The sequence below is a fragment of the Silurus meridionalis genome, chromosome 9 (genome assembly GCF_014805685.1).
Source record: "Silurus meridionalis isolate SWU-2019-XX chromosome 9, ASM1480568v1, whole genome shotgun sequence".
NCBI lineage: Eukaryota > Metazoa > Chordata > Actinopteri > Siluriformes > Siluridae > Silurus > Silurus meridionalis.
Genome location: NC_060892.1, coordinates 6474366 through 6546454, shown reverse-complemented (window position 1 = coordinate 6546454; position 72089 = coordinate 6474366). Strand labels below are relative to the sequence as shown.

Genomic DNA, 72089 nt, shown 5'->3' with positions numbered 1-72089 from the left:
AGCTATACATCGGCGTAATATGTGTAGATTTCCGTCAAAATGTCATTTTGTCAATAGGACAGAAAAAACCCATATGTGTGTATGTTTCGGGGCAAACACAGCAGCAGGGTGTATTTGTGTGTGAGTGTGTGTGAGTGTGTGTGTGTGTGTGTGTGTGTGTGTGTATGTGTGTGTGAAACAGTAGCCGGCTAAAATAAGGCCCCCTTTTTTATTTCGGCTCAAAGATAAGAGATGGAAATTGCCACTGGAGAAAATGAGGGTTATTCAGCACTCCGATAAGCACCTATTTGCTTTTGGTCATAGTGCCTTCTCACACTTTATAAATCATCATTTAATTACGCAGACGAGCGGCTGATTGTCGGCCTGGACGGCCCGCCGGCACACGGCCGTGCACAAAGAGGGAAATTATACGTGTCCTTGGCATTTCAATCATCGTCGCTAATGCATTAGCGTTCAATTACATCAGACACTTTCAGCAAGTGCAAAAAAAAAAAAATCGAAAGACAAAAAAAGGGAGTGAAGAGGCAGGAGAGGAGGGGGAGAAAAATATACGTCGTGATCCCTTGGCGAGCCGAGGCAGAAACGATTTTCCCGTGTAGTACATCACGACTGAGGAGTTTTTATTTAATAATCAAAAGCAGCATGCATTTACAAATATATTTTATGGTACATGCTTTTTCATAAAACAATATAATAATTGCCTTATTATTTATAATATATACTAATGATATTTGTTTATTTAATTTAATAATTATTAAATTAAACAGTGTATTGAATATACTAACAAATATATTGACAACTTTCGTATTATATTTTATATCTTAGCTTTATTACATGTGGTTATGTTATATTATATAGATATTAAATGGTTATTCTTATTTATTAGTTTTATTTCATGATGATGCAGTGCTCATGTGACATTGTTTTAAGTGTAGTGATAAACACGGTTTTAGGAGTAAAATTGAGGGATAAAATGTAATTAATAAAGGTGTGGGGAATATAGCAAAATGAGTAGAGAAGTCTAAATAAATAAATAAATAAATTGAATGAAAAAAGTTTAAATAAATAGACATTGATAAACAAACAGGCAGACAAATTAAATGTATGAAAAATCAGCTAAGCTTATTGCTGCTGGTTTTTGTTTTTGTACATGTATATAATATTAGTATGATGATGATGATGATGATGATGATAATAATGATAATGATTATTATTATATGTTGTTTGAATATGCAAGTTGGTGATTATTATTAGAAATTGAATGTAGACGAATGTTTTTTTAATTGGTACCCTAAATTTTCTTATTTCTTTACAATAAATAATAATATATTGGTCCTAATGTATAAAGAATCAAATGTACCTGAAACAAAAGTATTCGAGTTCCACTAAAAAAGGAAAAACTCCCAAGGTGCAGCTTATAATTAACACATACAAAACACCCAGGGGATATAATAAATACAACACACACACACACACACACACGCACACACACACACACCGTCTATCAGGACTGTTATTAATGCTATATACCATTAGAATGATTTACATCTAGCTTTATCACAAAGCGAAATCAGACACAGTTCCATTATCTTCTATCTATAGATACAGTATTCACCACAACACACACACAGACACAGACACACACACACAGACACAGACACACACACACACACACACACACACACACACACACACACACACACACCTCTGAGGTAATCGCAACATCTATAATGAGTAAAAATATCCGCTTTATTCAGTGTTCATCTCTCCTGTGCTGCAGAAGAGGCTGGTGTGCGTCTCAGACTGAGCTATATGTTCACTCGGAGAGGGGATGCTAGTGTTTTGATGCCATCTATTGGAGTAAATGTTCATCTAATCCTAAAAGAGACACACACATCTCAAAAATATCAGACTCATATAACACACACATCACATGAATCACACTCTTATACACACACTTGTCAGTTTCTCTAGTTGTAATTTTATTACACAGTATTTAAAAAAAAAGCTCAAGAGATAAATATAATAATTGTGCCCACAAGTCTTCTTTAAATAAATGGTATTTAAAACTATATTAGAGATTTGAATTCCTTATTATAAAAAAATTTGTTGTTATTATTATTATAATTTTGTTTTTTTTATGCAGTGCTATACGATGCAATACGATAAGATATGTTAGTAATAGTTCAGACGTTGGGGACTGTGGATCAGATGTGGGCATCTGACAAATGCTATAAATCTAAATCTGATATGATATGATACAATTCAATACAATATAAAAATATTTTTCAATATAAAATATAAAATGATTTAATACAAAATATGTGATGTGATGTGATGTGATATATGAGTTATATATCATATAATGTGCAAATAAATCATATTAATAAGTATAATAGTAAATATAAATGAATAATAAAAATATATATTAATAAAATACAATACAATATATTGTGATGTGATATGATATGATATGATATGAAATGATGATACGATACGATACGATACGATGCGATACGATGCGATACGATACGATGCGATACGATACAATACGATACGATATGATATATATATGATATGATTGATGTGTTGTAATAGTAGGTGATGTGACGTGGTTCCACCCCAACAGCCTAAAGATCCAGGAAGTTACTAAGCAACCAACAGACTTTGAGGATGGATTTGGACTATCGTTAATATAAATAGTCTGCTACAATGGCTCAGGACCACAGGTTTCTGAACAGTTTTGCTTTTGAACACCCATCACAGTACACCTCAACAATGATGGAACTGTAATGAAGGGACATTTGGTAAAACACAAATGGGGATGGGTTCCCTTTTGAGTCTTGTTCCTCCCAAGGTTTCTTCCTAAAGCCATCTCAGGGAGTTTTTCCTTGGCACAGTAAACACTGGCTCACTTATTAGGTATAAAACTTAGAATTTAAAGGAACAAACTTATCAGCACTAAACTTATACATCCTTTTATACATAAAACTGTAAAGCTGCTTTGAGACAATGTCCATGGTTTAAAGCTCTGTACAAATAAAAATGAATGTGATGAGGGATGTGGTTGTGATACAATACAATATTATATGATATGATATATATGATACGATATACGATATATGATATATTTGCTGTAATCTTTGACAATGCAAGTTTTGTGTATCATCCAGCATTTACACCCCGACATTGTTTGAATTCTAGCTTCTGATTGGCCAGCAGTAGTCAGTTTCAAGTTTTATTACTTGTTGAATACAGAGGAAATTATAATTTCATGCCAAATGGAAAAAATATAACTGTCACTAAAGCAAACTAACACATTTTCTGTCTGATCCATTTGTGTAATTTGTACTTTGACAGTAAAATAAGGGCCAAGTCCCTCTACATTTCATTTCTCTTCTTCCTTGAAATGCACTTGAAAAGAAAAAGCTTTTATTTTACTTTGTTTGCATTCCAAATTTCATGTGGACCATCCTAATGAAGGCTGATAGCATTAAGTATTAATCACCAGACATGACTTTCACTGATAGACTGCATGATTCTAAAGTCTGGGCTTGAAAGAAATCAGCCTCAGACTCTCTTCTCATTTCATACCATGAGATACCACTGGTGGAACTGTGGTCATCATTAGCAAAATGATCAAATCACAAATTGGTCTGATGTGGATGTCAACAAAAATTTAACTTTATACATTTTAAAAAAGGGCAGGGCTTAGCTGTGCTAGAATATTAGTAATATTTAAAGAAGTCATTAATGCCTATTAAAGCTATTTTCAGGTTCAAGACAAAGATAATGGGATAATACCTGCCTAATCACTAAATTATTTATGATACAACCTGAATATTTGGATCTTTATGAAATAATGAAATACAGTAATCCCCCCCCCCCCTTTATTTATCACTGTGGTTACTTTCTGAAAACGCCCACTATAAACGAAAAACCGCGATAAAAGGACACGACCCCAAAAATGCTATTTTATGTATACAATACTGTACTATATTAGTATTTAAATTCATGTTATAATTAATAATAATATTTTTATTAATAGATTTCAATATTTCACAACTGCATAAAAACAATTCCCTATAAGTTTTTTGCTATTGCATATATACAGCCAAACAAATTTGTTATGTGGAAAATGCAATTCCGCGATAAAGCGGGTCACGAGATTCAAACCGCGGTAAAGCGGGGGATTCCTGTACAAAAATAGGGCTTGATACATGCATGATTTCCATAAACAGTATCATATATTAGTATTTTATGAGCTTTATTGCAATTTATTACATTCACTTTCTGCTGGGTGTCCAATTATCCATTTCAAGGCTATTTTTCCCTCATCGAATGTTTGTAAGCCCTTCCTCTCTCACTCTAGCATTTTTTTCTAACCAATTCATTTCACTGCTGTTCGAGATTTGAGATCGAAAAAGCAGTAACGCCGAATGAACCCGTGGCCTTAGCAAGGGTATTTTAAGGTCACATGTATGTGCTTAGGAAGGGCAAGCGAATGCCCTGGTCATCCACTTTCTGTATAAAGCCATTAGTGTATTTGGCCCTGGCCTTCACCGCCGCTCTCTTTTATCTTTGCTTGTTGCTATTTCAAGGCTGTGCTATTATACCGTAGTGCAGAGATTCTGTCCTTGGATAGACATCGAGATTGTTTTTTTTTTCCCAACTGAGTACAGTTTGACCCTTACACAGCATTCACGTCTGACTGCAGTGAATTTCGTTGCTTATTTATTTATTTGCTATGAACCATGTTGTAACTGAAGCGATGTGTACTAGTCCTGGCCTTTACTCTAACCCCTCCCATTACCATAACCCGGCCCTTTACTCACAAAGTTTGCCCTGTCTGAGAAGCATCTATTTTTAATCAGTATTTGGGAATACATGGTTTGTAAACAGAACTTGATTTTGCATAAAGGACTCCGTGTAATTAGGTATGAGTAGAGTTATAACCCATTTATGTGTCTTCTGTTTAACACAACGACAAACTTTAACGCAAAATAAAATCCCATGAAAAATCATTCTCTTTACCAGCCTCTATATATTCATTCTCTTCTTCAGTCTCTTATCTTGAAAATAAATAAGATAACACAGATTTTAAGGTAACCAAAATTAATCCATATCAAGTTTGTATGGTGGTGTCACGTTTGCTTACTAATGCAGCAATTTCACCGCAAATGAAAAGAACCACTATTAAAACCATTCACCGCATTATTTGTGTAAAGCTGCTTTGAGACAATGTTTAATGTTAAAAGCACTATAAAAAAATAAAAACTTACTGAATTGAATTGAATTAAATTGAATTGAACATACACATTATTACATACAATATTCAGTAGTAGCAAATTCTTGAGACTTTGCTAGTATAATAGCATAACAACAAGCTAATATAAAAAATAAAATAATAAAAAAATAAAAACACAGCTTATTATTTGCTAAATTAAAATGTACCTTAATGCCTAGCAGGAATCGTGGCTATCTATAATGTGATGCTATTTGTAGCTACTTGAGGTGACAGCAATAGCAGCTAGTCAACTGAATTTGATACTGTATTATTAGTAATTTGTTTTATGTGTAAATAAAAGCAATATATGTAGCAAAAAGCAGACTAGAAGTGACGTCATGCAAACATATCTGTTAGTTTTTAGTAACTTTTAGTAACTATTAGTAAAATTTTAACTATCAATATAAGTAACCTGTCAGGGAACCACCAGCCACGCCTTCCCCCAGCACTCGCTCGCAGCGCCTCGCCCACATACTAACCACCTTTACCTGTTTCCCATTATCTCACTCCCTACTTAAAGCCACCGTTCGCACTCACTCCCTGTCCGTTCTATAGTTCATTCTGGCGATCATTCCTTGACTACCCGTGCTAAGGACTATACCCGTTTTACGGTACTGTTGCTACCTAGCTGTTATTTGTTTCCCAAAGACTATTAAACCTCTTAAGTGTTACTCCGGTTTCCGTCTTTTGATCCCCACGTGACACCTCCACCACCAGCTTCCAGCTTTCGGACAATTTCCAATGCAATATGGCAATTCTAAAAATAGGACGTCTGAAAATGGACGCACTAGAATCGCTCTCTAAAAGCACCTCATATTCACGTTCATGCTCCTGGAAAAAATCTCCACCATTTTTAAAGATCTATCTCGATCTGTCCGAGGCAAAAGCCACTCAGAAGTGAAGTGAAGGCCCTCTTGATAATATTGAGACACGTTCCGGCTCAGCTGATATCTCTCACCCGTCTGCTCTCATTGTGCTCATGTCACCAGCCGTGCAGATTTATGACACACAATTACCACGTCTGCAGTTGCCACCTCATAATCGCGGCTATTATTTAACGATTGCGCGCGATAAATTGACTCGTGCTGCTGTTTATCAGCCGTCGGCTCTTTTTTTTCTCCTTTCTGACATGTCGTCTGCTCACAGCAGGATTCCTCTTAATGGTCGGAAACTGCAACCTCTGAAGAGGAAAGAACCTCTAAACATTACAGAAAAAAAGCAAAAGCAGACAATTATCGAGGAGTGATGCTTTTCTGCACTCGCCGTTTTTCCGCCATTTCAATCATGATTTTCAATTATGATCATTAATCGTTGTTTTAGATGAAATATTGTACACAGAGATGTCCCACGCGATGCATGTTTGCATTTGTAATTCACAAGTTCACAGTTCAGCACAGTGCTATTGAATTCTGGATTCTGATTGGTCAAAAGGCAGTGATTTTCAATATTGCAAGTTATGATTACAACACTTTGTGACATGCTATTGGGATAGGTCTCCACTATATATATATATAGGGGTGGATGACTCCTACCATAAATATTATATAAACAACATATTATCAATGATTGTTTTGTGTCAATCCCTTTATTGTTAAAGGAGCATCTGTTACCGAGCTGTTACTATATGCCAATATAATATTAGCACCAGCGCTTTTACATACATCTGTGGTTTGCATCTGTGCTACTGTTACCATCATAGAATAAGGATCAACACCTTCTGACCAGTCACATGACATTCTGTGATTGGCATGACAAGCACACTTAATGGGCAGCATTAAATGTAACTATATATATAGATAGATAGATAGATAGATAGATAGATAGATAGATAGATAGATAGATAGATAGATAGATAGATAGATAGATAGATAGATAGATAGATAGATAGATAGATAGATAGATAGATAGATAGATATAGATATGGATATCTAGTCATACTATGAAAATACACTAAAAAGAGACACCTGATCTTTCCTGCTATATGTAGTTCTTTTCCCAACTGTTACCACAAAGCTAAAGGCACTCAATTGTACAGGACATCTTTAGATGTGCTTAAATACAATTTTGCAATTACTTGAACATGGAAACCCAAATCTATTCCAGCATGACAATGCACCTGTGCACAAAGTGAGCTTCTTGAAGTTCTGGTTTATATGCTTTGAAGAGGAACATCTTGAGTGGCCTGCTTTACAGCTCCGATCTTATCTCTATTAAACACCTTTGGGATAAATTGGAACTCTGACTGCACCCCAGGTCTCCCCACCTACATCAGTACCTGCCTTTTGTAACACCCTTGTGGCTGATGAACACAAATATCCATAAGCACACTACAAAATCTAGTGGAACATCTTATCAAAGAGTGGAGGGAATTATAAGAGCTAATTGGGACTAAATGTGGAATGCAATGCTCAAAAATCACATACCACACTTATGACCTAGTGACCCAATACTTTTGGAAATATAGTGCATGTGCATATTTAATTATGATATTTGTTAAATCCCAAGGGCATCTTCTGAAATCTGAATTATGTAGAAATAATACAACACTGAATGCCAAGAAAAAAAAACAAATAAATTAATTAATTGAATGTGGTGATCAATAAATAAAAAAAAAAAAAACAGGCTAGAAGACATGGAAAAACTGAATCGATTAAAATGCATCAAATAAAACTGATATATTTTTATCAGTCAATTATTAAATTCTCAAAACAAATGACCAAACAAATTTTTGACAAATTATATTAATAGTAATTTTAGTAACTTTTGTAGAAATGTAATAATTGAATTCAATTTGGAAAACATTTTGTAAGTATCTTTACTATTTTGTTTGGCTCACAGCTATAGTACCACTGAAAATCTAATTCAAAAGCACTGAAATCTTTTAAGATAATTATCACTAAACCAGCAAAATGTGTTTTTGTTTTTTTTCTTTTGTAAATAATGCCCTTATATCAATTTGAAGTAAATACCTGGAGATAAATTACATTACATGAAAAGGGTATTGGGACAGCCGCATGTGGCTTTTTCCCAAACTGTTACCACCAGGATTATGGCACACACTTGCATAGGATGTCTTTGAGAGACAGCTCCATGAACATATGGTTTAAATGGGTTTAAGTGAAAGATCTTGAGTGACCTGCTCCAAAGCCCTGACCTAAACCCTTATGGTTGAATGAGCACAAATTTCCACAAGCACACTCCAAAATCTAGTGGAACATCTTCTCAGAAGAGTGGAGGTTATTATACCTGCAAGTGGGGACTAAATGTGCAATGGGATGTTTAAAAAGCACATCCGAATCTCATGGTCAGATATCCACAAACTTTTGTCGATACAGCATCAATCAGATTTTAAACAATTAGTCTACAGATTTAAGCATGTATCTGTGTCACTTTAAAACTTGTTAGAACTTCTTTACATTTCTCATATCTATGGGATGAAGTTAAGTAAATGTTTTAATGTTTAAACAATGTTGTCTAAATGTTTCTGAGCTATTATTCTTACAGCCCACAATGAAGCTTCCTAAAATGTAATATCTCTGACCCTGAAAATTATCAATCACATGACATCTGTAATCTCCATTTCCAGTAACCCAAAGTCCCGAAAAACAGTCAACATTTTTCACTTGTTAGATAGATAGATAGATAGATAGATAGATAGATAGATAGATAGATAGATAGACAGACAGACAGACAGACAGACAGATAGATAGATAGATAGATAGATAGATAGATAGATAGATAGATAGATAGATAGATAGATAGATAGATAGATAGATAGATAGATAGATAAAAAGACAGACAGACAGACAGACAGACAGACAGACAGACAGACAGACAGACAGACAGACACATACATAGATAGATAGATAGATAGATAGATAGATAGATAGATAGATAGATAGATAGATAGATAGATAGATAGATAGATAGATAGATAGATAGATAGATAGATACTTGTACAATGTCAATATTCTTGTGATTTATTTAATTTATTAAGTAATACCCTTTCTTATTTATTTTCCAAACTTATACATTGTACATAAGAAATTAATTTTGGTAACAAAAAAATTAATCTATATATATATGTATATGTATATATATATATATATATATATATATATATATATATATATATATATATATATATATATACATTTATTATTTTATAAATGTAAGGAAAGTATTTACAATTTTACCCTCACACGTACTACATATTATATTGAATTATTTTTAATGTCATTGTGGTTCTATTAATTATGTCTAATTGAAGGATAATAAAATAAACATACTGACTGCTGTATACATGCAAATTAAAATGGTTTGTATACTTTTTTGGTCATAATGTTAAAATAAGCTGCTAGAACATCAGATTATAGATAAGATCAATTTCTTATAAAATGTTTGTTTAGAAAACTGAATTCATATATAATAATATAATATAATGTAGAATAGAATAGAATAGAATAGAATAGAATAGAATAGAATAGAATAGAATAGAATAGAATAGAATAGAATAGAAAGAAATAATCGTAGTAGTTTAATTGACAGCATTCTCAAATGATAATATGGAATGGCTAAGCTGCCGTGTTTGCTGAAGCCTCAACCTCAACCTTCTCAACCTCAACCTTCTCAACCTCAACCTTCTCAACCTCAACCCTCAACTCTCAATTCTATTAGCAGTGTGTGGTCATGAGGTCAGGTGCCTAAATGTCTCAAAGCCTCATAGACAAGCAGATCAATTTGATTTGAAATATAGGAAATGAGCAAGAAAAAGGAAGCATGAAGAAGCGAGAGTTAGCAGAAGGAGACGCAGCAGGAAGCCTGAGAAAGAAGGAAGAAACAGAAGGAAGAATAGGAAAGCAAAGGGAATCCAAAAGGAAGTGAGAGGAAGCAGGAGGAAGCAGAAGGGAGAAGGAGGAAGCAAGAGGAAGAAGGAGGAAAATGGAGGAAGTAGGAGGAAGATGAAACAAAGCAGAAGAAGGGTGAAGCAGAAAGAACCCAGAGGAAGCAGGGGGCGCTAGGGGGAAGCAGAAGGAATAATGGGGAGGCAGGATGAAGCTGTCATCAGAGGCTTATGCTCCATGGCTCAACATGCTATAATTGGCGACGTTTTCCCCCTTTTCTACTTTCAGAACCCTCCCCTCACTTTAACACTCCATTAAACTGCCCCTGAGGGGGAACTTCACACACGTGGAGCATAATTGGTGCACGTTTAGCCCCGTAACCCTGCAACCGGGGTGAAACTCGGGGCAGAAGTGACGATGATACAGTATATACGCTGTGAACGGGACATTGTGCTGATTTATTAACATTTTATTACTGAGTAATTACAGATTAATAACGGGTTAATGACTAAACAATGAGGAATAACAGGGTTTCTTTTTGTACACAAAATGTAAATAAAATTACTGGTGAATGTGTTTATATAACTCTGTTATATAATAAATGTAATTATAATTCCAATAATAAAAACTATTCATGTTGTAAAATTAGTTTAGTTAATAATAATTAAATTAAGTACACAATTTTCCAGCTAAAAAAATAGATAACTATAATAGTAATAATGACACCCCATCATATGTCAACAGAATCTGTAATATGTGGATGGGTATACAGGCAAACGTTGAAAGAATATTATTATTATTATTATTATTATTATTATTATTATTATTATTATTATCTGTTAAAAGATCAGTAAATAAAAGTTTAGCGTTGATCAGGGAGTTGAGAATGCTGAATAAGAATGAAAGCAATGCAGGTTGCAATTCCACAACCGGTCCTAGGGGGCGGCAGAGAGGGCACTGATTAACTATTCTATTCAAATCCAAATTGAATTTACGCACACTTCCCTTGTTTTTTTGTTCCAGTGCAAATTTTGACATTTCTACAAACCATGTGAGAAATCGACTCATTTGAATACTTCACTTTATGTTTGTCGATTGTTAGCGAAGCCCGAAGCGTGAAACTATCTCTCTCTCTCTCTCTCTCTCTCTCTCTCTCTCTCTCTCTCTCTCTCTCTCTCTCTCTCTCCTTCTCTCTCTCTCTCTGAGGAAAAAAAAAGCAAAACTTTGGCAGGAAGGTGATGGAGCGATGCAGAGGAGCTTTTATGACGGTAATTCATGCATGTAAATAAAGTGTGCATGCATTTGCATTTGATTGTTTGGCTGGAGAAAAGAAAAACTCAACAGGTTTGTACTCAATATAATAAATCGTCCGTCAATCATCAGCACGCAAATGCCACTTCTTTATGTCACTCCTTTATAAACTTTTCATTATTGGAAATTTCTTTTTTAATGACAGCTGCCAAGATATTATCAGTTACCTCCGTCCCAGAGGGGGGAAAAAATTGAGTGCTGTAATATTTATTTTTAACCAGTCGCACCTTTAGGAGTCGTATTTAAATCCGAGTCGGAGTTCATTGGCTCATTTTAGTGACTAGCAAAAGTTTGGGACTCAAGATGCTAACTCGATTCAGTCACATGAAATTATAGAATTGAACAACATTATACAGTTTTGTACGTGTAAATGATACGTGTCAAAAGTGAATTTCCTGCTGAATTGGTAAAGTTATGAAGATGAAAAGAAGGAGGAAGAAGAAAAGCAGGAGTGATAAACCGGAAAGTTATTTCTGTGGCAGTTCTCTGTTCAGCACAGATCTCATGGGAAAACACAATACACACACACACACACACACACACACACACACACACACACACACACACACACACACTCACTCACCTTTTAGAGAGCATTCCCACTTGTACACAGTGAAGAAATCAGAAAAGATCTCTCTCTCTCTTTCTTTCTCTGTTCTCATGCTTCCCATCCTCTTCAACTGGATGACAGATGTGAGTCCAGCTGAGTTCTCACAGGATCCAGTAAACTTCTATCAGCAGCAGCATCTAGATCCATCCTGGTGCAGAGCATTGAGCAAAGCATCCTTCTTCTCCTTCTTGTCCTTCTTCTTTTCCTCCTTCTTCTCCACACTGTGCTACGTGAAAGCCTCTCTCATGCGTGTTCTCTCGTTGCAAAACAAACAGGCACGTCAACGTCTTTCTCTGCGGCGTAACCCCGCGAGTCGGGCCTGTCTCTGAAATGCTTTTCTGCCCCACAACACAGACGGCTTTCATTATCTTCTCACTCGCAGCAAGGCCTAGCTTTAAAAGCTACTGATTTCTTTTTTTTTTTTTTTCCTTTTAGCCTCCTACACAAAGGAAGGGCATTTTGTAAATTACTTGCTCGTTTCAGACCAACAAAAGGTACTTTCATTGAAACTCGTTCCGTCCCCCACCACCACCACCACCACCCCCAGCACCACCATCATCACCACCACCTCCTCCTCCTCCTCCTCTTTTCTCCATTTGATTTTGCTCAAATTTGATTACAAGGATTGAAAAAGGAAAAGAAAGAGGAGGAAATAAAAAAAAAACAGATGGCATCCTCATTCAGCGCCTTGAATGGTTTTTATCTGGGTGCCTATTTAAACTGTGGCAATCCACAAGCATTTCAGCTGGCTACAGAGAAAGAGAGAGAGAGAGAGAGAGAGAGAGAGAGAGAGATGGAAAAAAACTTGACAAAAATTATCGGTTTGCCATTTCTCATAGAACTGGCACGAAAAGAAAAGGCTTTTCTCTTATTGCTGTCTCTCTCTCTCTCTCTCTCTCTCTCTCTCTCTCTCTCTCTCACTCTCTCTCTCTCTCCGTCCTTCTTTTATTATTTTTTTCGTATCTATATTGCCTGCCTGGATCAAAATAATAGAGATTAGGTATTTCATTAGAAATTATAGCTGGATATAGAGCAGGCTGTCATATTAATAGCAACCTGCCCATAGCTCTTCAGCGTGCGCTATTCACCTAGACAAAAGACGCGAAGCGGGGGCCGCATATCGAACCTCGGGTTTGGCCTGATCAATTTTCCGTCATTCAGGGAAACGTGAGGCCATTTTTTAAACAAAAAAGGTTTCACACAGACCGATTGACCGGCCTGCTAGGAGACAGATGCCTACTCCTCCTCCTCATCCACCTCCACAACCACCTCCACAACCACATCCACGTGAAAAAAAAAAAGTGCTCAGACAAAACTCGATGCATTCTTTCAGCAGAGAAAGGACGAGAGACGTGGGCTATAATTCCTTCTGTATGGCCCAATGGGCATTTCAGCATGCACTTGTTTTTCAGCTGGAGATAATTACAGGCTGAAAGGAAAGGAGTAGAACAGGCTGAGCTGCATTATTCCTCTGTCAACTGTTTTGGACGATGAAACATGGACCAACCCCAGGATGTAGGACTCGAAAAATATCTCTTGGCTGCACTTTAGGGCTTTTAATTCACAATACTCAGTAGGAATAAAACTGAAAGCATCCACAATATACATAATATAATGTATATTGTATAAACATGTATAATGCATATCTAAATGTGTACTCCGCAGAAACAACTCCATACAACTTTTTGTACTGAAATGAAATGCCAGCTGAAATGTCAAAATGTCTGTGTTCGATTAAGGGTCCGGTACCTCTGGGACAAGCACTGGTTTTACCTTCATTTCCCCATGCATCATTACAGACTACACGAATCACATGACACTGTCACATGCCCTCTTGTTCATGCTGAACTCATTTCTGGTTCCTTTTGATTAGCGCATTTACATTTAGTGTTTTCAGAGTTTAATTGCTAAGCTTTTGTTGTGTGTTTGCTACTTGTTTGTTATTTACTTGTCTTCTGTTTAATATAGCATCCACTTCCATTCACAATCTGGCATTAATGAAATTTGCTTGAGTGAGAGTTCTCTAGTTGTACGCAGGCGCAAATCAACAGTTAAATGTGAAACCCGCAGAACAAACAAAGCCCAGGTTTAATACGGTTAGCATTAGCATTGCAGTGCTGAGTGATGTAGCTATTTTTTTACATTTATATTTTAGGAATTAAGATTTCTTTAACATATTATCAACAAGTAAAACATACACAATTATGAACTGGAGTGATGTAGCTGAGGTTGAGGAACAACAAACCCGATTCCAAAAAAGTTGGGACACTGTACAAATTGTGAATAAAAAAGGAATGCAACAATTTACAAATCTCATAAACTTATATTTTATTTAAAATTGAATAACATATCAAATGTTAAAAGTGAGACATTTTGAAATGTCATGCCAAATATTGGCTCATTTTGGATTTCATGAGAGCCACACATTCCAAAAAGGTTATAAGAGCAATAAGAGGCCGGAAAAGTTAAATGTACATGTAAGGAACAGCTGGAGGACCAATTTGCAACTTATTAGGTCAATTGGCAACATGATTGGGTATAAAAAAGCCTCTCAGAGTGGCAGTGTCTCTCAGAAGTCAAGATGGGCAGAGGATCACCAATTCCCCTGATGCTGCGGCGAAAAATAGTGGAGCAATATCAGAAAAGAGGTTCTCAGAGAAAAATTGCAAAGAGTTTGAAGTTATCATCATCTACAGTCCATAATATCATCCAAAGATTCAAAGAATCTGGAACAATCTCTGTGCGTAAGGGTTCAAGGCCAGAAAACCATACTGGATGCCAGTGATGTTCGGGCCCTTAGGCGGCACTGCATCACATACAGGAATGCTACTGTAATGGAAATCACATGGGCTCAGGAATACTTCCAGAAAACATTGTCAGTGAACACAATCCACCGTGCCATTCACTGTCGCCGGCTAAAACTCTATAGGTCAAAAAAAAAGCCATATCTAAACATGGTCCAGAAGCGCAGGCGTTTTCTCTGGACCAAGGCTCATTTAAAATGGACTGTGGCAAAGTGGAAAACTGTTCTGTGGCCAGATGAATCAAAATTTAAAGTACTTTTTGGAAAACTGGGACGCCATGTCATCCGGACTGAAGAGAATAAGGACAACCCAAGTTGTTATCAGCGCTCAGTTCAGAAGCCTGCATCTCTGATGGTATGGGGTTGCATGAGTGTGTGTGGCATGGGCAGCTTACACATCTGGAAAGGCACCATCAATGCTGAAAGGTATATCCAAGTTCTAGAACAACATATGCTCTCATCCAGACGTCGTCTCTTTCAGAGAAGACCTTGCATTTTCCAACATGACAATGCCAGACCACATACTGCATCAATTACATCATCATGGCTGCGTAGAAGAAGGATCCAGGTACTGAAATTGCCAGCCTGCAGTCCAGATCTTTCACCCATAGAAAACATTTGGTACATTATAAAAAGGAAGATGTGACAATGAAGACCTAAGACAGTTGAGCAACTAGAAGCCTATATTAGACAAGAATGGGACAACATTCCTATTCCTAAACTTGACCAACTTGTCTCCTCAGTCCCCAGACGTTTGCAGACTGTTATAAAAAGAAGAGGGGATGCCACACAGTGGTAAACATGGCCTTGTCACAACTTTTTTGAGATGTGTTGATGCAATGAAATTTAAAATCAACGTATTTTTCCCTTAAAATTATACATTTTCTCAGTTTAAACATTTGATATGTCATCTATATCGTATTCTTAATAAAATATTGAAATTTGAAACTTTCACATCATTGCATTCTGTTTTTGTTCACAATTTGTACAGTGTCCCAACTTTATTGGAATCGGGTTTGTATTCATACAGAATTCACACACCATGCTCACACAACACTGCTGGCATTTTTAAATCTGGGTCAGATTTTTGCAGTGTTTTTCAATACATCAGGGGTCTGAATGCTAGGGATCACATTAAGTTAAAATAAATTCTCCAGTTATAAATATTTAAAGCATTTATATACATTATATGGACAAACATATTGGGACACCTGTTTTCCAGCCATATGTTCATCTTTCAGAAACTGTTTGCATATGCTGAAAGCACACAATTGTATAGGAAGTCTTTGGATGCGTACAATTAAATTTTCCCTTCACTTGAACTAGGAGACCTAGCATGACTATGCCCCTGTGCACAAAGCCAGCTTTATACAGATATGCTTTAGGTGTAACCCAGATGAGGGGTTCCCTTTTGAGTCTGGTTCCACTCAAGGTTTCTTCCTCATACCATCTAAGGGAATTTTCAATATCATATAATCTGTTTATTTCTGTAAAGCTGCTTTAGGACAATGTCCATTGTCAAAAACACTCAACAAATAAAACTGAATTGAATTGAATTAGATATGGTTTGCATGATTTGGAGTGGAAGACCTTGCTATAGAGATTTGACCTCTACCCTATTGAACAACTTCGAGAATGCTGACCGCACCCCAGGTCTCCTCACCTCACTTACATCATACCTGACCTTACTATCAGAAAATATGGGAAAAATGTGGAATGGGATGTTCAAAAGTGCATACAAACCTTATGGTCAGGTATCTACAAACTTGTATCAATACAATGTATATAAATGCAAAATTAGTCCAGATTAGGACATAAATATGCATGCAGATGTATGATAAATACCTAAGAATAAGATAAGTATAAAGATACAGATATTAAGATCACTGAACAACTAAAGATTTAGGTATGGATACACATAGAGTTACAAATATGTACAGCTACAGATACTGACACAGATATGTATATAGATGTGAATACAAATTTATCATTGAGTAATGAGTGATAATCATCATCTACTGTGTTTGTGTGGGGGTCCCTGGTGGTCTAGTGGTTAGGATGCGGCGCTCTCACCGCTGCGGCCCGGGTTCAATCCCCGGTCAGGGAACCAACCCCAGCCACTCTTAGTGCCGGTCCCAAGCCCGGATAAATGTGGAGGGTTGCGTTAGGAAGAGCATCCAGCGTAAAAACGTGCCAAATCAAACATGCGGATGTTTCGCTGTGGCGACCCCTAATGGGAGAAGCCGAAAGAAAGTTTTACTGGGTTTGTGTGGAAGACTGAGAGCAACAAATATAACAAATTATGATGCTTCTATAAAAAAATAGATTCTAGCATAAGTCTTGGTGGCCGCAGTATTTAAGAATAGCTACAATTACTTTGACTATACCTCCAGTTCTCTGTGAGGAAGACTTATTATTATTACTCTTCTTTCCCTTTTTCACAACAGAAGTGACCCGAAGTCATGTAGTATAGGCAGTTCAGCAATTCTGACTTTTTGAAAGTTGTATAATGTGCACTCGGATTACTTTGAACACTCTGCCTATTCCCTTTTATAAATGTTCTATTAGTCATTTTTTTGCTGACAAAACCTTTTCTTTTGGATCTTTTTACTACTTTTATAAGGCTACATTGACAAGCTCAACTAATTTTTTTCAATCAAATGATTAATTTTTTTTTTTTTTTAAATGATTTTGGCTACACATCTGGAATGCAGTCTACTATAATTTTTATAATGTCATAAAACCAAGGACAGAAAAGTCAATAAAATAATTCTCAGTTACAGCTACTGTAAATACGTATCTAAAGAGAGGCATTGTTAATACTCGATTTTATTTAATGGAACTTTGTATAATATGATAAAATTACATTATTAGAGTCCTCAGAATTTCCTTCAATTGCATATTTGTCTTTAGGATCAAAAAAGCATGAAAATCAATTCTAAAGAGGTTAACATCACACCAGACCTTAATAAAGCTTAAATAAATTCTAAGACAAAGTTAGTCTCTGAGAGACACAAGTCTGAATAGAGCCCTGATTCGGTTGGAGCTCATTACAGCACAGACTACACAGATAGGAGGATGGAGAAAAAACACTAAACACACTAAGCAGATGTGGCAAATTTAATTAAATGTCTACATTTAATAAGCAAATAAAAATATCATTCATTTATGAATAAAAACTCCCCTTTTAGACATTATTACAAATTTTAGCTTGAAATAGACTTGTTCTATTGGCAGAGCATTTTTCTGTGTTCACTACATTTGAACATTTATTTTCCAAGAAAATAATCTGCCACAAAAATAATAAAAAAAATTAATGAAAAAAAACAGAAGTCAGTGAAGGAACACATTTATAGCTGCTATAACATAAGTGAGAACAATGACTAACTGTGGTCCCATGACATGTAGCTTTCACTGGATACAAAGTTGTTCTTTAATAAATAAAAACTATAATTATTAACAAATAAGAAAAGTTTAACAGTTCTAGCCATGCCGTTGTAGACAAATAATCCAGATTCTACCTTTGTAACATTAAAATGTTCTTTATAATCTCTTCGAACTGTTGCCTCTCTCTTTAAACTGTTGCCTTTTGGTCAGCGCTACAGAGCACCGTCCACCAGAACAGCCAGGCACAAGAACAGTTTTTTTCCCACAGGCTATACTCAGCATGAACAATTAAAATATTCATAACTACACTTTGACCATCATAACCGACACATTTGTACATAGAATTCAAATAGTCCATTTGTAAACTGTACACTTGTAAATAACATCTGTACATTTATTTAACAACTTTTTTATATTTTATATATTGCATTATTTAACTGTCTGGTTTACTATTGTGTTACATTATGTCTGTGTGTGTGAGCATGCTTGGTAATAAGTCTATTTCTGTTCTTTTCTGTTCATTTTTAAAATCATGTTAAAAAGAATATATAGGAAATAACTGTTAGATGATGCTCTATAAGACAAACCATAATCATCCTGACACCAAACACTATACCACACACTTTTACCAAACGCTACACTATACACTACAGCATACTCTATACCACACTCTGCACCACACATTACACCACACTCTACACTATACTCTACATCATACTCTACACTATACACTATACCACACTGTAAATAACACTCTACACCACACTCTACACTACACACTATACCACACTCAACACCATACTCTACACTATACACTACAGCAGGGGTGGCCAACCAGTCAGAGACCGAGAGCCACATTTTTGACTGTGTTACCGCAAAGAGCCACATCATACACATGGGCACACATGAACATCACCCATCCCTTCCTCTTACACACACACACACACCTCTGCTCAGCCAGATTTATTGTAAATGTCACACACCAACATAATGACAGAAATTGACTCCTAGAGTTTTAAGACCACAGGCCAGTCATTTTCAACAATGAACATTGTGTGCACTGTCTCACACACAAACTATTAGTTTAACCAAGTCCACAAACAAAAATATAATAATTTACAATAGCGTTTTTCTTTTACTATGCATGTTACTTAGTGGGACTTTTGGCATTCCTTGCCTTGAACAATCCCCTTCAAATCTGCCTCGTATTCCGTTGTTGCCACTCGAAGCAATTCTTTCACATGTGTGTCAGTCAGAACAGATCAATGCTTTGATTTCACGTGTTTCAGGGTAGAAAATAGACTTTGTTTGTGTTTTTTTCATGTGCATGTTCACTTCGCTTGAGTTCAATATGGTATTTTCGTGAAATGCGCATGCGCGTGAGATGAATGTACCGCACGGGTGGGCAATTACATTTTTACAAGGGGCCACATGAAAAACTTGAATTGTGTCAGAGGGCCACACCAACGATAATATTTTAGGGATGCACCGAAATGAAAATTCAATTCAAATGGCAATGAAATCCATAATTTTTTGTGTTATGCCTTTTGCCTTGGCACCATCACTGGAAAACTTTCCTGCCTTTTCAAAAACGTCCACTACAGACGGAGTGCGCATGCTCGGATTGACTTTACTTTTCTGCGCCGCGTTCTTCTCATATTTAGAATGGCAATCGGGATGTTTGGATTTCAGGTGATAAATTAAACCCGACTTGGAGAACCTCTTTGCAGATACACCCCCTCTTGAAATTTCAGCATTGCATGTTTTGCAAATCGCTATCCGCACACTGCAGACATGTTGCTCTTATCCAGATAACTGTGTGCTCCTGCGCTTTTTTATTGCGTCATTACAATTGTGTTTCTGCCGTGTTGTTTCGGTGATTTAGGTATTTCCGAAAATTCTCGGTGCATCCCTGTAATTTATGACTGGCCTCATGCCAAGGTCTGATATACCGCAAAGTTTCCCAGTAGGGGCAAGCTCATTTAAGTCTTAAAAATACCGTATTGAACTTAAGCAAAGCGAACACGCACATTAAAAATCAAACACACACAAACTTCGAAAGGAACATAAGAGCCGCATGAAACCAGCCAAAGAGCCGCATGCGGCTCGCGAGCCGCGGGTTGGCCACCCCTGCACTACAGCATACTCTACACCAAACTCTACACCATACACTACACCATACACTACACCACACTGTACATTACACTCTACACCACACTCTACACTACACGATATACCACACTCTACACCACACTCTACACTACACACTATACCACACTCTACACCACACTCTACACTATACACTATACCACACTCTACACTATACACTACACTATACTCTACACAACACTCTACACCACACTCTACACCATACACTACATCACACTTTACATAACACTCTACACCACACTCTACACTACACACTATACCACACTCTACACCACACTCTACACACTATACCACACTCTACACCACACTCTACACTACACACTATACCACACTCTACACCATACTCTACACTATACACTACAGCATACTCTACACCACACTGTACATAACACTGTACACCACACTGTACACTACACACTATACCACACTCTACACCATACTCTACACTAAACACTACAGCATACTCTACACAACACTTTACAAAACACTCTGCAACACACACTACACCACACACTACACTACATTATACACTACATCATACTATACACTATACACTACAGCATACTCTAAGATAAGATAAGAGATAAGATAAGATAAACCTTTATTCGTCCCACAGTGGGGAAATTTCTATGTTACAGCAACAAGACAAAGAAATAAAAATAGATGCAAATATATATAAAAAGAAGAATATACAAAAAATAAAACAGAAATAAAAATAAATAATAATAATAATAATAATAATAACAACAAAGAAATAAAAATAAATGCAAATATCTAAAAAATAATATACATACACTACAATACCAGTATATATACAGTACAATGTAATAATAGGAATACAAATAGGAAAAACTAAAGTCGCTTTTTAAGTCATGTTTTAAGGTAGTATTGCACGTAAATGCAACACAACACAACACTCTACACCACACTCTGCACCACCTACTACTCCACACACTACAGCATACTCTACACAACACTCTACACCACACTCTGCATGACACACTATACCACACTCTACACCATGCACTATACCACACTTTTCACCATACTCTACACTATACACTACAGCATCCTCTACACAACACTCTACACCACACACTATACCACACTCTACAACATTCTCTACACTATACACTACAGCATTCTCTACACCATACACTACCACACTCTACACTATACACTACAGCATACTCTGCACAACACTCTACACCACATTCTACACTATACACTTCACCACACTCTACACTATACACTAAAGCATACTCTACACTATACACTACACCACACTCTACACCATACACTACACCAAACACTACATCATACACTGCACCACATTCTACACCGTACAGTACACCACACACTACATCACACTCTACACCATACACTATACCACACTCTACACTATACACTACAACATAGAATACACCACACGCTACACCATACACTACACCACATAATGCAGAGCATACCATACATTTACATTTACATTTGTAAACTACACCACACTCTACACAACATTCTACACCATACACTACACCAAACTCTAGATCATACACTACACCATACAGTACACCATAGACTACACCATACACTACATCACACTCTAGACTACACACTACACCACACTTTACACCATACATTACACCATGCACTATAGCATACACTACACCACACTCTACACCATATACTACACCACACTCTACACAACACCCTACACCATACATTACACCATACACTGCACCACACACTACACCACACTCTACAGCATAAACTACACCACACACTACACTATACACTACACCACACACTACACCATACACTGCACCACATTCTACACCATACAGTACACCACACACTACATCACCCTTTACACCAGACACTATACCATATCCTACACCACATAATCAACACACATTACACCACACTCTACACGTACACTATACCACACTCTACACCATACACTACACCATACACTACACCACACTCTACACCATACACTACACCACACCCTACACTATACACTACACCACATAATAAAGAACATACCACATCATACACTACACCACACCCTACACCATACACTACACCACAGTCTAGACCGTACACCACACCACATAATGCAGAACATACCACACCATACACTACACCACACTTTACACCACACAGTTCACAACACTCTACAACACAATCTACACCACACACTACATCACACAATACACCACACACTACCTAACACACATCACCGTACACTATCCTACAATCTACACCATACTCTACACCAGTGGTCCCCAACCTTTTTTGCACCATGGACTGGTTTAATGTCAGACAATATTTTCACGGACCGGCCTTTAAGGTGTGGCGGATAAATACAACAAAATAAAATTATACGACCGGCATAAAAACTGGTATTTGTAAATATAATAATAAGCGTGAATCCACTGTGTTGTTTTTTGTTCATTGTGCTAGCTTAGGGGTTTGAATTTAGCGGTAATGTATTATGTGTTACCGGCGGAGCAGCCCCTTTAAGAAGGTAGCGGATGTAGGTAAGACATGTGACCATGGCAAGCATCTTAGCATGCATCAAGAGTGTGTCATAGACAGATGTGGCAGAGAGAATCCGGTAAATATCCACAATAAAACATTGTTCAGGATCAGATAATAAATTAAACGGAAATAATGTAAGTTATGTATTCTTTCTGCGCGCCCGGTACCAGTTGACCCGCGGCCGGAGGTTGGGAACCACTGCTCTACACCACATAAAACACCACACACTACACCACACTACACCATACACAATCCTACACTCTGCACCACATAATCCAACACATTGTACACCACACTCTAGACCATACACTAGACCACACTCTACACAATACACTACACCACACACTACATCACACACTTCACAATACACTACACCATACACTACACTATACACTACACCATACACTTCACAAAACATTACACCATACACTACACCATACACTACACATTACACCATACACTACACCACACGCTACATCACACACTAACCTGCACTTTACACCACACTACACTACACCACATTATACACTTTACACTACACCACACTCTACACTATGCACTATACCACTCTACACCACACACTACACCACGTACTACGCCACATAATCCACCATACACTATACCACACTCTACACCATACACTACATTACAAACTACCTAACCCATTACACCATTCACTACATCACACTTTACACAATACAACACAATTTACACCATACACATATACACACTCTATACCATATATTCCACCACATACTACACCACATAATCCACCACACACTACACCATATATTATACCACACTCTACACCATACACTACACCTCACATTAAACAAAACTATACACCACACACTACACCACAAACTACACCATACACTACATTATACACTGCACCACATTCTACAGCATACACTACACAACGCACTACATGACATACTACACCATACTCTACACCATATAATCCACCACACACTACACTATTCACTAAACTATACATTACACCATGTACTACACCACACACTACACCACACTCTACATGAAACACTACACTATTCACTTCACTATACATTACACCACACACTATACAACACACTACACCATATACTGCACCACATTCTACACCATACATTACACAACACAATACACTACACCATACACTGCACTATTCACTACACTACACCACACACTGCAAAACACACTACACCATACTCTACACCACATAATCCACAACACATTATACCACACTCTATTACCATATACTGCACCACATTCTACATAATACATTACACAACACACTACACCACACTCTACACCATACACTATCCTACACTCTACTCCACATAATTCACCTCACACTACACCACACTCTACACCATACACTATCCTACACTCTACACCACATAATCCACCTCACACTACACCACACTCTACACCATACACTATCTTACACTCTACACCACATAATCCACCTCACACTACACCACACTCTACACCATACACTATCCAACACTCTACACCACATAATTCACCTCACACTACACCACACTCTACACCATACACTATCCTACACTCTACACCACATAATTCACCTCACACTACACCACACTTTACACCATACACTATCTTACACTCTACACCACATAATCCACCTCACACTACACCACACTCTACACTATACACTACCCTACACTCTACACCACATAATCCAACACATGCTACACCACACACTACACCATACACTACACCACACATTACACCATACACTACACCACACTCTATATCATGCACTACACCAGACTCTATACCATGCACTACGCCACACTCTATACCATGCACTACACCACACACTACACCACACACTACACCACACACTACACCATACACTACACTATTCACTACACTATACACTACACCACACACTACAAAACACACTACACCATACTCTACACCACATAATCCACAACACAATACACCACACTTTACACCATACACTACATCACACACTTCACAATACACTACATCATACACTACACCACACACTACACAGCACACTACACCACACTCTATACCATACTCTACACCACATAATCCACCGCACACTACACTACATCCTACACTACACCACACACTACACCACATTCTACACCATACTCTACACCACATAATCCACCACACACTAGACCAGACTCTACACTGTACACTATCCTACACTCTACATCACATAATCCACCACACACTACACCACACTCTATACCATACACTATACCACACTCTACACCATACACTACACCACATAATCAACCACACACTACACCACACTACACTTTACACTATCCTACATTCCCACATAATCTAACACATTGTACACCACACTCTAGACCACACTCTACACTATACACTACACCACACACTACTCCACACTCTACACCACACACTACGCCATTGTTTTAATGTTTCATGATAATGTTTTGTTGTTTTGTTTAAAAATTATTATTTCAAGATATAGTTACAGCTTACTAATTATTTATTTTTAGCTATCTTTTGTTCTTGTGTAAAGTAATAGATTTGTTTTTACTGAACCACTGGGGCCAATGAAACTGCATTGTTTGAGCGATAGGATATAAATGCAGCAGCAAATATGGTTTTTAAACGCTTCACAGACCAATGAAAGAATACAAACATTTTTTGAACACCTTGCTATGCATAAAAGTATAAAGAGGCAAAAAATAAATCGCTCCAGCTTGCTATTAGTAGAGATGTGACAGCTCAATGGTAAAGGTGTTGCACTTAGGATTGGCAGGTCATGAGTTCAACTCCCAGCACTACCACACTGCCATTAAGGGGGAACTGAGCAAGGACCTTAACCCCTTAACTGCCCTTGGGTATTAAAAAATAAGATAAATGTAAGTCGCTCTTGACTCTGGATGTAATGTAAATGACTACAAACTTTCAAGCACTTATAGGTGGGGATGGAAGATGAGAATGTGTAAGAAATGGCAGAATCTAACACATAAAACATATAACACAGAGACAGATTCTTCAGTCTCAAAAGTGGCAGGTGAAAAGGCACATTTTATATGCTTCTATGTTCATATACATTGTATTCATTCATATCCTTATATTTATTTGCATAGCTCTATAAAGGCTTCCTATGCTTTAGATGCATCACATAAAGTCAGAAATAAAACAACGTTCTGATTCATAAATGTCACATTGGAAAGCATAATTCTCATTAAAAAAGCCCAAAACTAATACACAACTAAAGGTCTTATGTCTAAGGTCATATGTCTAGTGACAGATAAGCTCATCTCTCATTAACTTGCACAACCCTAACACACATATATAAAGTAGCCGGTGAAGAAGCTTATAGCACTTTTTCCAGCTTGGGAAAAAAAGAAAAAACACCCTCTGTTTTATAAATGGCACAATTTAATGCTTAAAATCTGTTAAAAAATAAGCTTAAGACCTTTTTAAACAGAAAGAACAGCACGGTGCACTGGTAAATGTGTATATACTGAAATAGAAAAAAAAAGAAATGAGAGCAAAAGGTTCAAAATTCACCTCATATTCCTGCAAACTTTCTCACAAGCATGCTCACCTGAGATGAAACCGTGTGAAAACAATGCTGAAATATATTTCAGAGTGCACATGCACAGTGTATTATGTATTTTATGTAATAAACTTAATACAACTATATTATAACACACACACACACACACACACACACACACACACACACACATTCAGAGAGTCTTAGATATATTGTTGAACTCTTTAAGGTCTCAAATCTGCAAAAAAAACAAACAAAAAAACATCACCGTCTCTTTTTAACCCTTTGACACAGTGTGCAGTCACGTTACACCTACAAAGCCAGCAATTGCATCTAAAGTAGCAGGTGAAGAAGCACACAAGGATCTTTAAACGTGTCCCAGCGTCACCCGGTGTCCTGATTATAATGAGAAATAAAAGCTCCTGAGTGCCACATTGTGAGCCATAATTATCAAATCTGCATCGCAAACAAGCTCGAAACTTTGTTCATTCCAGCCAGCATCCCTGAAGACTTTGAAATTAAAAACAAACAATTAACGATCCCAAACAAAACAAACAAAAAAAAGATCTCTGAAATACCTTTAGATGCCCAGAGGAAGCCTGCGGCCGGAGAGATGGCGTAGATATCGTTCTGCCTCACATTCTTACGCTGTTTCCTCTCTCTGCGGCAGAAAGCGAATGCTTAGAGACTCAGTGGCATATTTAATTAGAAGCGAGCTGTTTGCACTATCAGTGTGAGGATCTACCTCTCCAATCTCTCCTGAGTCAATCTTCCCCCATCTCTGATTTTCTTTTATATTTATGCCAGAATATTTAATTGTAGACAAAAGGTTACTCGGGCTGCATTCACCGCACACAGCCGGAATAATCTGCTTTAAAAGGCTTGACATTTCAGGCTTTTCAGAATGGCTGAAAAAAATTATATCCCTGCTTTTGTTAATCAATGAAGTAGAACTCTCGTGAACAAAAGAATTAAATTGCTTGGTTGGTTTAATAAAAAAAAAAAAGAAAAGCAACAGACAGAGCTGCTTCCTCTGGGCTTTTTGTGCACACAGGCACCAACACTGTAATTCCATATGATTTAGGGGCAAAAACTCTCATTTCTGCACACAGTTGGCTTTTTTTTTTCTTTTGAAAAGAAAAAAAAGGATCCTTTTTAAGCTCCAGCCAGGCTGAGGACAGATTTATCATTACGGCTGACTTTCACTGACTTGCAGCCAGTCCACTACAATTTACCATCTCTATACTGCGGGGAAAGAAAACAGGGTAATTATGCAAATGAAAGGGGCAATAATTAGGATCTTTACTATGTGATCAGGAGCCGTGTGGAAAGGACTCGTCGGCGTCCTTTCAACCGGATCTCCAGCTGAAAAGAAGAGAAGCTTTGAGAGATTTATGAACACACACCTTTACACATGCCCAGAATAAAGTGTGAATCTTCATAAGTGGACGATACTGTAAATGTACACAGTAACTTCTTTCAATGTGGCATGAAAACTTCAAATCAAATCAAATCAAATTTTCAAATCAAATCAAATTTTATTTGTCACATACACATACATACAGGGTACGACATGCATTGAAATGCTTTTTACGACGGTCCGGCATGAGGGAATAAAATGGGGTGAAAAGGAGAATAAAAATAAAAAATATAATAGCAAGAAAAAGAAGGCAGATAAATAAGGATATATATATATATATATATATATATATATATATATATATATATATATATATATATATATATATATATATATATAAAAAAATGCTTATGGCAGTGTGCAGTTAAACAGTAAACAACCGTAAACAAGTTAAACATGGTTTTTGATTGCCCATAAAGTGTCCGTGTGCGGTCTGGTGTGGTGTAAAGTGTCCATGAGTGTCCGTGTGCAGTAAGGTGTGGTGTAAAGTGTCCTTGTGCGGAATGGTGTGGTATAAAAATAAGAATATAAAAAATATGAAAAATATTAAATATGAAAAATATGAAAAATATGAAATGTAAAGTGCACTGTGCTGTGCAAGTCCATGTCTAAAGTGTCGTAGCACGAAAAGTGTGATATGTGCAGGGAAAAAAGGTCTGATGATGGCTGTAGAGAGTTTTTTTTTTTTTAGATCCTGGGTGTTTCCTGGTTTAAACTCCGAATGGCCTGCGGGAAAAAGCTCCTCCTCATTCTCTCTGTGTTCGCTTTCAGGGAGCGGAAGCATTTCCCCGAACGCAACAGAGAAAAGAGTCCATTGTTGGGATGGCTGAGGTCCTTCACAATCTTCCTGGCTCTGGTCCGGCACCGCGTGCTGTAGATGTCCTGCAGGTTAGGGAGCTCGGTGTGGATGGTGCGTTCAGCTGAGCGCACCACCCTCTGGAGGGCTTGCCTGTCCTGTATGGTGCTGTTCCCGAACCAGGAAGTGATGCTACCCGTCAGAACGCTCTCAATGGTGCAGGTGTAAAAAGTCTTAAGCACCCGAGAGGGTAGTTTAAAGTCCCTTAAGCGTCTCAGGTGGTACAGACGCTGCCGGGCCTTCTTCACCAGGGTGTTGATGTGACAGGACCAAGACAGGTCCTGTGTGATGTGAACACCAAGGTACCGGAAACTGTCCACTCTCTCCACTGGGGTCCCGTTGATGTTTAGCGGTTGGTATGACCGCTCCTGCTTCGTGCTGAAGTCCACAATTAACTCCTTAGTCTTGCTGACGTTCAGGAGAAGGTTGTTCACCTGGCACCATCTCTCCAGGTTTTTAACCTCCTGAAGGTAGGCCGTCTCGTCGTTGTTGGAGATCCGGCCCACCACAACAGTGTCGTCAGCAAACTTGATGATGGTGGTGGAGTTGGAAGTGGCCACACAGTCATATGTGTACAGTGAGTACATCAGGGGGCTTAGAACACAACCCTGTGGAGCTCCAGTGCTGAGGGTGAGGGTGGATGAGGTGTGTTTTCCCACCCGTACAGCTTGTGGTCTGTCAGTCAGGAAGTTAGAGATCCATTGACACAGTGGCAGGCTGAGTCCCAGGACCTCCAACTTAGAGGTGAGTGTGGAGGAAATTATAGTGTTAAACTTGTGATGGGTAACGTTATGGGTATTCAGTGGTGAGGTTAGTCCTTATTTATTTCATGCCTATTTTTTAAGACTATTCTATTACTGCCAGGAAGGATATATTCATTCTTATCAATACTCTTTACAAGTGTGGTGAGCAGAAAAGCATCTCAGCATGCACTAAACATCAAACCTTGAGATGAATTGGATACAACAACAGAAAACCGCACCATGTTCCAGCACCATGTTCCACTACTGCAACAGGAATCAGAGGGTATCATGGGTACTGGCACAACAAAAAAAGGTTAAAACTACAAAAAAATGCCACTCTGTCTCTTTTTATTAGTCTTCAACTGTGCAGTTTTACTCAGTCTATGCCCCTAATATAATATAATAATTAATTTTGTTGGCTGGCAGGAATAGAACCTGATGTGTTTTTATACTAATATTACTCTTACCATGGCAATAATATCTATTGGGCTACTATACACTGCTTTTTTCCTCTTTTTCTTTATCTTTCTATATATATTTTGATTGTTATATGTATTTCCAAACATATCAAAGCTTAATGAAAATGACCAAGTTAACATTTACACATTTGTGATATAAAGAGATATATAAAAATTTGTTTACATTTTTTTTAATAAATTAAAACGCATTTTAATATGAATAGATTGCATCATGTAAGGTGTACATCTCTCCATAGATTTGCTTTGGGTCATGGTGAAGTATTGACCTTTCCAAAATGGCGGACATATTGCCGTGTCGCCGGACTTGCCGTTCCTCGCTTTGATTTTGCGACATATTGAACGCTACGACACCATGTACCGATTTATGGCAGATTCGAAGTCCTTTTACCAAAACATGTACACGTTCTGACATTAATGCGTGTGTGGGGGAAAAAGGAGAGTTTGTATTGAAAAAAGGTTACAGATATTATGCTTAAAGACGTGAGGACTAAAGAGACATTATTAGGGGAACAATGGTATGAATGGTTTATATATATTTATTTAATTGTAATCAATGCTGTCGTTCTGTGAACTTTATTGCATGATTAGCAGCACGAGAAGCTAACGAGCTGTTAAGGAAGAAAATATTGAATTAAGGTTTATAGATTTATATATGAATTGTGTGCACGCATTATCGTGTTTTTATAATATTACGTTGCACAAAAAGTCACAGAAATGTTTGTAATATAACTGCAGGTCATTATCCGAGCTGTGTGTCCTTTAGCTGCTTTCACCTCATTACAGTACATGCAAAGACTTGTTTATCAGAATAAAATAAAATGTATCGGATCAAACGCTGAGGGATTGCACAATTGCATTTATAGTAAATAAGGACTAAATGTGGAATTAGATGTAAAAATTAAGTACGAATCCTATGATCAGGTGTCCACAAACTTCTATATAGAAGTCTCTCCACTAATTTTGGCACCTTTCTGAATGTGAGCGAAAAACTCTATAGTTTAACTGTTTGATCTTTTGATCACAAAAATGATCAGAGTTTGAGATTTCATGAATACTAAGTAATTGAATATACAACCCAATTTTATATAAAGAAAAATATTTTTTTGAGGTCAAAAGGTTAAAAAATTAATTTTTTGCTCATATTTACAAATGGTGGCAGTATTAGTGTATGTGTTCAATATTACATAAGTTATCCGTTTATTATCTCATACTAGTGTTTAGTAAAATATATAAAAATAATAAAATCGCTGGTATATTGTCCTATCACACAGCCCATTTTACGAAGGCAGTATGTTGTTTCTAAGGTTTTTCTGAATAAACGCCTAAAAATTTCAATGATTTTGAAGGGAAAGATGTTTTGGGTAACACTTTATTTTTTTAAATATAAATATTTTTATAAATACTATAAGATCTTTTTTCACAGATCCTATACCATAGTTTTTTTTTCTTCATAATGTGTTATACATGCGATATTATTTATTTATATTTATTAATGTTTACTGCCTTATTTCTAAACATTTTTGCTAATATTAGTAATATTGGGATTTTGGAAGTTTTTATACTAGTATTGTATTTTTTCTTTTTCTTTTTTTCTTGTGTGTGATGTTATGCAAATGTCCCTTGTTTTTGTTTCTGTGTAATTAATGTGTGTGTGTGTGTGTGTGTGTGTGTGTGTGTGTGTGTGTGTGTGATTTGCAGGCCAGCACCATGGTGGCCGTGGGTCTCACCCTGGCAGCAGCAGGATTCGCAGGTTTGCAGGATTTTTAAACTTATGAACTTGTGAAAGATGAAGTGTGAAACACACACACACACACACACACACACACACACAAGTCAAGAAGCTTTTACTGTCATTTCAACCATATGTTGCTGATGCAGTACAAAGTGAAATAAGACAGCATTTGTCCAGGACCCTGGTGCGACATAACACAACATAGAGCTGCATCACACAACATAGAGCTGCATCACACAACAAAGAGCTGCATCACACAACATAGAGCTACATCACACAACATAGAGCTACATCACACAACATAGAGCTACATAAAACAAGCATTTGTCCAGGACCCTGATGCTACATCACACAACATAGAGCTACATCACACAACATAGAGCTGCATCACACAACATAGAGCTGCATAACACAACATAGATCTGTATAACAAAACACAGCGCTACATCACACAACATAGAGCTATATAACAAAACACAGCACTACATCACACAACATAGAGCTGTATAACAAAACACAGAGCTACATCACACAACATAGAGCTACATCACACAACATAGAACTGCATCACACAACATAGATCTGTATAACAAAACACAGCGCTACATCACACAACATAGAGCTACATAACAAAACACAGCTCTACATCACACAACACAGAGCTGTATAACAAAACACAGCGCTACATCACACAACATAGAGCTACATAACAAAACACAGCGCTACATCACACAACATAGAGCTACATAACAAAACACAGCGCTACATCACACAACATAGAGCTACATAACAAAACACAGCTCTACATCACACAACATAGAGCTGTATAACAAAACACAGCGCTACATCACACAACATAGAGCTACATAACAAAACACAGCTCTACATCACACAACATAGAGCTGTATAACAAAACACAGCGCTACATCACACAACATAGAGCTACATAACAAAACACAGCGCTACATCACACAACATAGAGCTACATAACAAAACACAGCGCTACATCACACAACATAGAGCTACATAACAGAGCACAGAGCTAAAAGCTGAAGTGTCCTCGCCAAATAGAAAAGTGCGTCGTGTTGCAGTCTGGTGCAAACAGTGCAGACGGACAACACAAGACAGTGTGGGACAAATACACAAAACAAAAAACACAAAATAGAAAGTAGTGACGACCAGTAAACCTACTGTAAAACAGCAAGAGCACCAGGTGTAAAACAGTCGAGAGGAAACATGCAAAACAGCATGTAAACAGTATATTATGATTAAATATAAATAATATATGGTGGTGGAATAAATTGAGATGAATATGAGTGTGTGTTGAGTACAGGTTGTAAAAGTTTAGTAACAGTAGTTGTGTGTGTTTTTGTACGGTTCAGTCTGTGTGTTGAGGAGTCTAAGGGCTTGAGGAGAAAAAGCTGTTGCACAGTCTGGATGTGACGGCCCGAATGCTTTGGAACCGCTACCCTGATGGCAGGAGGGTGAAGAGTGTGTGTGACGGGTGTGTCGTCTTTCACAATGTTGGCTTTGCAGATGCAGTGTTTGGTGTAAATGTCCCTGATAGAGGCAAGAGAGACTCTGTAGGGACTTGCAGATTGGGGGAGGGAGATGGGCTTTCCTCAGCCTTCTCAGGAAGTAAAGATGCTGCTGGGCTTTCTTGGTGATGGAGCTGGTGTTGAGTGACCAGGTGATGTTTTCCACCAGATGTACACCAAGGAATTCGGTGCTCTTGACAATCTTCACAGAGGATCCATCAATTATCAGTGGAGAATGGCCGCTTTGTGCTCTCCTGAAGTCAGTAACCATTTCTTTGCTTTTGTCAAAGTTCAAGAGACGGGTTGTTCTGGTTCTACACCAGGCTGTTGCAACTTCTCTGTATGCTGACTTCTTGTTCTTGCTGATGAGACCCACCACAGTCATGTCATCTGTGAACTTGATGTGAGTCGAGCTGTGCATTGCTACACACTAGTGAGTCAAGAGTGAACAGCAGTGGGCTGAGCTCACAGCCCTGAGGGGCTCCAGTGCTCAGTGTGATGGTGTTGGAGATGCTGTTCCTGATCCAGACTGACTGAGGTCTCCCAGACACACACACGCACACACACTGAAATGCCACTTATATGAGCAAATGCAAAGCCAAAAAGGAGTTTTTAAAACATTAATATTTAGTAGTTCATTATGTGTAACCACTTAATTTTACGAAGATTTTTATTTTGAACATAAATAAGCCGCAGGTGTCTACATTAAAACTAATGAACTTTACACAGGCTTTAATGAAAGACAGTGTCTGTTACACGGCTTGTATCTAAACAGTAGCCTACTAAGAAAGTCATTGTTCACTGTCTTCCTCCTTCCTTTCACAACTATTTCTCTCGAGAGTTTATCTTTTGGCATCGTCGTGCGTTTAAAAATCACCATCGGTGAAGCTTTTCTCCCGATGCCGTGCAGCTCACAGGTGAAGTGCGTTTTTTCATGCCCAGTTGTTTTATTTATATATATATATATATATATATATATATATATATATATATATATATATATATATATATATATATATATATATATCTGGCTGTGTTTTCATATAAACTTTTTTCCTACAAAATACCCCTTAACAACATTTGCAATCATTTGCTAAAATTATTTCTAAACCTACAGCACAATATTTGTAATTTTCTTTTAAGTCACCCACCTTTTTTGTGCTGTTCTTTTCCAAACAGGTCGATATGCCATGCAGGCCCTGAAACAGATGGAGCCCCAGGTGAAGCAAGCTCTTCAGGCTTTTCCTTTATCTGTAAGTGTTTATACACACTACTCTCCTCACACACAGGATTTGTGTATTAAAAAAAAAAAAAAAAAAGCCATTGTAATGTTTTCTCTGTCAGACGTTTGGAAGCGGTTACTACAGAGGAGGATTCGATCCCAAGATGACGAAGAGAGAAGCGTCTCTAATCCTTGGAGTCAGGTACTGATCATCAGTTACGCAATTTGTTTTCTGCTAACTATTCAAGTTTAGTGATGTGATGAAGTCCAGATTCTCACCACAATTAAGGTTTTTAATTTTTTTCCTTATAACAGCAAAATTTTTATCTCTTTTCTACTACATCAATTTGCCAGTGATCATTTATTATTAATTTTAATTAATTTAAAAAACATTTAACAATGAACACTTTATAAAACATATCACTCTACAAACAAGTAAAAAAATCTTCCTCCTAAAGATTTTGGAAGCCCTAAATTTACAGCTTTACCTCTTAAAGATGAATGACTCGGTCAAAAGTATTGGAACGTCTGTTTTCTTCCAGCCATATGTGCTTCCTCGCCAAACTGTTCCCACAAAGTTGAGGCACACAATTGTATACGAATTTAATTAGGATTTGAACTAGGAGACCCAAACCTGTTCCAGCATGACCGTGCGCCTGTGCACAACGCCAGCTCCATGAATAAATACTTTTTACAAGGGTTGGAATGGAAGATCTTGAGTGGCCTGCTATAGAGGACTGACCTCAATCGTGTGAATACTATTGGATAAATCTCTATAAGCATTCTCCGGAATTTATTGAAAATTCTTCCCAAAAGAGTGAGAATATTATTACAGTAAATGGGGACTAATGTGGAATGGGATGTTCCAGCGGACACTAATCTGATAATCAGATGTCCACAAACTTTTGTAGATACAATGTATAATCTTGTAAAAACCCTTCACCAATTTCAACAATTGCTAGTTTTTTTTTTTTGTGTGTGTGTGTACAGCATCTTCCATACAAGTTACTGTGACCCAATCAATAGATGCCATAAATGCACTGTTTATCATCTGACCAATCAGAATCCAGAACTCTACTGGCTGTGTTGTAACATGATTGTATCGTAGAGAATTGCTATATTGTGATGTAAGAAGGTAAAATGAGTTGCGTGAAGTCATTTTCTTGTCCTCTGCCAGTCCCACTGCCAACAGAAACAAGATCAGGGAGTCACACAGGAAGCTGATGATCTTAAATCATCCTGACCGAGGTGAGCTCTCCATTATCTTAGGGGTGTGGGTGCGTGCGTGCGTGCGTGTGTGTTTTATTCCAACACTGGAGTAATACAGAAAATAGATCTGGCTACTTTACATTTACACCACACAGCTACTTATCCTTAAAAAAAAAAAAGCCTAATTTGTACAGATTTACAGTTTTATTTAAGTCTTAGGTTTTATTTTATTTTATTTGTGTCAGTGGTAAACACACAGGTTCAGACTAATGTCCGTCCATCTTGTCTGTTTACCAGGTGGCTCTCCGTACATCGCAGCAAAAATCAACGAAGCGAAAGATTTACTGGATGGACAAGCCAAGAAATAATTTAATACACACTCAGTGAGTGACTCTTTCATTAAACTTGGTGATTATATAACTGGAAGCATGTCTCATTTTCATTTTAAACTGGTCTTTGACCAACAAGGTTCACAATTCAGTACAATGACAGATTGTCTTTTGATTGTCCTGTGATGCCCCTGGCACCATTCTGTTGTTTACAAACAGACTTTATTTAACACATATAACTGTCACCGATACATTTTCTTCACATCTCTCAGCAAGTGACAGTTTGGCATGAACCCCAACCTTTTAATGAATAACCCAGAGCTTTAACAATTAAACCAGCACAGACATGTGGGCAGATTTAGTGCACTAGTGTCAGTCCCAGTAATAGAAGGGTTGCCTTAGAACTTTAGGGAAGTGTGTGTAATTTATGGACTCATCAGTTCCATTGAAAGAGGTGTATTCTAGATTATTACCCATTACCCATACAGGTGTGGCCTGTAGAACTGTTCAATTCAGTTAAAGAGGTGTGGACTATATAACTGCCCAATTCAGTTAAAGAGGTGTGGCCTATACAACTGCCCATTTTAGTTAGAGGTGTGGCCTATATAACTGCCCAATTCAGTTAAAGGGGTGTGGCCTATATAACTGCCCAATTCATTTAAAGAGGTGTGGCCTATATAACTGCCCAATTCATTTAAAGAGGTGTGGCCTATATAACTGCCCAATTCATTTAAAGAGGTGTGGCCTATATAACTGCCCAATTCATTTAAAGAGGTGTGGCCTATATAACTGCCCAATTCATTTAAAGAGGTGTGGCCTATATAACTGCCCATTTCATTTAAAGAGGTGTGGCCTATATAACTGCCCAATTCATTTAAAGAGGTGTGGCCTATATAACTGCCCAATTCATTTAAAGAGGTGTGGCCTATAAACCTGCCCATTTCATTTAAAGATGTGTGGCCTATATAACTGCCCATTTTAGATAGTTAGATAGATAGATATAATGGAGGTGTGGCCTATAGTCTTATTTATAATTAAATAGGTGTGGCCTATAGTCTTAGTTTTAATGAAGGTGTGGCCTATAGTCTCTTAGTTATAATGAAGGAGGTATGGCCTATATTCTTAGTTATAATGAAGGAGGTGTGGCCTATAGTCTTAGTTATAATGGTGTGGCCTATAGTCTGTTAGTTACAGTAAAGGTGGTGTGGCCTATAGTCTTATTTATAATGAAGGTGTGGCCTATAGTCTGTTAGTTATAGTAAAAGAGGTGTGGCCTATATTCTTAGTTATAAAGAAGGAGGTGTGGCATGGAGTAGGTGGTGGAGGTGTGAGAAAGAAAGAGAGAGAGATGCCCTACAGATTTAGAAAGGAAGGAGTGAAGTAGGTGTGGCCTCAGGGTACAAAAAAAATTAAAGAAAAAAAAATTATGTGTAAGTTTCAAATTTTTATTTAGGAACTAATTGCATACAAAACATATTGCACATAAAACAACCAGTATAATAATCTTTTTTAAAAAAGGAAGGACAAACAGTTTACAGAACACAAAATCTGGAAGTTGATCTTTCAGTAGTCCAATTCATCTCCTGTGTGCAATGTTCAGGTGGCCGAGTTAGTGTTAAAGATCTGCTTGTGCATTTCTCATTTTAAATACTGTACACTTTAATAAATAAACCGAAGCGAGACTCCTTTCGCTGTCAGTCGATCGTTCAAGCAATCACATGGAGTGTTTTCCTAACGATGACTGTAACAGACCAGTATTCCAGACTAATGTTTTTCTAAAGGGACAGAAGTTACAATTCAGTGCAAAAAAAAAAACCTCCTTTATATTTCTGACTGCATTTCCTAAGCTCACTGTATAAAGCAGGCATGTGCCATAATCATGCGTCTGTCTGTCATGTTCATGACGTTATCAAAACCATAGCATCAGTTCTGTCCTGTTTATTGAACAAAATTGAGACGTTCCTTCGGATTTGTCCAAAATGGTAGGATGAGATCTGTGCTTGTTTTCGTACATCAGACAGCCCACCCTATGTAGGTACCCTATTTCTAAATGTATAAACTCTACTGTACATCACGGATATATTGTTTAACTGAAGCTCGGCACATGCCCATGAAAGTGGTTGCATATTTATGAAAGAAAAAAAGCTAATTCTCCTTTCAGGTTTTATTTTGGCCCACAGCCAGCCAGTGACACTACTCTCTGAAGGCACATCTGATCGTGTATTTAAAACGTTTTCATTTCATCTGTAATGAAGCACAAGAAGGACGTGCATTATACTCTCTTCTGTCCTGTTATCATCATTTCAAACAATTCTGAGGTTTGTCGGTCTAATAAAAAAAAAAAAAAAGGACGTAAAAAGGCGTGAATACTTTTGAAAACCCCACCAGATAATCAGGAACACTGAGATTACCGAGCACAACCTGCCAGCCCTGAAGAGGAATAAATGCAGATCAGGTTAGAAACCGGAGCTTACAGTAGTCATCGACACTTTGGGGGGGACACTCCTGTTTTTTTTAAGGTGTAAATACAAAAAATTTTTACATGTACAATTTCTTTATTCACATTCTAGGAGGAAAAATGTTATATACAGGAATTCATTTTAAAAAATTGCAAATGCGAGTTTCTAATCTCAACGTCATAGAAACAGGCAAGAGGTGGCTCCACCGCCCCCCCCGAAGGCCCTACTGTTTACCGTAAAGCCCTGTATATACACGTGTAAGTTTATCCCTTTCTGCTCATTATTAATGGTGAAATTATATGTAATGTGCAAGAAAGAAATTTTCTGTAAATCCCAAATATATTGAGGAACAGATGTCAGCTATCAAAACTTTTACCATTTACCCAGGAAAATGTTATCGAGACGAGAGAGAAAGGGGTTTCCCGAGATTTTGTTAATAATAAAACAGATCTTAAATTTACTGATTGGCTTAACTGTTTTTTTTTTTTGTTGTCTTATAAACAATGGGGGGGTTCTAGAGCTTCCTTTTACTTGTAGCAGCATTCGCATGACGTTAAAATACTACGTTTGGATGCAAAATGTGTTACAGTTTGGCAGGTCTGGAGCGCTGACTTATGAATAAACACCACACACTATATAGACAAAGTATTGAGACACCTGATTTTATATGAGGGTATGAGGGTTTTCTCCAAACTGCTATACAGAAAGTCTTTGGAAGTGGTAGCATTAAATTCACTTTAGCTAGAACTACAAGACTTGTTCCAGCATGAGGATGCTCCCGTGCACAAAGCCAGCTCCATGCAGATATGGTTTACATGGGTTAAAGTGAAAGATCTTGGATCTTGGCTCTGACCTTAACCCTTCTGAATGAACACCTTTGGGATGACTTGAACGCTGACTGCACCCCAGGCCTCTACACTTCACCTATATCACGACTTAATTAGCTTCAGCTTGTGGCTGAACGATCACAAATCTCCACAAACGCACTCCAAAATTTAGTGGAGGTGATTATAAAAACAAATGGGGCTAAATGTGGAATGGGTTGTTCACACAGCATTATCTTATCGTCGGGTGTCCACAAACTTTTGGCTATACAGTGTATGTGTTTCGCCTTCATGATAAAGATAAGTGGACAGAAAAAAAAAATTATATTAATATTGCATTGCACTTCAGGGCTGCTTTTGTTTAGTTCGTGTTCTCCCTTTGTACCTGATCCACGGGAAGGAAGAGAAAAGTGCAGCAGAGAGAAGAATCTGGAAGTCTGTGTGTGTGTGTATATATGTGTGTGTCTATTTGTTTGTGTGTTTCAATCTTTGGCGAGCTCATACAAGCACTATTGTAAAAATGTAAAGGTTACGACTGTTTGAAGAAAGAATACACGAAAAGATCGAGGTGTTCAGCAGAGTCCGTTAACGGCGTTCGGCTTGGCCACATCGGGTTTCCCGTCTGGGCTCGTTTCCGTGGAAGCACGTGGTGTCTTTTTCGGCTCGTCTGCGTCAGCACTGGGGCCGTTAGTCAGCTGCTTGGAGTCGCTGTGCTCAGATATGACTTCCACCTGACCCTAAGAGAGCAGAAAAATTATATGGATTAAATTATTTTATTTTACAAAGCAGCAAATCATTTCTGGACACAAATCTGACTATTCTGGAAAGATGATTATTATGATTATTGTATGTATTAGAGGTCAACGATTAATCAGCTGATTGCTGGAACTACAGCAGAAATCCATACCGATAGTTTTTCCGGCTTCTGGGACGCTGCCGTTACGAGAGCGGCCTCTAGAGGTGAATCACTGACTTCACGCGTGGTTTGATTTTACACGCTGCACGGAGATCGCTATATTGATTATTTATAATTAGTTAATTATATAATTGTATGTATTAATTAGTTAATGAAATGAACATTCATATTTATTTCATCTAGCACATTCATGATTCATTACTTTTTCCTTTTTTTATTATTATTATTTATAATAAAGTTCAGAACTATTTTACATGGAGTGTTTTTATTTAATTTTTATCCAGTATCCATATCGGTTGATTTATCATTTATCGGCAAGTACGATTTAACCTAGCTACTGATAAAATCCACTATCAGTCGACCTCTATTATGTATCTTAAATTAAATAAATCACAGTGTCTTCAGACATACTGTACACTTGGTAAAATAAGCAGTAATGTGGTGGTGTGATGAACCGGAATTACCATGAACACCATGGAGGTGATTATTTCCCTCTAATCACACAACCCCATGTGTTTTACTCAGACCCAGGCAAAACATCCAAAATCTTTTTAGTTACATTTATTGTTCCAAAACATTGATGAACACGAGTTCTTCTTGTAACTAATAGTAATAATAACTGGTTCCGGGACCAGCCTTTCCTTCTTTTTTCTCACTTGGAAGTAAATGAGACTTAGAGATACATACGCCATATGAACAAAAGTATGGACACCTGACACTATGATTTGTATGTGATTTATGAACATTCCTTTCCACATTTAGTCCCCATTTGCTGTTATAATAATCTCCACTCTTCAGAGATGATGTTCTAAATTTTTTAAGTGTGCTTGTGCAGACTTTTCTCATTCAGCAACAAGGGCGTTAGTAAAATCATGTACCGATGTGGGTAGGATGAGGAGGCCTGGTGTGCAGTCAGCGTTCCAGCAGGCCACTCAAGATCTTTCCATCCAGACCATGTAAACAATAACTTAATGGAGCTGGCTTTTCTCAATAGACATCCAGTACAATTGTGTATCTCCATCTTTGTGGTAGGTTTAGGAAAGAATCACATATGGCTGGAAAAGTCAGGTGTCCCAATACCTTTTGTTCATATAGTGTAGCTTCTCACGTTCCTGTGAAAAAAAGCAAGGCACCTGGTTCTGACTTCTGAAGTCACTGCCATGTTTTCTAATCTATTTACTAGACAAGTCTGTGTGAATGAGCTGTTTCTATAGAAACGATAGGGTATTAGAAGATTGTTAACATACATATGTGAATTGCAGCTGCACTACTATCAGAGCTTCTGCTATAGAGAAACAATTCGCACCCTCTGGCCAATCACAATCTGGGATTTAAAAGCACTATGGTGATAAGTAAAACTATTTTAGGATCTGACAGTGGAATAATTATGTCTAAGTATAATATTTTACGATATTTATACTGATATATAATTTATATCATAAACAGCAGGAATTCAGACCTACCAAGTCTTTTTTATTCTTCTTCAGTTCTCGGGGTGTTCTCTGTCTGCTGTGTGATTCAGCACGTGATATAAAATCGGCCACGGTGACTGCAACAAAAAACATCTTCCATTAAAACCTGTTTAATTATTACATATTACAGTGCCTGTAAAAAAACACCTGGACTTATGGTTTTTGAGAGGCACATGCATGCTCCTTTGGTTTATATGCAACCAACTAAGTCGTTTAATGGTATATAATGTACAGATGTTTTCATTGCAAAATCCTCTCTTAGCATGAATGAATGCTTTACGTGCTCTTGGCATGCGGACAGTTTGTTTCTCCAAACATTCAGCTGAAATACTTTTTCACGCCTCTTTTCCAAAGTTGTTTTCACTAGCAGATTTCTTCTTGAGCTTGTGATCCAGTTCGTCCCAGAGCGGTTCAGGAGGATTTAGGTGCAGTGACTGGGCAGGCCTTTTCCATTAAAGATAACACTCAATCTCTATATAACATTTAGAGCTTTGACGTATGCTGGAGCTCATTGTCTTGTTGTATGGTGAAGTCGGTTCCAATGAGCCGCAGTCCACACTGAATTTCATGATGTTGGAGTGTGGAATGGTGGCCATGTTGGATCAGTTTTCCCTTCACCCGGAATAATTCTTCAACCTTCCCTGCTCCAATACAACCCCAAATCATTAAGCTTCCACCTCCATGTTTGAATGTGAGCAGTCTGATATCATCTCTCCTGGTATCAGTCATACATACATTCCTCTGTTAGAGCCAAAAATGTCCAAAAATCTGTCCTCGAAACTTTCTTCCAATTATTTACTGTTCAATTGCATAGAAACAAAAGAAACATGCACGTATCAAAAACTATAAAAGGTTGTGTGTTTCCAGACTTTTGACATACACTGTATGTAAAAACACATTCCGTGCTGCAAAATACAGAGAAGAGAATGTTTAGTAGTTAGCATGACCGTGACTCGTGCCAAAAATGTGTTATACATACGGATGAATGTCCTAAGACCAGCTCTGACAATAGTGCAGACGCAAATTAATGATTTACACAATCATTGATAATGTGAGGAGAATGTGTTTAACGTTTATAGAAAGGAGTCTCCAGTGTCAGAGCTTTGTAACAGCCAGAGGTAAAGTTTTTGGAAACTTCCAGAAAGGGGAGTTTACACTTTTTTGTAGGTTCTGTGTAAAAGATCCGTAACAATACATTTTTAAGTAGTATGTGTTGTTCTTTTATTTAAAACAAATTAATAGTTGGTAAAATGCTGGTGTTTATGAGAGAAAAAAACAAAAATGTTTACTTATTAGCAAGTAATCATTTGTTGGAAATCCACATTTTAAAAACACAATGTATCTAGTTAAGCCTTCAAAAACTCCTTTAAAGAGTGAGTGACACTCAGTACACACTGGTTAAGGCTCACTCCATGCACACTTTAGGTTCATGCGCTACTGCACTACCTGGCTGTTTCTCTTCAGGAGGCCGAATGCGCCGGCGACGGCTGCGGTTTTGCCGTGGGGGTTTAGACTTAGGCTCATCTACAGCAGAGTAGATGAAATCTCAGCGTTACTCAACCTCAGGACTGCTTCTGGGTTCACTTTAGCATTGAGCTGAAGGTTACTACAGCTTACACAACCTTCAGGTGCCAAGAGTTAAAATAACAAAAAAACAAAACAAACCTACACTAAACTGTTCAGACTTCCTGCCAAAGCAGCAAGTTGTGTGTGAAGATGAGAAGCAATGTGAAAGTGTGTGTACTTGCCGAGGCCGTTCTCGCTGAGTGATGTGTTGTCGTCAGATTCAGGGCGCCGGCGTCGCGAGCGTCGGCTCCGAGAACTGGGTTCGCACTCGCTTGCTTCTGCATCGGCAATTTGATCCGACTCAGAGGTGTCCAGAATACTGTAGGGGTTCCGGTCCGGATCCTTCAGAACTGCCAAGAAAACAAAATATATTCCAGAAATATCCTCTGAAGCAGAGAATAAATGCATATCTCTCTGTCCATTCCCTTTTAAACATTGTTTTTTTTTTTCCAGAACAGGTCTATTCTCTAACAGACCTGTTCAAAGGCCACAGGAAAGATAACCAAGTTTTTGGAATCCCATCTCTTTTTTGATGGGCATGATAATTCATTTACACAAAACTCTTCGCTTTAATTTACACCTGTTGAGATCTTCCTCAGCTCATCTAATCACTTTTCAGCACATGTTGTAAAAAAACATGTCAGAAGCTGTTTTTTTTCTTTTGTTTCTAAATGTACCTGAGCTCATGGTGCTCCCTGAGCCTCTTCCAGCCCCACGACCTTGGACTCCTGAGCCACCACGACCTCTGACTCCTGCCCCTCTTCTCCTGTTGTTCCTGGCCTGGACACCACGCTCGTCCTCGACTTCTTTTAGAGAGAAGTCACTCAGCTCATCTCTCCGCTCAGAATCGGTCTCCGAGGTGTACGAGTGCTCAGAGTTCGTTCCTATGGACAAGCAGGATTCATGTTACACTTGTATTTATATACATCCATACATATATTAGTTAGTGGGATTATATTAGAAAGCAAAAGAACATTTTATACTCAAAGTTGATGTGTTAGAAGCAGAGAAAATGAGGACCAAATTGTGATGACTAGACGACTAAGTCAAAGGATCTCCAAAACTGCAAAACTCATGGGCTGTATCTATCAAATGTGTTCAATGGAAGGAGCAGAGGTGAACCGGCGACAGGGTCATGGGCGGGTCTCATCAATGCATGGTGGTTGGGGGGGATTGTTAGTAAAGGCTGGCCCGTGTGGTCTAATCCAACAAAGAAGCTCCTGTAGGTCAAATTGCTGAAGAAGCTAATGCTCCATGGGTCAGGACTGTTTTGGCAGCAACAGGGGGGCCAACACAAAATCAGGCAGGTGGTCATAATGTTATGCCTAATCAGTGTATGTATGTGTATGTATGTGTGTGTATATATATAGTCTATAGAGGCTGCACATTGACTACTCTACAATATATCCCAGTTTCACTTCGATAGTATTATCCCTTGAAAAAATATACTAAAATGGTTGATGAAATGTGAGGGGTGTACTAACTTTTGAGAGATACTGTGTATACAGTATATACTAGAGATGGTAAGATTCGGTGTGTCAGCAACAATGTGAAAAAAGTCAACGCTACAAATCAACACTACAGAGACCGAGGAGTGTCTGAGAGTCACATAGAATAGATTAACATGGCAGAGGTAGAGCTGCATCTTCCTGGAGACAGAACAGGAAAAAACTCTGGTTTTATTGAATCTTTTTTTTGCACTACAAAGGCGTGTTTGTGAAATTCTTTCCATGGCATTGTATTGCATTGAATCGCATTGTGCTGAATCAAATCGAAATCGGATCACACTGCATTGTAACAGGGGTGAATCTTTTGGAAGCTGCTTCATATGCATCATTAATGTATCATAGGCAAATTGAGAAAAAGAAAATAATGTAAAAAACGTGAATGTTTTTACATTTCTTTAAAAAAATGCATAAAGCAAGAAGCAGCCAAACACATCATAATTAAGTGTGTTACCGTAAGCTGAGTTGTGGTTGGCGGCCCTGCGTGCGCGCCCCCGGCCCGTGTAGGAGCGCCCAGAGTGCAGTGTGACAGTGGAGACGCCTTCCTCCGTCCCGTAGCTCTTCTCTTTGTCTTTCTCGGTGGAACGTGCAGAAATGGGGCGGAAACCCGAACCGATCTGACGCAGCTGTTCGTCGATATGCAGCCGCTCCAACCTCAACTGTTCAACCTCCTACACAAAAATAACAAGGAAACAATCACACAATCTTTAGACACCACCATCACCATACAAGTTATCATCATTTGTCCAAAATCTCCATTTCGTCACTACTCACGTTCAGGTAAGCGATGTGGTACTCCAGGAGAACTTGAACGTTTCCGATGCTCTCCTTTGTACCGACAAACGTGAAGGGCACCATTCCCTGCAATTTCAATAATAATAAAATACCACAGAAGGGCCATTAACACTACTCTTTATATTAAAGAGATCAGAAAGAAACTTCCTTGAGAACGAGAGCTCACCTCTTGCCTGGAAGGTTGTTGTCGTTGTCTCCTTCAATCCGTACTCGCACCACCCCGGATTTATCCACGATCTCCTGAATGACCTTACCGTTTTTACCGATCACTTTGCCTGCGACAGAACAAACCGTGAGCGAAAAACTCGAATAAACAAAAAAAAGGTTGGGGAAGGTTCACACCTACCAACTAGATTTCTGGGAATTTGTACAGACTCCTCCAGGAACTCCAGGTAGCTCCTTGCTTTCTGGACAGCCTCGGTCGTCTGAAGAGAATTTATGACCGATACATTAATACACACATCTTCATGCTAGAGATGATCAAAGATCCGGACTGACATGACTGACTTATACCTCTCCGTAAATCCTGAACGTGCCGCTCTCTTCGTCCAGCTCTATGGCCGTCACTCCTGGAATTTTCCTGGCCTGCTGGATGTTTGTGCCGTGGCTGCCGATGGCGAGACCCACCAGGTCTTCCCTCACCGTGAACTCCTCCTGGAACGCTGATGCCAACTGCTTCGTGCACTGGGAAACACTAGTCTTATTACAAACTAATGCAAATAACTACAAAGTCTTCTGTGTCAAATCATATCCAATTCATTTTTTTTAAAAGTAAAACAGTCTTAAATGCAGTCCATCAGGCTTTTTGTGCTATTCTTTACCCTCACTGTCTCTAGAGGAGAAAAGGAACTACACTGGCTTCTGGGAAACGTGTCGTTACCTCTAAGTGCTTTGTGGCCTCCTCGTTCCTGTACATTAACATGAGTTTAGTCCGGATACTCCTCAAGTGCATGTCACTCAAGAGAGACACTCTCTTCACTGTCACCTCGTTTACAGACTGTACAACACCACAAACACACACATCAAATCAATAAACATTTGACCTTTCATTGTGCATACAGGTGCTGCCTCAAAAGGAAACAATCTAGGTTTCTTACATTTTCTTTTTTTTTTTAGAAATGTGAGAGAACTTTGGGAGAATTGTGAATTGTGAGTATGGATTTGCCAGGTAAAGAAGACTTTGAAGAGCTACATATGAATTGAAGTAAATGGAAGGAAAGGGGTGGTTAAAAAAATAAATAAATGGCAGACACTAGGACATAAAGTGTGAGAAAGAATTGCTCATGATGTCAAAAGGAAATAAAAACTGAGCTTTTTCAACTTTAACATTTGATTATGTAGGAGCCTTTTTTAGAGTGGCATATGTGGGTTATAAACAAAAGGTTTTTAAAAAGTGAAAATAATGCAAAGCTTCTGTTTTTTGAGAAAAATATGACACTTAAAAAGCTCAACATTTTATTAAATACAAGGATTAAATTAATTATATTTATAGCATAGAATATCTAATATATACAATTTTATTTATTTATTTAATGCAAGACTCAGCATGCAATGTATAAATTAAGAGCACACATTAAATGTCACATACATGATATATGACATAAGTATTGGGACACCTGACTTTTCCAGTTATATTGCAATTGGAAGATTAGTCTTTGGGGTGGCCTTTGGGGTGGCCTTTGGGGTGGCCTGGAACACATTACTATGTGGATAAATTAACCAAAGTCTCCACAAGCACACTAACATCTAATGGCTCATCTTCCCACAAGAGTGTAGATTATTAAAACAGCAAAATTTAAAATCTTATGGTCAGGTGTCCACAAACGTTTGTCAATATAATGTATATTTATCCTAACAGTTAATATGAATTTTTGTGAATATTTTGAAAGTAAACTAGACCTACTAGGCTTCAAATCAATTTTGTAAATCATACACAATGTATTTTTGTTTGTCCTAAAAGTGTAAATGCATGTGAACATGTTGAGCACTCACCAGGACAAGCAGATCACACCCTTCAGGGTTAAAGACGATCCTGCTTGCTCCTACAGCCTTCTTAAAGTCCTTATGAGCAAGCTCACTCTCACAACTTCGGGGGACAAAAACAAACAAACAAGGTTTTATAAGGAACAAGAAAGAAAGTATGTGTGTTTCTAGATTCACTAAAATGGAGAGTTTTGGAAATTAATTGAGATTTGACCACTGAATAAGTTAAAAGTGTCATTTTGGAGTATAATTGAGAGAGAGTAAAAAAAAAAACGGAAAGAACAGGGCGAGTTTAGTAGGGGTAGCTTTGGAAAAAAAAGTCAAGGGGCATACTGACAAAGCATGGGAAATAAGTTTTAATAAGTAAATGATAGATTTCATTACGTTAAAGGGAATAAAATTAAGATTTTGAAGGAAGATAGCGAGTGGAATGTGATTCTGCAAGATAAAATTAGCTTTTGAGGAGTAAAGGGGTTAAAAAGTGGCGGTTCAAAGAGACATTTGGAAATTTGACATTTTATGAGGTAATCAGAATAAAACAGATTTTTCTGGAGTTTAAAAAAAGTGCAATTTTGGCACCATGGAGAGCTCATAGGGGTGTATAGAGGGATTTTAGAATGACTGAATGAGTTCATATCTTTTGGCTAATGATAGATTATGCAAGAGTATATGAGTAAAGAAAAAAGTATACTTTGGGTGGACAAAAGCACAGGTTTGAACGGTTTTATGGAGATTTGGGGATTAAAAGGTAAAAGGGTGAGAAAAAAGATAAATGATCTAATTTGAGAGGTAAAATAGGTTAAAATAAAAACGACACGTTCTGAAGATAAAACATTTTTTATATTTAAAAAATACTTTTTTGTTTTTAAAAACAAATGTAATTATGCAATTTTTTTATTATAATAATTTTTGTAGGAAAGGAAAGCTGCAGACTTATCCTTGGGTTTTACTGGAGTTCCTGCATCACTCACCGTGGTGTCTTAATAAGGTGACCTTGTTAAACTTCATTTAAATAAGTAATGAATTAAATAAATAAATAAATAAATAGAGTGCACTCACGCGGCTTTCAGGTCATCAGGAACAGGAACGGTGCACTTGTAAAAGGTGTTTCCCGTCACAGCTTTGTTGAGGTTCACCGGCCGTAGACGCTCGAACGTGACAATCTCGTTGTACGTGGCGTCGCAGGCTGCGTACTCGATCACGTAGAACTGAAAGGAAAAGGGAGAGAGAGTTGGCGTGGTGCTGCAGATGATGCAGAAACAGAAAGTGAAAAGTTGTGTATGGGATCTCCGCTGTATACTCACATCTCCCTTCATCATGCGTACTTTGGCGAGCCACCAGCCACATGGTTCCTGCTCGTTTGCCCTCGAGAGGATCTGAGAAACAATTAGAAGTTGTAACATTACACTTGTAAAGCGGTTTTGAGAAATGCAAAGTCTCGCAGACTGCTCACCTCCACCTCGTCTCCTTCGCCAATCTCTTTCTTCACGTCAGCTGGAGGAGGCAAGCGCACGTCACAGAACGGGACCTGTCTCTCCGGCTGCCAACTAATGTGGAAAAGGAATAATGATTACACAACAATGATGACAGTCGTTTTTTTTTTTTTTTTGGTATTGAATCAAAATGAGTGTGAATCAGAAAAGTGCGTACTTGTTCTCGAACGAGATGGAGAGCGAATCCTCATGAACGTCTTTGACGAACCCCTGAAACATGACATTGCACATCAAGTTCATCATTTATACACAGGAGTGTAGTCTAAAGGTCGGCCGATTAATCGGCACTGATTGTTAATTGCTGGAACTATCGGCACAAATCCATAGCGATAGTTTTTCCGGTACGCTGTCATTACAAGAGCAGCCCCTAAAGGCATTTACTGATGCCATCCAATATCCATTAAAAAACATTATTGGCTGATTGGTTATCGGCAAGTATGATCCAACCTATCTATCGCTAAAACCGACCATTAGTCGACCTCTAATACAGTCGATAGTTTTTGCAGGGAGATTCTTAATTAAAGGCTCCCACGATGTGAAAAAATTATATTACAAAAGAAAAAGACAAACAGGAGTTTTTCAAAATTACATGCAGAAAAATACAGAGAGGTTGGAAGTTGGTTCTGCGATACTTGACCGCATTACTGTGTATTTATTCTAGTTGTTTCCTAGTTCTTTCGATTAGATTTTATATATTTCCACTAATTTCTGCAATGTGGTGGGTTTGGTGTCTCTCAATGAGTTTTATCCTGAAGTTACTAACTAACTAACTAAAATGTATAAACAGAGGATATAAAGTGCACAATATTGTGGGACAAAGCAGTGCAGGACAATATAGTGTAGTGAAGAAACAAGAACAATCATAAAAAAAAAGAGTGCATCAGAAATGTGCTATACACGTTATATGTATAAGAATGTCCTGTTTGGTTTGTGTGTGTGTGTGTTGCTTAATGTTGTGATAGAACAATACGAGAAGTGGTAGCTAAGTGGTTTAGACACGGGGCAGTGGTTCGGAAGGTTGTGAGATTAAATAATGACAAGCCCTGAAAAAAAAAGAGCTCCAACGTCAAGAAAAGCTGGTGTGATAAACAGCTTTTGAATCTCCGAGAGAAAGTTTTCGCATGTGATCGCAGCTCAGGAAAAGTTTTCATCTCACTAACAGAGAAATAAAAATAGACCTGGCCTTTAGAATTTTATCCGCTCATATCTACCAATGACGGCTCATGATCCAAAAACGAACAGCTGACGCTCGGGGCAGAACACGCATGCATGACATAACTTCTGCATGAACCTCAGTGGATGGGATTTCCTGAAGGTGCCGGTCTCATGGGCACAAAATAAGATGAGCTGTCAGGGATCAGGGGAGCGTTGTTTTACACGCCTATGCTACAGAAAAGCCTTTTCCTCCTGAAGGTCATCCGTTTGATCCCAGAACTGTCTCAGCTTTCTGATAGAGTCAAGAGAGTCCATCAGAGACACTCTAACCCATTGCAGGAGTCTGTGAGCTCATGTATGACCAGCAGATAGATCAAGTTTGTTTCAGTTCGAATTTTAATTACATTTACAAGAATGTGCCAAAAAAAGTCAATGAATACCACAATATTCCTAGACTAGGTTGTCATATGTGGTCGTCTTTACAGATCCGACTGGAAACCAGCCGGGTCATGACCAGCCCAAAGATTTAAGTTACTGAGCAACTCAAGTACTATGAAAAGAGATTTGGACTGTAGTTGATGCAAACAGTCTGCTACAATGGTTTAGGACTAAAACTGGTGTAAACAGCTTGTGAACTGTCAGTGCGAACAGAAAACTTAGTGATGGAACTGTAAATAATAAACATTCAGTGATACCCAGATGAGGATGGGTTCTCTTTCGAGTCTGTTTTTATTTCAAGGTTTCTTCCTTGTGCCATCTCAGGGAGTTTTTCTTTGTCACAATCCCCACTTGCCCATTAGGGATAAACATGCATGCACTACCAAATACATTTGTAACCTATTTATCTCTGAAAAGCCGCTTTGGGATCATAATGTCCATTATTAAAAGCGCTATGCAAATTTAATTGGACTGCATTTCAAAACACCCCCTGACACTTTTGTTTACAGTTATTTCTTTTTTTGTACATTGTACTGTATAACATTATACAGAATGTACACAGGTCTACATTTTTTGTGTGTCTGTTCTACACTATATTGTATTGTCTATTTGCACACAATGCACTTTATGTGGCTAGAAAAACTCCTTTTAGTCCTTCACTCTGTGTTCTGTGATGTAGCTCTATGCTGTTTTATGTAGCACCAGAGCTCTGGAGAAACAGCTATATGAAATGACAATAAAAGCTTCTTGACTTGACATTAATACAAGTTCATTCTGCCTATTAATGACAAAGACCTATTACTGAACAGTACACACCTTAACAATCATAGAAGTGTAACAAATGGACATTTGGTTCCACCCAGACGAGGATGGGTTAACTTTTTTACTCTGGTTCCTCTCAAGATGTCTTCCTCATACCATCTCAGGGAGTTTTTATAACCTCTTTATCTCTCCTTGTAAAGCTGCTTTGGAACAATGTCCACTGTAAAAAGCGCTATACAAATCGAATTGAATTTTTCGTTACCAGTGCCACATCCGGCTCGCTCTTTACGGATAAACTTAAAGGAACCTATAATTTCATATTTTATAACCCGTTTATCTCTGTAAAAGTTGCTTCGGGACAATGTCCATTGTTAAACGCGTTTACAAATAAAACCGTATTGAATTGATCGTGTAACCACCGGGTTACGGTCTTCTACCGTAGAAGGAATGGACCAATCTACTTTGAAATAATTGTAAATCAGATTATATTGAGTGTAAGGAAATACGATGTAGTTGGAGGAGAAAATGCTGAGAGGTGAATCAGATTTATGTGACTGCTTCATCCATCCCATTACTCCAGTTTGATGTGTTGTCATTCTGATTATGGTTTACATCAGAACCCTGCCAAGAGTTTCTCAAATGCCTTTCGATATAGCGAAAGTTAGGAGGAAAGTGAAAGTTATTTACTAGAGAAGAAGCGAAAGTGAAAATATTCTCATTAAGATGAAAACCCTCTAATCAGCAAAATACTTCTAGAATTAATCAATTAAATCGACTGAAACGAAATGTCCTTAGTTATAAATTAACTCTCTAACCGAATAATGTATAAATCACAGCCTTGGTGATCCTAAATCTATCACTGATCACTTTATTCGGACCGCAGATCACATGAGAAACGATCCTGATGCTAGCTAGGTCTCTCGGGTCGCATACAATATTACTAGCTGAGAAAAGAACCCGCCTGTAATCCGGCAATTTTCCAGTTTCTGCGTTAGGATTGGCTAAAAGTGTATCCTAGTGTGCGCTCTGATTGGGTGACAAAACCCGAAAATAGGTTTCTATCCAATCCTAATGCAGCAGGCGGGACTTGTCGGAAAACGGGTTGGAATTTAAAAACGTAATCCGAAGTGCAAAGCTATGCTAACCATAGTCATTATAAAAGCGGAACCAGGAATGCAGGCGCATTTTTAAAACGACTACGACTTATTTACGAGTGTATTCGGAGTCTTGAATGGTTTAAAATGTAAGTCGTTTATACAAGGCGTAAAAGAAATAATCATATAAAAATATTTTACCTTATAATAAGCTCCATTGGAGCCACGAACCTCCACCGTCAGTTCGTCCATTTTGAACGCGCATGGAATTGTGGGTATAAGTTCTAGAACCTTTCAGGCTCAAGTGACGCTTGTCCGGTTCAGTCCCAAATCCGTTCACAAAACATTTAGGGCACAATGTGAAGTGCTGCAATGTTTATTTCCTGATGTCTCTGATTTGTAATTATATATAAAAATAATCAGACTGAAGCCGAAATCACATTTTACTATCGTTGTATTTTACTGTACGATTACAGAAAACATTGTTTTATACCTTATTAGTGCACTTATATAGGGAGAAAGAAAAGATTTGAGATTTAGCCATCCTCCTATAGAGTTAACTCTAACCTTTCTGATCAGGCTTTTGAATGTACACTGGTTTTAGAGATGCAGTGGACAAAACTGAGGACATTTCTGAAATCCTCAAATGTTTGTGATGGAAAAAGGCTGTGTTGTTTTGTTTTTCTTACATACATATAATATATAATGTATGTAATGCAATGTAATATAATATAGTATACTATTATATTACGTTATATACAGACATTATTTAATTATTAAGTAATTTCTATAAAATATTATGATATAATTAAAATAGCTTTTGTCAAAAGTTCAAAAACTATTGTAATGCTATGTTTGAACATGACATCACTTTCATCCTCAGTGGCATTAGTGCTTTATTTATTTACAGCCTACATGAGCAATGAGACTGATGACGACTGACAACATACTGACAACAAGTTTATTACAGTAATAAAACAATGAACATTTTAAAGGGTTTAGAGCATTAATACCCCCAAATCTGTAACAATCTTTTGCTTTTTAATCAGGAGAAAAAGATCACATTTCTAAATCTAAGTATTAAAATGTTTTTTGCTTTATGGTGATTAATTTTTTGTATTCTCTCTCTCTCTCTTTCTCTTTCTCTCTCTTTCTCTCTCCCTCTCTTTCTCTCTTTCCTTGATAGTTCCACATGGTATAATGTAGATATAATGTAGGTATAATATAATATAATGTAGACAGACAGATAGATAGATAGATAGATAGATAGATAGATAGATAGATAGATAGATAGATAGATAGATAGATAGATAGATAGATAGATAGATAGATAGATAGATAGATACAACTTTATTGTCATTGCATTGTACAGGTACACAGCAACGAAATGCAGTTTGGCATCTACCAGAAGGGCAAAATGTAGCAATCGTGCAAAAGTGCTGATAAATATGTATCATATTTACAGCAAGTAATATAATAATAATAATAATAATAATAATAATAATAATAATAATAATAATAATAATAATATGGTAAGAGGATCAAATGGGAACTCTTTCCAGATAAGATTCACAAATTAACCTTCAATGTTCCCTCAAAGCTGCGATCACTGGGACTGTCAAAATGAATGCATTTAAGGTTAGTTTTTGGACATTTTCTTCACAACATGTGCTTTTCTGACTAGGAAATAAATGTTTGAATAAGTTAGACAACCCAATTTACCTAAATTCATCCTTTCAGTTTTATGTATGCAGCAGTTACAACAGAACTTGTAAAACTAATCTTATATTTTACTAAGCACAGCACAATGTTATCTTCAGGAACGTGCTAGCTCAGTGGTTAAGAACAAGTTGCTCCCATCAGAAGGAGGTAAGTTCAAATCCCAGCCCTAACAAGCTGCCACTGCTGGGCCCTTGAGCAAGGCCCTTAACCCTTCACTGCTCAGTTGTATAAATCAGATAATTCAAGTCTCTCTAAGTGTCTGCCAAATGTTATAAATGTCTAACTTTCTACAGTGTCAGATGCTGAACAACTTCAAACCCCAAACCTGATACACACCCTGATACCATCATTCGGCATTGGTATTTCTCGTTCCTGATCTCTGTCACCTTTGTGTACATGTCTTGTTATTTATTTCACAACATCAGCATTGTTCTGAATAAGAATTTCAACAGGTTTCCAAACGTTTTTTGAGGCAAAAACTGTTAGTGACACCTAGTGGAAAATCATTTCAGTGTTTCACCTTGAACATTTATTTTCTACTCTATATTTCACAATAGTAGTTTTCAGATGGAATTCATTTCCAGAGGGAAAAAATGTACAAGAAAACTTCTAAAAATGTCGCTTAATATAAACAGAGACATGAGCTAATTGCCGTATTGGGCATGATAACTGAAGCATGTGTAGTGTGTACAGTAAATGCTGAAAAATATACAATTTCCCTTCATTATTTGATGTAAAATTGAGCATTTACAGTGAAATGGGGTAAAGAAGGTCATCTGTGAGCAAAACAGGAGCGAAATAGAAGCTAAATGTTACAGCATATTAATGTAAAGGTCATTTATTTTAACTTTTTTTTAAGAGTTCATATTTTAAAATTTACAGACATTTATTTACCCATAATTAGGCTTTTTTAATTGCATATGTCTATTTTTGCATACTTAATAACAAAAAAAAAGAAACTGTTTGCCTTTGCCCTTTTTTCACTATAAAATCCATCATTACCTTCAGCACTTATTACCAATTGGAGAAATTTTACTTCAGTATCATTTTTGTTGAAGGTTTGAGCAAGTGAGATGTTCATGAATGCAGAAATTTGTTAGTTTCGGATGTGTGAAGGTTATACAACACCTCTCGTGTGATGTTTTCCCAGTCAATGTTGAAGAGAAGAGAAGAGAAGAGAAGAGAAGAGAAGAGAAGAGAAGAGAAGAGAAGAGAAGACAGGAGACAGGAGACAGGGGACAGCCATATCAAACTCCAGCTGTAGTGTTGATAACGTCAGGTGTTGAGGAGAATGGCACTGATTAAGTGCTTGTACAGTTATTATTTCAGGCTGCAATAAATCTTGTAGTTCCTCATCACACTGCATCAAGCACTGATGAACTTGTGTAAGAGGTCATGTTGGTGCTGCAGATTTTCTCGATCAATACCTTCTTACCTTGTTACAATGTACCTTCTGACCAACTTACCTTCTGACCTTAGTCTAAAGTTTATACATAACTTTATGTTCATAATTTATAGTTCATAAATAGTTTACTTTTTATCCAGTAGTTTATCCAGTAGTTTACCTCCTTACCCTGTATGCTTTAGCTTATCCTATGCTGTAGATTAAACCTCAGTGCAGCTGCTTACCCTGAAGTTTACACCTTATATATTCTAACTTTGTAGTTATAAATAGTTGACTTTTTTACCCTGTCTTTTTAATGCATTAGTTTACCTACTTCCCCTTCAGTTTAAACCTTAGTCCAAGTGCTTACCTTGTAGTTTAAACTTTGTTATATAATCTTACTTTGAAGTTATACAGTTAATAGTTTACTTTTCCACCCTGTAGTTTAAACATTAGTTTATATTTTTACATTGTAAGTTTACCTTCTTACCTTGTTATTTTTATCTTATATCTAGTTTATAATCCTGTAGTTTCTTCATTAATTTACCTTCTTACCCTGTAGTTTAAACATTAATTCATCTGATGGCCCTGTAGTTTAAACTTGAGTTTACCTTCCGATCCTGTCGTTTATACATTAATATTATTTAGATTTATCAGTTTTTATATTAGTTTATATTCTGACTCTGTAGTTTATACATTAGTTTAAGTTCTGGCTATGTAGTTTATACACAACTTTATCTTCTGACCCTGTAGTTTATACACAAGTTTAGCTTCAGACCCTGAAGATTATAAATAATGTTACTTTCTGGCCCTGTAGTTTATACACAATTTTACTATCTGGTTCTGTAGATTATAGATAACTTGACCTTTATTTTTATACATTAGTTAATTTGCTTGCACAGTAGTTTACACCTTACTTTTACATTATTACCCTTTAGTTTACACCCTGTAGTTTATATCATAATGTAGGTAGTCATGTTAAGCCTTGATTCTAACTCTGTCATGTTACACTGTTAGTATTTTTTTACATAATTTTTACCTTGTTACCACATATCCAACTGCACAGTTTACTTTTTTCTACCCTGTAGTTTGTCTTGTTACTGTTAAGTTTATTTTACTTTCTTTTTGGGTTTTTTCAACTTTTTCATTGTTCAGTGTCTGGTTCTGACCTCTAAATGTTATTGTATCCAAGAGACTGCATCCACCCACGTTATAGTTAACCATGTCTGGATTTTTTCTGCCCCCTGCAAGTATGAACTATGAGTATGAGGATGATACATGTCTAAATAAAAACACATTTATTTTATAATCCTCTTGTATCGGCTCCACATTGTGATCAAGATCAGGTGAAGGTCTAAACATTTCAAAAGACTTCTACTTATGTCAAAACAAAGATGTGATTGAAAAAGATTGGAATAAAACAATCAGCCATGACAAAGAGATGCATCCATATTCTTAGTTTGTCACGTCTGTGTATATATATATATATATATATATATATATATATATATATATATATATATATATATATATATATTCTGTATATACTGTGCCTGTATATGGTTTCAATTTATATTTCCTTTTGTTTTTTCCCAGGACAATGGTTTTAAAAGTGAAAGGGGGATACATTCGGGGAATAGTGACATGACAAGTGGGGTGCAATGAATGGCTGTATTTATTTATATATTTTTTGTGTTCTTCATTAATTATGATTTTTTTTATCAAATATAAAAAGTTCATTTGAAGCAACCACAAACAAACAATTAGTTAATTAATGCAAGTAAATTAAACTAACATCAGTTAGAGTACCAAACACAACTACATTTTTATTTTCTGTTTTTGAACTAGATGCTATTTAATGATTATTGCTTAAAGTATTTCATTACTATTTTTTGGACGATGGAGCACAGGCGGGGCTTGAAAATCCACCCCCCCTTTAAAGTTTGAAAACCATTGAACTAGGACATTATAAGTCACTGATTATGGATTTAGATGAGAGTGTTTAACTATAATATTGTCTTTTTTTTTTTTTTCAAATAGACAGTTAAACAAGTTGAACAAACAATAATGCCTCCATTTAAAATTCATGATTGTAGTCATTGGTCTTGTCTTTGCTCCTTATTTAGACTTGATTGTGATTTAGCATCAACCAAATGAAGAATTGGTGTTGACACCATTTTGTCTATTCCTGTTTTTGACAAATGGAGGTCTTGACTTTACTTTATTTAAATATCTACTGAAATATAAATGCTAATAGTTCACAGCTCCATATTAATCTATATGTGTATTACCACAATAGATGCTTTGTTAATGCATTTGAAGCCAAATGTCCAGTTTTCCTTTCTCTCGCAGTAAAAAACCAAAGGTTATTCTTGTAGTTTATGTTTCACAAAGAGAATCAATGATCTGCTGTGGCTGTTTTTTAAGCTGTATTGCATATTGACAGTAAAAGCAAGTTTTCGTAGTTTTAAAATCGCTGTGCAATTTGACTTCTGCAGCTCTCAGCACATACAGTATGGCGAGGTGTCTATCCGTAATAACGTGTGCCAGAATATGTATGGAATATTCCAGGCACCGTGTGTGGCAGTGAGTGGGAGTGTGTTAGTGCCACATAAGCCGTTATGGCGGGGCTGATAGCGCAGCCTCGTGTTCACACTAACCAGTTTACCAATTCCATTATGCTAAGCCCGCACACACTCGCTGCTGATGAACGATTAGGAAATGCGTAATCTCCCGTGGCACCATCGCCGCGCTACGACAGGGAAAATTTCATTCATCCTATCCAATTTTTCTCCTTATTTAGGAAAATAAATTACTCTCCCTCAGTAATCAGATCCATAGCAGGGCTGGTTCATGAGTTAAGCCAACTTCCATTAGGCTTTCATCTGCTGCTGTATTGCAAAAAAAACCCACACATACACACCAAGATACTCTAGTGCTCATTTTCCAAAGCTCTCCATATTATCTTTACCCCAAAAAAACATATTTTCTGAAATATTGCAAAGAGGGGCTTTAACAGCTTACTTTACACTCAACCAGAACACATAGCATTATTAAATAAGAAAATCACAGGCCTGTACATTAAATTACATGTAAATTGCATGTAAATTACACATTGTTTATCTGAGCTATTTAAAAAAAATCATTAACAAATGTTTCAGACTCGAAGAAATGGTCATTTTGAACCCTTTCAAAATGATATTAAAATATCATAACACACAAAAAATGAAAATGATGGTAGTAGTAAAGCATGTTATCAGGTTTTTTTCTCCGTTGTGTCGTCCTTATAACAGTTTGAAACCTGTCATATAACTTATTGCATTATATTCGAGCAGTAAAAATGAATGTTGCTTAAAAATATTGTTTTATTAATTAAACCATGTGTACGTTTTTATAGAATTTACATTGTCTTGAAAAGATTTAAAAAGTCTATCCAAGTTCACATTATATAATATGGATGTACTGTAAGTAGATAGATAGATAGATAGATAGATAGATATATAGATAGATAGATAGATAGATAGATAGATAGATAGATAGATAGATAGATAGATAGATAGACAGACAGACAGACAGACAGACAGACAGACAGACAGACAGACAGACAGACAGACAGACAGACAAATCGATAAAGAGTATTCCCTTTTTTTCTCAATGCTCAAGCCTACCGCGCTAGATATTTCTTTCCTAAAGTTTTCTGAAGCAAAATGGCAAAAATGAATCTCATATTAGAAACATAACTTCACGTTTTTATATGCTGAAAAACATGAAAAGGTGGATCTTGTATTTGACACATTAGCTAGATGATCTCTGAGTAATCTTTTTTTCCAGAGATTATAAAAACTTTGATATGGATCAAAAACAAAACAAAAATACAAACTCAATTTTTTTATTGACTATTGGCTCTTTCTTTAAAATAAAGCATTTCATTTTTTTTTTAAGTTTTGATTTATAGCCATCACTTTCTTCAAATTGACTTTTGTAAAATTGTCTACTAATGTTGATCTATTTTAAAACTATGGTGTTTTCTTTTATTATATATAAACCCCATCCTCACACTGATTATACAGTACATATCTGTATCACATGGTGGTTTCACGGTAAAATTAATATGCATTAAATTATCGAACGTAGACGAGGCCTTCAGATTGATCGAGTGATCTAAAAATGGATCTCACATCCTTTAAATGGCAAATGAGTTTGTTTTGTGTTGAGATAGGAAAAAGAGAGAGCGAGAGAGAGAGAGAGGGAAAGAGAGAAAGAGAGAGGGCCAAGCTGGAGCTGCAGATCTATTAGTTTGCTCTCCATGCGTATCCAATTCCTCTTCAATCTGACGATGCATTTATAGGTATAATTGAAAATTAGCTGTACATGTTTTTTTTTTTTTGTAGGCAGGCTAATTTATCACAGCCCATTGTTCCTCGGTGACACTTTCGCTCCACGTCTAACGAGGCAGTGGGAGCTGCAGGTCGAGCCAAAGCGCCCAGATTCTGTTCCTCTCATGCATTTTCTGCGCTTTGTTGCTAATTGTGGCCTCCTCTCCATTGAGCGGTGAGTGGACTAAAAGAGCGTGCTGGCTCCACACCGGGCCGCTCGGCCTATTATCAAAGATACTCTTGATCTTTTCAAAAGCAGGAAATAGATTTTTTTTATCCTCTTCTTACTATATGAGAGGGTGGGGGGGTGGGGGCGTAATTTGCAATGCGTCCATTAGTTCTTCATTAAAGCAAGATTAAATTGCACCGCAAAATCACATCTGCCTTGCCATGATTAAAGGGTGGCATTTTTTAGAGGCCAAAACTAATTACTAGTCAAAATGAATGAGGGGTTAAAAAAGAAAAACAGGCGTGTTTTTACATTAGATAGTATGGCTTGTAATTAGATTGGACCTAATTCCACTATTTTGTCTCCATTAATGAGACGAGGCAGTTCTCAGCTCCGTCTTTTTTTCTCACTCTTGACTCACAGCTCCAATTCTATCATTCTAAACATATTAGTAAAGTTTATATTAACGTCACTGTTGGTTATAAACGCTAAATGGTCATAAATAGTGGAAGGAAAATTAAAAAAGGTGACTGATAGGGCTGGGGGTAGTTTTGTGGTTAAGGTGATAGATTTCTGAAGGTTGAGTTTAAATCCCAGAAACACCCAAAACTACTACTTCTGGGCACGAAAGCAAGGATGTTAACCCACAACTTTTCAGCTGTATGAATGAAATGTATGTATATTGCTCTGCATAAATGCAAATGCCATTGCAGTAATCCCTCGCCACATCGCGGTTCAGCTATCGTGGGCTCGCTGTAACACGGGTTTTTTTACATGGAACATATCTAATTTTGTTTTGCGTAATTTTCACTGTAGTGCGGGATTTTGCGGTATATAGGGAGCATTGTTAAGAGTTATTTTGACCAAAAATTAAGAGTTATTTTTAGCCCAAAAAATTAAGCTTTCAGAAGAGCTGTAATGCTCTTCTTGGGTATTTATCATCACCTTCATCATCATTAGTACTGCACACTTAATTCATCATCATCTTCATCATTCAAGTTGTATCTTTACTGGCAAGAACCCATATGATAAGAGTGTCGGGACGGTTTATATAAAGCCGTAAGATATACAGGTATTCTGTATACTGTACTGAATGCATATTGGGTTGCCACTTCGCGGATTTTGCCACATCGCGGGGGTCATTATTGAGTGCTCTGATGCCGTATGTATATCATACTGTTTTTGTCATACTTTTCTCTAACAGCACATCCTAAAGTGAGTCATTCTTCTTATACCACAGCAATTTACCCATAATTGCATATAGAGTCAAGTTCCTGTTCTCACCTACATTATAGCAGCAATATGCAGCCTTTTTCTCACCAGTTTCTCTTTTTTTCTCTTTCTTGAGGCCAGCAGCTTTTCCTCTTAAAGATAAATTCAAGCTTTAGCTTCTTTTTTTTTATGTTGTTTCCTTGTCATAATTAAGGTCATATTAATTAGATAAAGAATTATATTATGTTATGTTACATTATGTTACGTTACGTTAGGTTACGTGCAAATTTTTCCCCACTAATTTCTTGGCAGATTTCTTTCAAATATTGCTTTACAGACAAATAACAATGGAAGCTAGCTTAAAAAATTTAAAAACGCTGATGCCCGGTACGCCTTTGTCATGGAACACCAGACAACGGAAACCGGGAGTAAAACAAGGAAATGCAGGAAATGATCAACTTAGATGTACCAAGCTTCACGAGAAGCATCAAGAGGAGCACTAGATCACAGAAGATCAGTAGGGAGTCCAGATGATCCAGGGTAGGTATACGGTAGATTGGACCATGAGTGAAGGGGGAGAGGGATCTTTTAAAGGGGAAACAGGTGCGGTGATTAGTAGGAGGGAGAGGCTGAGCGAGAGTGTTGAGCGTTAGAGGGGGCTTGTGGTTCTCTGACAGCTTTTAATAAATGTTATATAAATATATGTTATATAAACATCTTCTCACCAGAAAACCATATTGATTATTATATATTTTTATTTGGTATGCCAGAGAAAAATAGAAGCCGGTGATCAATAATGGGATAAACTTGTTTTATATACAATCTGCAACATTATATGTTTTATAATGTAATTATACTTGAAATAGATACAAAACACATTTACATTCCGGACATTTGGTAGACGTGCTTATTCTTTCATTTGTGTAAGTAAATCCAACCACCCCTGTGACAGGTTTCACTTTCCATGATCTGTGACTGACACAGGAGCATCTTGGCATCTTGATCAAAAAATGTTTTCATACATTTTCTTCTTTATCTTTGTGTGATGTTCTATACATCATGACTTAAAACTGTTTAGAGAAATCATTTTTTGGCTACCTGGTGAATGATTCAATGATCAGTCGATTATATACAAGACTAGACCATTCTGATTCGATGTAAATCCTCAGTTGGGGGACACCCCTAGTTTCGTAGTAATTAAAATTTTTTTCTATTTTTGTGGAGCAGTAGGAATAAAATGCTTGGTACCGTGCTGTTATAGTGTTATTATAGTGTTATAATGTTAAAGATCAACTTTAGAGATCGCAACATTAACCTTTAGTTTTATTAAGCCACTATGTTGTTGTTGTTTTTTTACTCTTCCAGGAGCACACACAGGAGTCTATTGTTGTTCTTCTTTAAACCCTTATTTCCTACTATTTCAGCTTTCAAATAGAAAAAAATTTAAAAAAAAACATCTTAATCACAGGAAAGCGTCGACTCTCAGAAAATATACATGCAGTTTTTACGTTTTTTTCCCGTTTCGTTCTTAAGCAAAAATCCACACACTCACTAATTTTTTTAGCACTGGAGTCATCCTATTTGTGCTGAGCCAAGCTTTTTCACCTCACACACACACACACACACACACACAAACACACACACAATCCTAGCTCATAAACGTCGCAGCCTGAGCTTATCCTAAGCATGTTAGTGTTTGTGATGGTGTGTGTGATAGCCGCGCAGCCGCAGCAGCCCAAATCAGCAGAATGAACCGTGATCGTGGAGTGTGTGTGTGTTTGTGTAAATGTGTGAGTCTGTGTGTCAAAATGGACGACACATGCAGCAAATATGCAGCATGGAATTTATTATGATAACAAACCATTATAAATGCTCCTAATCTGCTTATGGCCAGGGTTTAAATTCATTCTGCATTTGTGCTTCATCGGGCAAATATTTTCTCTCCACAACATACTGTATGCTTAACACGGCAAAAACCTTCACTGTAGACACGTCCTGTAAAGTTCTGATGTTTCGGAATTGATTTCCTTCTGTTATATTCAGTTAATAGATCTCATCTAGGAATTCGGCTAAACTCATAACAAAGATTTAAGAACATTTTGAAAAAGAACATGAGACACAGCGATACGACTCTGTCATCTTGGCGGACATGATGGAGGACATATCATGATGATAACCCTAACCCTAATCCTAACACTTGCTTTCGTGCATCAGTTTTGTCAAAATCATGAGGTTAAAGCATGTAACCTCAAGCGTACTACAGATTTTAGACATTTTACCAAGTGGAACAAAGAAATATCAATAAAAAAAAGAAACTGTTAATCAAGTCAAATCAAGTCACGTATCTTATATGAGAAAAGATTTTCCTCCAAAGTACAAGATACAAAGTACTATAAAACATTATACACTGACCAGGAATAACTTTACGGCATTATAACATAATGACCAGTGAGTGAATAACACTGATTATCTATTCATCCTGGAACCTGTTAGTGTATGGGTGTCAGGATCTTCCAGGCACACGGCGTGCACCTTCGAAGGGTCGGCGGCCATCTTGCCGTTTTTCCCCACGCCTCTTGGTATTTAAGGACACCTGAGACTTTAGCTCCGGGCTAGAATATCTCACCGGCTTCTAAAGTCCCTGGGAATACTTTTGCCACCCTGCCTGCTCTGGATCCTGTTCCTGTACCTGTTCCTGATCCTGATTGTGACTCTGTACCCTGTTCTGCTCTGCTCTAATTTTGATTTTAGACTGGTTTTTGGTTTGTGTTTCTGCCCTTCCTGTATTGCTCAGTTTGCTGGCTTTGATTTTTTGGACTGTTTTTTCCTGTGTTGTTTTTCTATTCCCTGCATCGCCCTGTTTGCCTGTGTTTTGACCCTGGACTGTTTTTAGACTTTGTTTTTGCCTTGCCCCTTTGCTTAGTTGCTTTATCCTGTTTTCTCCTTAAGCCTGTCACATCCTGCATTTGGGTCCTCCCTCCCAGTCTCCACTCACCAAGTCACCCGCAGTTTTACTGACATTTCTGGCCTTGCATCATGTCCCGCCGCTCACTGACAGTGGGATTTATTAGTCAGCAAGACAAAGTTGATGTGTCCGAAGCAGGAAAAATGGGCAAGAGTAAGAATTTGAGCGAGTTTGACAAGTGCAAAATTGTGACTTGGTCAGAGCATCTCCAAAACTGCAGTTCTTGTGGGGTGACCAGTGGTGAACCAGCGACAGGGTCATGGGTGGCCGAGACTTATTGATGCACACTTGCCTAATATTGTGTTGGTCCCCTTTTGGTGCCAGAACAGTCCTGACCTGTTGAGCATTAGCCGCAGTAACCAAGTCATGATTAATGTCATGTTTATTAGAGAGAGGATGATATGATGTGATGTGATGTGATGTGATGTGATGTGATGTGATGTGATGTGATGTGATGTGATGTGATGTGATGTGATATGATATTGATTTAAGTATATTGATTTAATTATATTTTTAATACAATCACATTTCTTACAAATTAATTACATAACAATTGTTCCACCCTCACAAAAGTTTGTGGACATCTCACCATAAGATTTGTATGTGCTTTCTGAACATCCCATTCCACATTTAGTCCACATTTGCTATTATAATAACCTCCACATTTCTGGAAAGATGTTTTTCTATATTTTGGAGTGTACTTGTAGAGAATTGTACTCATTTAAGTCAAGTCAAGAAGCTTTTAATGTCATTTCAACCATATATCTGATGCAGTACACAGTAAGATGAAATAATGTTCCTCCAGAACGCTGGTGCTACATATAACAACATAAAGCTACATTACAGAAAACTCAGAGCTGAAGACTGGTAAGTGTCCTCGCCACATAAAGTGCATCATGTGCAACCTGTTGCAAACAGTGCAAGACAATACAAGACAGTGCAAGACAGCACAATACAGTGTAGGATAAATAGAAAAACACAAAAAAGCGCCGCCAGTAAACACACAGCGAGGAGTGTACCTTGTAATTAAACAATATTTAAACAAAAGGGTTTGTGCAAAATAGCAATAGCAGCAGTCAAAAATATGTACAAAAAAAGAATGTAAACAGTTTGTAGTAATGAAGTGATATAATATGGGTGGTGCTGAAGACATGGATGTGTGAAGTGAGTATGAGTGTGTGTTGAGTCCGGGTTGTACAGATCAGTAACGAAATTTAGTCACACAGTTGAGTGTTGACTTTGGAACCGCTTTCCTGATGGCAGGAGGGTGAAGAGTGTGTGTGACAGGTGTGTGTGGTCGTCCACAATGCTGTTGGCTTTGCGGATGCAGTGTTTGGTGTAAATATCCCTGATAGAGGGAAAGAGACTCCGATGATTTCCTCAGCTGTCCTCACTATTCTCTGTAGGGTCTTGCGATCCGAGATGGTGCAGTTCTCAAACCAGGCAGTGATGCAGCTGCTCAGGATCCTCTCAATGGTCCCTCTGTAGAATGTGGTCAGCCTTTTCAGAAAGTAGAGACGCTGCTGGGCTTTCTTGGTGATGGAGCTGGTGTTGAGTGACCAGGGGATGTTCTCTTCCAGATGAACACCAAGGAATTTGGTGCTCTTGACGATCTCCATGGAGAATCTATTGAAGATCAGTGGAGAATGCCCGCTCTGTGCTCTCCTGAAGTCAACAACCATCTCTTTCATTTTGTCAATGCTCAGAGACAGATTGTTTGCTCCACATCAGGCTGTTAACCGTTGCACCTCCTCTCTGTATGCTGACTCATCGTTCTTGCTGATGAGACCCACCACAGTCATGTCATCTGTGAACTTGATGATGTGATTTGAGCTGTGCATTGCTACACAGTCGTAAGTCAGCAGAGTGAACAGCAGTGGACTGAGCACACAGCCCTGAGGTGCCCCAGTGCTCAGTGTGGTGGTGCTGGAGATACTGTTTCCGATCCAAATTGACTGAGGTCACCCAGTCAGAAAGTCCAGGATCCAGTTGCAGAGGTTAGTGTTCAGGCCCAATAGGCTCAGCTTCTCAATCAGGTGCTGCTCGTGTGGGGTGGCATATGAGTCCTTGTTGTCCAGGTGGGTGAGGGCCAGATAAAGGGTCACATAGATAGCATCGTCTGTGGAACGGTTTGGACGATGCGCAAACTGCATGGGGTCCAGTGAGGGTGGTAGCTGGGTCTTGATGTGCCTCATGACGAGCCTCTCGAAGCACTTTATCACGATGGGTGTGAGCATGACGGAACGCTAGTCATTGAGGCAAGAGACTGTAGACTTCTTCGGCACTGGAATGATGGTCGTTGTTTTGAGGCATGTAGGAACAACGGCACTGCTCAGGGAGATGTTGAAGATGTCGGTTAGGACATCCGCTAGCTGTTCTGCACATTCCCTAAGCACTCTGCCAGGAATGTTGTCTGGTCCAGCAGACTTCCATGGGTTAACTCTGAATAGAGTTTTCCTCACTTCAGCTGTGGTTAGACAGAGCGCCCAATCACTGAGAGGAGGGGTGATCTTCCATGCCATGTTGTTCTGCACCTCATTCAGCGCATCTGGGAGGGAGGCGTCACATTCACAAGCAGGTGAAGTTGTCTTGTAGTTCGTGATTGCCTGAATGCCCTGCCACATGTGCACTCTTTGATGGCACGGGACAGATTGGCCCTCGCTGTCTTTAAGACCATCTTGTCCCCTGCTCTGAAGGCGGAGTCTCCGGATTTTAGCAGAGCACACACCTTAGCGGTTATTCACAGCTTCTGGTTGGAGTGTGTGGTGGGTCTCGGAGATGGTCACGTCATCAATGCACTTGCTGATCTAGCTGGTCACTGTTGACGTAATGAAGTCATAAGTCATAAGGTCATATTCAGTCATAAGGGTGTCAGTGAAATCATGTACTGATGTAGGTGACAGAAGTAGGCCTGGGGTTAATATCCTTATAGTGTATAATAATTTATTTTTGACAGAAGAGTTCATCTGCAAATGAGAAATTTATAACAACATTTAATGGATAGACCACTGTTTTTATTTGAATAACTAATCATAAATAATATACACTATCTTTTTGAATGCTTTTTAAACTTTTTCTTGTTTTGATGGCTAACAAGCTCAGCTCAACTGAATATTGGCTGCTATCAGTACAACAGTTTAATAGAACAGTTCTATTAATAAGAAATAAATACAGAGCAACTAATATTCCAGACATAATACAGCCAAATGTTCTGTTTTTTGTTCTGCTTGTGGAAATAGATCCCTCTCACTTTATATTATAAGATATACCTTTATTCGTCCCACAGTGGGGAAATTTCTGTGTTACAGCAGCAAAGAAAAAGAAATGTGCAAATATATATTTTAAAAAAGTAGGTACATAATACTGTATATACAACACAATAAATACAAAAGAAGAAAAAAGACCACCAATAAGTAGTTACGCTATCACACATATTGCACATGGGTAATATTGCACGCTTTTAAATTATTGTTATTGCACATTTATTGCATAAAAACTTTGTTATTGTTATTATTGTAATAATTATTGTTATTCATATAAATTGTTTCTTCCTTTTCATCCTCATCTGAAGAACGTATTTGTTTTAGACTAAAGCTTATATTTCTGAAAATTACAGCTTACCCTGTCCACTAACAATATTGTTAACTCTACTTTAGTATAAGTTTCAAAACAGGAGGTGGAATTTTACATAAACACAGTAAAATATCCCTGTATGGCTACTGGAAATATGGGCAATTTTTGGAACACATATTATTGGCCTAAGGTAAACTCTCGTATAACCACTCTTAACACTGTTATTAACTCAATATTGTTTGAAAAATTATTGTAAATGATTAATTTTCTATAACAGCAGCTTTGCTAATAATGTGGCTGGAAATCACAGGGGTGCTTGTTAATAATATATTGTATTTTCTGTAGTAACAGTTCACTACTTGTAAAGAAATACACTCCCGCTGAAAAAACTATTAGCATGAAAAAATAAAATAAAAGAGAAGTTAGTGAGGAAATGACTGTTTATAGCTGTTATAAGCAAAAACAAGGAATAAATTAGATATAACTTTAGAAATTATATAAAGGTTTTTTTTTATCTTGAACATATAATATTGGTATTTGTTTGATTGTTGAGGAAACTCCACTTCAATAAAAACTTAGAAAGACACTATATATAAGAAAATGTATGTAATAAATAAGAAAATTATATAAATAGTATTTTTTAATTGAAATAATACATTTAAAAATGTTGAGAAAATAACTATTATATTTTATTTCTATATATAAATTTTACTAAAATTTATCTATATCGTGTGTCTTTACAATCTGGCTTTATGTTTAAAGTTTTCGATTTTTTTTTAGACTAGAAGTTTTACTACTTACACTGTAGTTGAAAAAAATTGTATTTGCTTTTTTTGTTTAGATTTATCACCATTGTTACATGGAGTCTTCACAGTTCTAAAGCTTCCAGAATATGGACAAGCTTTTTTGGAAATGATGATTTTGACATTATGTAAATTCTCCGCTCTCTATCAGGCATATTCATTCCTGTAAACACGAGTCGCATCCCTGTACAAACACATAAAAGACGCATCTTCCCTCTGACTTTTTTTTTCTTTAGGGTTTCAGAAAAAAAAAAGGAGAAGGTGCCATGGCGAATGAGGAACTAATGATTTAACTGAATTCATCTCATCAGATCTGGGAGAAATCCTAATGTCACTTATGTCACCCTTTAATTCAAAGCAAATGAGTCTGGGCTGTAATAAGGAGCTTCTCCGAATTAGGTTCCGTTTGCAGAAAATTGCAAAGGCCCGGTACTTTTATCTGCAAATTTCACTCCTGCATAAGCAAAAAAAAAAGCCTTCATACATTATTTGGTTACATTCCATCACTATGAGGAATAACGGCGGGTAAATTCTATGCATGCTAATGACAAATAGAAATCCACCTACCAGCCTACAGATAAAATGAGTTTAATTTTCCTCACGCCCGGCGCTGGGTTGGCCTTTCACAAATTACTTATGCACAGCTATTATTAAAATAGGAGGGAAAGCAAATTAGAAAGTCGTCATATCTCCAGACTGGATTTAGCCGAGGCAGGCCCGAGCCCACAGAGTCAGCATTTTCCTCCTCTCTCTCTCTCTCTCTCTCTCTCTCTCTCTCTCTCTCTCTCGCTTTCGTTCAGGATTTCTCCTCATTTCCACATCTCTTCATACTTCTATAACCGTGTTGTAGAAGGCCTGACCCTGTGTTTACCAAATTAACCTGAATCTTTTCTCCCCTACAAGTGTAATGCAATTTACGCTCTTGCATTCAGCATGTGTTCAGATGCGCTTGTTGCTGAATCATGGTGACCTTTCGATCCGCGTCGCCTCGTCCTCCCGCCGCCGAGGGGAACACAATGAGAAAATATGACATTGTGTATTTGTGATTACTTCTGTGAGAATGCCAAGCGAGAGTGAAGTTCAGCCCTACTTTCTGAACTTGTCTTGCAAAAAATAACATGTTAATTGATGGGGAAGTGGAAAGTAAAATAAAGATTATTAAAGGTAAATAAATAGATTGTTTAGCTAATTGTATCGCCTTTGTCAGCTCGCAATCAGGTAGTGAGCAATAAACTGAGCAGAACAGTTCATAACAGTTTATTCTGAAATGCTATTTTACCACAGAATATGGTGGCATTCAGGAAAGGGGTGTGGCCTACTGTCTGGAAGCAAAATTGTATTGTAAAAGTGATTTGGATGATGATACAAACAAAAGTTTCAATTTGTTTTGAACAGTTATTTTCATATTAGATCAGTGTTGAATTCTTATTTCGATTTCTCACGAGCTGTTTTTCAAAAGTCAAACTTTTATATTAACGGACCTGTAAATCACAGGTTTTAATAATTAAATTAAATCATCTTTCTAATATCATCTTTCATATAAAAACAGCTTATTCACAAAGACTCATACAGCAGATTCTTCAAATAAATGAATTAGAAACTGTGTGCATTCGTTGATATGGAATCAGTGATATAGTGTATATAAAGTTTTTGCATTTTGCATGTTTCTTGCATTATAATGTCTTCATGACAAGGTTTCCAGGTAGCATGCTAAGATGCATTGATTTGTCTTTTAGAGAGAAAAAAGACCCAACATTTAACAACATTTAATGTGTCTAGAAATGTATAAACTGCTTATACCATTCTGTAATATAAAAAATGTGCTGTTATGGAAAAATAGTGGTAAGAGTAACACTTTTTTATTATACCACCCTCGTATTGAAGATTTGTCTATATGAGTTGCATGAATTGTAAGTTTATTTGCGTATATTTTTATATTTTATATGTGATATTGTGTACCCGTTAACCTGCACTACAAACTTTTAAAAAGGAAACTTTGTGGTATTGTGGCAGTTTTTTGCTTCTGTATTCTATAAATACAGCATATAATAAATATTCAATATTTAATTTAAATATTGAATTAACCTAATATTCATTAAAACATTTCTTCTAATGATGGCCGGTTTGTAAAGAAAAATATCCCTGATGTATTATTTATACCAAGGATCTTTATACCAAGGACTTAGGGAACTTGCATATCACTGTGGGATTTTAAAGCTACTGGCGCAAATTTTTTTCTCTGACATGAAGTCTTGTTCAGGAAATCCTTCAGTTTAATAACTCAGCTCCTTTTTTTCCTTCTTTGAATCATGAGCATCTCACCTCAGTCAGCGAGTTCGTCTGAGAATGAATTAATTAAAACTGAATTTCTTCTCTGAAAAGAGCTCAGCCTGGTTTTCTATCATAAAGTACTCAGAGAAATCATTTCTGCAGTAATAATAATTCAAGAGCTCCTCAAGGACATTCAAGGTCCTTCAGACATCCTGCTGGAGAAGGACACTTCCACACTTGTCTGTTATTATGGAGAAAACAGAAACGGAGAGAAATAGATGTTGAGATTGTAATTAAAGGATTCATAAATAAGATAAATCACACACACACACACACACACACACACACACACACACACACACACGTGTGTACACACAAACATACACAAATACAAGTCAAAGTCAAAAATATAACTGAATGTTTAATAAAATTTAAGTTCTATAAGAAATTTGTAATAAAATAAAAAACTGCTCCTCGTTGAGAGAGCAACAGGTCAGATTTTTATTTTCGAATTGTTTTTTGAGCTGCACAGATATTCCAGACATCACATACATGTCCTAAAACAATTGTGACCTTCTAAAACTCTCCACATGGTCTCACACAATATATGGACAAATGTTTCTGGACACCTCATTATAAGTTTCATATGCATACTGTTTAAACATCCCATTTCCCATTTATTCCCCATTCACTGTTATAATATCCTTCACTCTTCTGGGAAGATGTTTCACTAGATTTTGGAGTGTGTTTGTGGAGATTTGTGCTCATTCAGCCACAAGGGTGTTAGTAAAGGCAGGTACTGATGTAGGTGTGGTGAGGAGGCCTGGGGTGCAGTCAGCAGTCTAATTCATCCCAAAGGTGTTCAATAGGGTTGAGGTCAGAGCTCTATAGCAGGAGATCTTCCACTCCAACCTATGCAAAGCATATCTTTATGGAGTTTGCTTTGTGCACAATGGCATTGTCATGCTGGAACAGGTTTTGGTCTCCTATTTCAAGTGAAGGCAAAATTTCATGCTACTGCATCCAAAGCCAATCTATATATTTGTGTGGTAACAGTTAGGGGGTAGAACCACATATGGCTGGAAAAGTGAGGTGTCTCATTACATTTCGTCTCATAGT

General features: G+C 37.4%; 2 protein-coding genes across 2 annotated transcripts; one reads left to right on the top strand and one right to left on the bottom strand.

The window, feature by feature from the left end:
- Positions 1–30365: 30365 nt before the first annotated feature.
- On the top strand, positions 30366–36130 carry dnajc19 (DnaJ (Hsp40) homolog, subfamily C, member 19). Its single transcript, XM_046857412.1, has 6 exons — positions 30366–30518; positions 31702–31753; positions 34453–34526; positions 34618–34697; positions 35673–35743; positions 36002–36130. The coding sequence occupies exons 1-6, from the start codon at positions 30516–30518 to the stop codon at positions 36070–36072; spliced, it is 351 nt and encodes a 116-aa protein (XP_046713368.1). The 5' UTR covers positions 30366–30515; the 3' UTR covers positions 36073–36130.
- Positions 36131–38568: 2438 nt separating this feature from the next.
- fxr1 (fragile X mental retardation, autosomal homolog 1) lies at positions 38569–52771 on the bottom strand. Its single transcript, XM_046857411.1, is given in 16 exon segments — positions 38569–40053; positions 41696–41781; positions 43151–43228; positions 43453–43620; positions 43948–44154; positions 45230–45446; positions 45550–45845; positions 45917–45995; positions 46084–46254; positions 46451–46567; positions 47563–47656; positions 48613–48761; positions 48858–48929; positions 49007–49100; positions 49204–49256; positions 52697–52771. Coding segments are annotated over 16 exon segments (2097 nt in total). The 5' UTR covers positions 52748–52771; the 3' UTR covers positions 38569–39888.
- Between the last annotated feature and the right edge of the window lie 19318 nt (positions 52772–72089).

Bases quoted from the DNA above. Each gene is read 5' to 3' on its own strand.
- dnajc19 (XM_046857412.1), top strand. The intron at 31,754-34,452 runs GTTTGCAGGATT...TTTTCCAAACAG, and splicing joins GGCAGCAGCAGGATTCGCAG to GTCGATATGCCATGCAGGCC. The intron at 34,527-34,617 runs GTAAGTGTTTAT...TTTCTCTGTCAG, and splicing joins TTCAGGCTTTTCCTTTATCT to ACGTTTGGAAGCGGTTACTA.